At 35.0% G+C, this 72,089-nt stretch overlaps 3 protein-coding genes and 1 long non-coding RNA gene across 4 annotated transcripts; all 4 read right to left on the bottom strand.

The window, feature by feature from the left end:
• Positions 1–1,267: 1,267 nt before the first annotated feature.
• Positions 1,268–2,505, bottom strand: LOC129884137 (B3 domain-containing protein Os11g0197600-like). The gene is made up of 2 exons (XM_055958484.1): positions 2,428–2,505; positions 1,268–1,516 (listed from the first exon to the last, which is right to left on the bottom strand). The coding sequence occupies exons 1-2, from the start codon at positions 2,503–2,505 to the stop codon at positions 1,268–1,270; spliced, it is 327 nt and encodes a 108-aa protein (XP_055814459.1).
• A 20,300-nt stretch (positions 2,506–22,805) lies between these two features.
• LOC129884904 (uncharacterized) lies at positions 22,806–24,057 on the bottom strand. The gene has a single exon (XM_055959173.1). It carries the CDS (start codon positions 23,766–23,768, stop codon positions 23,181–23,183), a length of 588 nt encoding a protein of 195 aa, XP_055815148.1. The 5' UTR covers positions 23,769–24,057; the 3' UTR covers positions 22,806–23,180.
• Positions 24,058–24,729: 672 nt separating this feature from the next.
• Positions 24,730–30,548, bottom strand: LOC129887127 (GTP-binding protein SAR1A). The gene is made up of 3 exons (XM_055962086.1): positions 30,305–30,548; positions 30,112–30,243; positions 24,730–25,251 (listed from the first exon to the last, which is right to left on the bottom strand). The coding sequence occupies exons 1-3, from the start codon at positions 30,431–30,433 to the stop codon at positions 24,931–24,933; spliced, it is 582 nt and encodes a 193-aa protein (XP_055818061.1). The 5' UTR covers positions 30,434–30,548; the 3' UTR covers positions 24,730–24,930.
• An 8,929-nt stretch (positions 30,549–39,477) lies between these two features.
• On the bottom strand, positions 39,478–42,512 carry LOC129887126 (uncharacterized). The gene is made up of 3 exons (XR_008766293.1): positions 41,643–42,512; positions 41,103–41,179; positions 39,478–39,877 (listed from the first exon to the last, which is right to left on the bottom strand). It is a non-coding gene; the product is annotated as an uncharacterized LOC129887126 (long non-coding RNA).
• Between the last annotated feature and the right edge of the window lie 29,577 nt (positions 42,513–72,089).

Genomic DNA, 72,089 nt, shown 5'->3' with positions numbered 1-72,089 from the left:
CCAAAATAGAAAGAAAATGTTAATCTTGTAATCTGATATCATCTGTGACCGTGATTGGTGACTCATACAAAATAGCTTGCATCCATAAGTAGTATTTCCTCAGTCCTAATTTAATGGGGCGTGGCCATGTGAGTATTAGAAGGAAAATAGTTTGTGTTTGGTCGAACGTTGTCTCAAAAATAGTGTTTCTTTTTTTAGTATTTAATATTTTTTTCAATTTCAATAATCTATCTCCTTTGTTTTCACTTTACTTATTTTATGTTGACTTAACACGCTTTCTAAATTATTTTTTTAATAAAAGTGTATTTTCCTAAATAAATCTTGTTAATGAAACTTAGAAACTCTAAATTTGACTACACTACTTCATATAGTTATTTAATACTAAAAATTATTATGAAGAAAATGTAAGAAAACTCTCTTGATTTATCAAAATAAGCAAATAAAATGTTTTATTAAAGTTATATTTTACTAAACTAACTTTATTAATGAAACTCAGGAACCCTAAATCTGATTGTACTACTTTATATAGTAATTTAACACTAAAATTATTATGAAGAAAATATAATAAACAAGCAAAAAAAATATTTTTAAGAAATCAAGTAAAATGAAATGGATCGAGGAACACTGCCAAATAGGAAAACTACCATTGCAAATTTAGTTTCTGTTAGCTTGTACTCATTTTGGGGATGTTAATTTTGTCCCGGATTGTCCTAGACCTCATCTTACTCAAATTTCGTCTTAGATTGACCAGCCCAAAATTTTAAGTTACTATCAAAAAATATTCTAACTCAAATTCTTTCACCATCGATTCACCGAAACGATCGGAGAGATCGTCACAATTCATGTCATTAGGTCAAAATGGTATTAAGATTGTAGAAAAAATTACACCAAAATATTAGCGAAACCAAGATCAATAATTCATTAAAAACCACATTAAACTAATTTATAAAGAGTGAACTAAAAATTGCACTAAGACCAGTAAAAATTGAAACCAAATAATTCATGGATTTAAATAATACGAGAAAATCAAATTCAATGAAGGTAATAATACCTTCGAATAGCTTAAAATGTAATAATTGGAGAAAATATACTCGAATGAGTAATAACTGTCTCACATAATTTAGATATAAAGCAGTCTTCAATATAGATTCTCTCCTCACTTCATCAGATAAACTAATATAATTTAACGAACAAATTTCACTTAACTCCTTTAACATTTAATGGACGAAAAACAATAGTCCTTTCACTTGAGCTTGGATTATATCAATTATTTCTCCAGTCCATTTTTGTTGAAAACGCGTACATTGAATGTCTTCTTTCCATCATAATGAAAAAGTAGAAATTCACCTTGTTCAAAATGCTGCTCCATCACAAATTTTTTCCAACCACCACGGAAGAACATTCCATTTTCATCCTCTCGTAGTTTCATGCTCCAACACTTTCCACAACGACTTTTGAGCAATGCTTTTCCTGTTCCTTCTTCTGTTATATGCTTCACAAATTCTGATGGAATTCTCTATAATAATAATAAGAAAAAAAATAACGTTTGTGTGTTTGAATTTCATCGCCGTTTATCAATTATAATATAATTTCTGCATGCTTAATGTCTAAAAATTATTAGAATGTAGTGTAGATCACTATATAGAGTTAAAAAAAAATTAAAGACAAGTGTTCATTGTAGTCTTATTGATTTAAGTTGAGTTCAACCTTCACCTTCAATCGTTAATATAATTTTTTAAAAAAATTCATGAAAACATGGGAAGAACACGTTATAGATGTGTTTAGTACTCTCTAGATAGTATTTGATAAAAAATTTAAGTCTAAAAGAATGAATTCTTCACGATTTAAGATGAGTTCGAATTTCAATGGGAGGACTTGTTCTTTTTATCATAACTGATACGGGATGCTTGTTCATTTTTATCCTGAAAGAGTCTATATTCCATTTGTCCATATTAACTAGTTCCTTTTCGATAAGATTTGTAGGTTTAAAAATATTTTAACGATTAAGTGGAGTCAAGTTATCATCCTTTAACACAAATAATTATACTTGTGTAATTCATGAATAATATCAAACAAACATGAAAGCTAGCACGTTGTCTAGATCGAAAAATAAAGAAATAAATAAAATTGTTTTCTCTAACGATTTAAATTTATAAATAAAATTTATAGATCTAAAAAGTTAATTGAAAGTCCTCACTCTCAATAAAATCTGTAGATCTAAAATTAATGCTAAATAGAGTTTTGCTCTTAACGATATTAATGGAGTGAAGTTAGCATCAGTCAACAAACATGAAAGAACATGTTGTCAATTTGAATCTAAAACAAATAAAAAGATTTATTTTTTTTGACAATTTAAATTTATGAAAAATAGATATAAAAGCAAAAAAAAAGTTAATAGTAATTCTGTAATAGAAAATTCAACATTACCAATTCTTCCATTTGACGATCCAAAACAATCTTGTAGAAGCAAAGGCTATCATCTCTAGTAGCTCCAGAATTTCTCATTCTCACTGGTTTCTCTGCAAATTCTTTTTAATTCTAGTGAATGTTAATTTAATAATACCTAGCTTTCATTATATATAGCTATGAGATTAACACAATTTTTTGCTTTAGTGATTAATGACCTTGGCAGTTTATATTAAATTTTGAATGGTTCAGATTTTTAAATATGGATTTCTAGATTTTATCATTTAATGACAAAGTGATTTTTTTTTCCTTTTAGATTTTATTTTAATGAGTTTTAGTACACAAATTTTGAAATTATATAGCTTATGGTCTACTCTAGATTAATATTGCAGAATATTTTTTTGTTTTCCTTCTATTTATCAACAATTTCATTATAGAACTTTATCTCGAACCATGAAACTAAGAAGTCTATTAGAAATTTGAATTAGCGACTTGTTATGTTATTGCATAAACATATTTTTACACTAAATTTTGTATTTATAAAATTGCATCACTCGTTTTGACATCTATAAAATTATTCTTGATATTTTGCATATATTTTCTTCATTTATGAATATATCATACTTGTAAAAAAAAATGATATTTTCAATTTTCACAATTTTTTAAAAATTTTTCTGGTATACAAAATTTACAAGTTGTTGTTCTTTATTGGATCAAAATTTCACAAAAACTACATTAGAATCGCAGTCAAAATTAAAGTTTAAAAAAACCACCAAAAATTACATTAAAACAATTGCAATAATTGAATCAAAAACTATACTTAGACACTAGCTGGTAATAATTAAATCAAAATAATTCGTAGGTTTAATCAATAAAAAAAAAATAAGTTCATGGGTAATAGAACCTTTCCATATATAGTTATTTTAAGTAATTCAAAAAAAAAAACTTAGAGGAGAAATAGAATTCTCGCATAATTTAAATTTTTAACTGGTCATTTTTTTGTGGGGTATATGGTGCTTGGTGAATCAAATTATTCCTTCTTAGAATTTTATTCTTCTTTATTAATCGATTTTCGCTTATGCTTTATCACTCTTAAACATATCAAAAGCTTAATTTTTTACCTTTATCAATTAAATATGCATAAATTTGGAATGATCATTTATATAAAATTAGGAGCCAAAGTTAACAAACATTCAATTTTGTGAACAATCCAACACAATAGAATATCGAAAGAAGGAATCTCTCATATCATAAGAAGAAGTTTTATGTGTTCTTCGTTTCTTCTCAATCTTTCAGGATTGGAAGCAGACTAAGGGCAAATAAAGAGGATTAAAAGTCTAATCAAGAAGCACAATAATCTGTTACTATTAATATTGACGATAGGAATTGTAATAAACAATTACTACTATTCAATAGTAATAATGGGGTGAATAAATAATATCATAATTCAAATAACAGCTAGTAACGGCTAGAAATAAAGGCTCATAGAATGTAGACAATTCTTTCACACTAATAAGTAATATCTAGAGAATGAATCTAAACTTATTCAAAATCAAGGATGACACTTTTCTTTTGAGATACACTCATATTTTTTCTAACAGAAACAAACCAGGTAAACGATCAAAAAAGAATTTAAGACAAAATTTAAATCTCATTTCATTTTCTTCTTGTTTCTTACGCATGACCTTAGTATTTTCGATTGCTTTAGAAATTGCTGGTGGTGTAGTCAATAGCAAGTATGCAACTCCTAATTTTACAAGAAAGAATAATAATTTGTCTTTCGAAAGAGTGAAGTTAGTGTCATCAAATTTGAACATTTCAAACATCTTATTGAAATCAGAACCACTTCATGTAGGCTCCGTTGCAGTAGCTAATGAATTCCTTAAGATTGTTAGAATATGGAGTTCCAAAATAAGGAATTCAATAATCCTGACTTTGATAAAGTTATCTCTATTCTTAAGAAATTTAGATTTCCCTGTTAATTACTATAGAGATGATGGATGACATAATTTCTCCAGAATTTTACGGAGATTATAAATTTCTGTTATTGTGTTCAGAATAGTAAATCATAAATACTTTTAAGATAGAAATAAGAAATATCCAAGGCTATATAATTTACTGTGTATCTTTAAAGAATTTAATCTCCTCAATGGATTCGAGGCTGTGTATTATTTACTCCTGGGAATAAAACGGATATATATGTTAAAGAAGTAGTGGCGCCTCAAACTTTAGTATCTTCAGCGAAATCAAAAGTTAGCAACAAAATCACATAAAGACTCGATTTTGTTTGTAAGAAAATATATACAGAAGAAGAAAAAAAATCAAAGTAGAAACTGAAGAAAATATCATTATTTATGGCCAACGATTTGGGTTGAATAGGTGTGAATTCACTTGTTCAAAATAGACTCATCTATTCCAAATAAGTATGGTGTCTATTGGGAGAAAATGTATGTTCGAAAGGAACATGTCCTTTTCAAAACATGAATTCTGCCAATTAATTAATTAATAAGTAATTCTGCAAATTAATATTAGAAAAAGGAAATTAATTAATGATACTGATAAATAAATTTTATCTAAAAAATTATCATCAATCACATTCTGAAGCAAAAATTGAAGGTGAGCGAGCAATGACAACGACAGTATGAGAGACACTCTCTTCTTGACCCTTTATATAACGATCTATTCTCGTCGTTATGGATAGGCCAATGGGGAAGAATTTTTGGCCAAAAAACTTCGGATAGTAACTTCAGAAAAATTTAGCCTAGGCTAGACTTGGATGAATTCCGAGTCGGGTGAGGTCTAGGGTGACCTTGTGAATGGTGGGGGATCAAATCTCTAATTTGATTGGGTAAGATGATAGCCAAGACGATACAGAATATTTACGATTTTGCGAAATCGCATTCGGACGAGTAAAACTCCCAAAATTTGACTTGGTGTGAAGCGTATAATTTAATACGTCTTTGGAAAGGGGTGTGTTGTTAAATGGGGCTTGGAGATCAAGTTCCGAGCTCACTGTTTCTGCATATTCTGCCAGAGCAGGATAGTCGTGAAATAAGATGGGAAAAACCCAGAAATGGTTTTATTCTGCAAATACAGTTCCTAAAACGACATAAGGCGACGTAAGACGATTTTCATCATTTTCCCACGGATTTCACGCTTAAGGTAAGGATTCTATTTCCTAAACCCATCATTCGATTCCTAGAACCCATAAACTAGGATGGGTGGTCATTGTGGTAGGATTTTGGCATCTGGGTAATGGTGGAAAATAGCCCTGGGATGGGGTTAGGATCTTGGGTTTTGGTCTAGGAAGGAAATTATCTTATAATTCATGTGAACTAGGCCATTGTATTGATCATTTGTATAAATGTGACTTGTTTTAGACCAAGAACAAGCAGAACGAACACGAAAAGGGAAAATTCTTGCACTTTAAGGTTGTTGAAGCTCGAATTCGACGTAGATGATGGTTTTGTTTCCCGTATGTCTCTCATGTACTTGTTAAATTGCTTCATGGTATGCATATGTGTATATGAATAGGGAAACATGCTAGATTTTATGTGAAATAATCACTTGCTGGCCTGTTTTGTGATGAACCTATTCTTGGTGACATAATGTTGAATACTGAATGTAATTGTGGTTGTTTTGTATGTTAGGATCGGGTGTCATATTCCGACAGATATTGAGTGTTTGTAGGTCCCATGAGAGGACCCTTAGGTGAAGTTATATGATTTTGAGGTTGTTGAACTGTGATCTTGCTGAATATTATTTAAGATGACACTGGTTAAGTTATTCTGGATCTATATGCTTATTATGCTGAGTTACTTGTCCATGATCCACTTATTGGCTAACCGTGTGATCCTACCAGTACAATGATGATTTTGTGTACTGATACTACACTTGCTCTGTCTTTTGTTAAGTACATGACATATTCAACCGGCTTCGGAGAGACCTCATTTAGAGGAGTGACATTTCTTCGAGTTCAAGGGTGAGTTGTTTCTTTCAAGCTGCCATAGACTCTCTTATTTCTAGTCCTTCTTTCGGTACTTAGATGTTCAGACAATAGTTTATTTGTTAAATATTTTCTGCTGGGAGTTGCACTCCCTTTTCTAGACTTGTTTGTTGTTTAGAGTTTTGGTACGATGATTTTTAATTCCTAGGATATTTCCGCATCTTTAAGTTGTTTATATTTTGCAAGTATTGTTAGTTTGGGCTGTAAAGATGGTTCTTCCATCAGAACGTTAGTGTGGGTGCTAGTTGCGGCAGATCGAGGCCGTGACACTTTAAGAGCTAAAAGAAGTATTTTTTAATATAAGGACAAAAAACTTATTTTATTCTACCAATGAGGGGAAAATAATTTTTTATTTTTTATTTACTTAGTTTCCTCATATTTCTCAATTCACATTTCTTAATTCACACCGTACTTAAATCCAACGATTTCAAATTTCAAGAATTAACTTGAATTTCGTAGAAGAACATAATTATTTAACACAATGAGTATTTAGAGATAAAGAGATACATTTCGTTTTGAAGGAATGTGATATTTATAGTACTTTTAGAAGTCTGTTGGCAACAAACTCAACTCTCCCAATAACTGTCTTTTCAAAACACCAATAGAAATATTTTACGCGCTATAACGGCTGCGTCGCGAAGGCATTGCGCCTATTTTGATCGTGATAGTGACTGCATCGTAGTGGACATCACATCAATTTTGGGCGTTGTAACTTGTAATGGTTGCGTCGCACTGGCCATCGCATATGACAATACTTGATATATATTCTCAAGTTTTAGATAATGATTTAAAGAATACGCAATTAATATTCAAGTTTAAACATGAAAAAGAAATGTTCTCTTATATATCAAAATTGACAAATTAAATTAAATAATATAATGGACAATAAAAAACAAATAAGGAAGCATTTTTAATCTAATCCACATTTGGTAATCATGTGTGTACGAATTTCTTGATTTACTGCTACAAAAATGATGGTAGTATTCATTTTAGTCTATCTTTCTCTTCTCTGACTACCAAATATAATAATTGAGGGATTAGCCTTATCATAGCAATTATTACTGTTGTCATGGAGACTAGAGGATTAAAGTGAGGTTGTTACTGTTAGAAAAGAGAAGAATAAAAAAAAGATACGTAAGGGCTGAAGAGAATAATGGCTAGAAAATTGATACTTTTATTCAACGGTTCAAGCCTAATATATAGGCAAATATGTAACAGAACATATCAAAAAATAACATCTATATCTGTCCATGATATGCATAAAGCAAATAAACTCCTAAAAAAAACAAAAACACATTACTCCACTTATTCGTAAAGATCATAACAACCTGGACTGATTAAAAAATATATAATTAATTCCTAAAGACTAGGTCAACTAGTAGAAGAAAAGAAAACAAACTAATATTTCAACAGTCCCCCCTTAAACTGATGTTTGTTAACAGTCATTTTACATCTTTAATTGTGCAAACACCTAGTAGCCTTCTATGTTTCATGAATGACTCCATCTTCAAGGCCTTGGTGAAAATATCCGCAACATGATCTTTACTCCTGCAATAGATCATTCCAATTGTTTCATTATTGCTAAGATCTCTTAAAAAATAAAATTTCACATCAACGTGCTTGCTTTTTTCATGTAGCACTGGATTCTTGGATAGTTGGATTGCTGAATTGTTGTCACAAAAGATCTTGGTAGCTCTTGGTTGCTTGAATTTCAACTCCTCTAGAAGTCTCCTCAACCAAATAGCTTGACAAATACAAGCACAAGCAGCAACAAACTCAGCTTCCGTACTAGACAACGTGATAATTGATTGCTTCTTAGCTGACTATGAAATAGCACTAGACCCGAACATAAAAGTATAACCTATAGTGTTTTTTCTATCATCTTGATCACCAACATAGTCGCTGTCAGTATAATCGAGCAACTTGAATTTTTCATTTTTGTTATAAAATATCCCAAAGTCTCTCATTCCTTGCAAGTAATGGAGAATTCTCTTCGCTGCCGACAAGTGCATTTCTGTGGAATTTTCCATATACCTACTGATTAAACTCATAGAGTACATTATGTCGAGCCTTGTTGTAGTGAGATACATCAAACTGCCCACAACCTGTTTTTAAAGTGTGTTGTCAACCTTCTTCCCAGTAGGATCTTTGTGTAGCTTCAAACCAAGCTCTGTAAAAGTGTTAGCAGGATTCAATCCCTCATCTGAAATCTGTCTAGAATTTCTCCTATATATTTCTTCTGAGAAATGAAGATCCCATTATCAGATTGCACTACTTCTATACCAAGAAAGTAATGCATTAATCCGAGATCAGACATTTCAAACTCATCCATTATTGACCTCTTAAATTCTTCAATCATCACACCACAATTTTCAGTAAATATAAGATCATCAACATACAAACAAATAATGAGTATTTTTTCTTGATCCCCAATCTTAACAAAAAGTGTATGCTCATAAGGACATTTTGAAAAATCAACTTTTAGAAAATACCCCTCAATGCGATTATACAAAGCTCAAGGAGCCTGTTTTAGTTCATAAAGGGCCATTTTCAATTTGTAAACCTTATGCTCATTTCCAATTTTAACATAACCTAGGGGTTGTTCAACAAATACCTGCTCGTCCAAGTATCCATGTAAGAATGCCGACTTGACGTCTAACTGGAAAATAAGCCAAAATTTCTGAGCCGCCAACACAATTACCAATCTGATTGTATCATGCCTCGTAAAAGAAGAAAATACTTTTATATAATCGATCCCGTATTCTTGCTTGTACCCCTTAGCCACTAAACGTGCCTTGTACTTGTCAACTTCACCGTTTTTCTTTAACTTTGTTTTGAAGACCCATTTTACTCTATAGTTTTTTGTCCATTTGAAAGATTAGACAACTCCCAAGTATCATTTCATTCAATGGCATTAATTTCATCATCCATTGCTTTTCTCCATTTTTCTTCCTTCACGGTACTCTAAAAAAACGTAAGATCACAATCTGAAAACAAAGCAAAGTGAGTAATTGGATCTTCAATTCCAGTTACCTCATAATCTTCCATCCAAGCAGGCCTTCTTCTAGTACGCCCAATAGACCGAGTTGTTTTTTTATTTTCTACAGCAACTATTGCTGAAGTTGCTGAATTTTTTATTATGCAAGCTGCTGAAAATTTTTCTAGTTCAACGTCACTATCATATAGTACTTAGATAAGCTGCTGCCCATTTCAATCCCAAGTGTTCTCCTCATCAAAAACAACATCCCTACTGATAACAATCTTCCTTTGTCAATGGATTAAACAATTTATATGCTTTGGAAAATTCACTTACACCAAGAAAAATATATTTTTCAGCCTTGTCATCAAGTTTCTTCCTCTTTTGGTCTGCGACATGAGCATATGCGATGTATCCAAAAAATTTAAAATGATCTACTGTTGGTTTTCTCCCATTTCATGCCTCCTCCGGTGTCATATTTTGAATAGAAAAAGTTGGGCTTCTGTTTAAAATATGAATACTCCATTTTACTACCTCAGGCCAGAAAGTTTTTGGAACGCTTTCTCTTACCAACAAACTTCTCACCATGTTGAGGATGGTTCTATTTTTTCTCTGATACACCATTTTGTTGTGGTGTAGAGTAGCTATAAGCTCTCTCCGAATGTCATGATCTAAAAAAAAATTAAATTCTTTCGAACAATATTCGCCACCACAATATGTTCGGAGAGTCTTGATATTTTTTTCTGCTTCATTTTTCACATGAACTTTGAAATTAAATATTGAAAAAACCTCAGATTTCTCTTGTAAAAAATAAACTCAAGTTTTCCTTAAAAAATCATCGGTAAAAGTGATTAAATATCTTTTACCTCCATTGGATGTTGGGTTTATTGGACCACAAAGATCTGAATGCACAAGATCCAACACATCCTTTGCTCTTCATGAATTTCCTTTAGAAAATTAAGAGCGAGGTTGTTTGCTAACAACACATTCTTCACAAATTTTGGAAGGAGCAGTAATTTGAGGAAGCCTTGTGATCATGTTTTTCTGGTGGAGTGTCTTCAATCCTCCAAAACTCAAATGACCATAACGAAAATGCCACAACCATGAGGAATCCTTGACTTCAACTATCAAACAAGATTGAATATCATCAAGCTTTAGCGGAAATAATCTGTTGGAGCTCATTTGAACTACTGCAATAGTTCCTCTCACATGATCATAAATTTCACACTCACCCTTTTTAATAGTGATGACATAACCCTTCTCTTGGAACTGACCAGCACTAAGTAAGTTGCTTTTCAAGTTGGGAACATACAACACATTAGAGATTGTTTCAACAAAACCATTTTTGATTTTAATCTTGATATCACCTTTTCCCGTCACTTCAATAGTAGAACAATCACCAAATGCCATAGTGGAATGGAAATTTTCATTTAGAGATGAAAAAGAAAATTTACTTCCTCACATGTGGTTACTACATCCGGTATCTATATACCAAATATTCGACTCATATTTTATTCCATCTTGGACAGCCATTAACAAAGTTTCTACTTCCTTATTTTCGATAAAGTTGACACTTTCTTCCTTTTCTTTATCATTAGGCAGTCTAGTATAACAATCTGATGCATAATGACCAAATCTGTGACATCTATAGCATTCTACCTTGGATTTGTCATGGTCTCGACCTTGCCTTTGCCTTGAAATTGATCAGTGTTGGCTTTGAAATTTCTGCTGAAATCTCTGCCTCCACGATCTCCTCTTTCTCTTACTCGGCCTCTGCCTCTACATCTTCCTCTATAGTTATTGGAATGAGTATTAGTAGAAGCCTTCAATGTTTGCTCATGTACCGTGGAATCTTTGTTCATCTTCTGTTCATGAATCAGTAAAGAACTTTGCAATTCATTTAGAGATAGTTCATCTATATCTTTTGACTCTTCGATTGAGCAGACCACATAAGTATATTTTGGTGTCAACGAGCGCAAAATCTTCTCCACAATGGCAGCATTCTCATCGTGGAAACGCATTTTGTTGGTGATTTCTATTGTTCTAGCACAATAATTGGTGACAGATTTTTCCTCCTTTATCTCTAGTGTTTCAAAATTCTTTCTCAAAGCTTGAAGATGTGCACGCTTCACCCTTGTAGACCTTGATACTTCTTCTTCATAGAATACCAAATATCTTTGAAAGTTTCTTTGCAAAGAATTGTTTCCAAGATAGGACGATCAATTGCCTGAAAGAGATAGTTATTTGATTTCAGATCTTTTAGCTTTCTAGCTTCGAGTTCTTCTTTTTGTGAATCTGTCAAAGTTGTGCCAGTTGCTGGCTACTGAATTCCATTTTCGATGACCTGCCAATACTCCTTGGACCGCATGAAATTCTCAATTAACATGCTCCAATGATCATAGTGACATCAAAGCATGGAATAGCTGCTTGCACAAAATTATTTTCTGTGTCCAATGGTTAAATGTAAAAGGAGATGAAGGAAATTTTGGCTGCCTCACTTATTTTCCCTCTCAGGATAACCTGGCTCTGATATCAGTGTTAGAAAAGAGAAGAATAAAAAAAAAGATACGTAAGGGCTGAAGAGAATAATGGCTAAAAAACTAATACTTTCATTCAAAGGTTCAAGCCTAATATATAGGCAAATATGTAACAGAACATACCAAAAAAATAGCACCCATATCTGTCCATGATATGCATAAAACAAATAAACTCCTAAAAGAAACAAAAATACGTTACTTCACTTATCCCTAAAGATCATAACAACCTGGACTGATTCAAAAAAAAAATAATTAATTCCTAAAAACTAGCTCAACTAATAGAAAAAAAAAACTAATATTTCAACAGTTACACCTATAGGCAATAGGTGCCAATTAAGGTAAAACATAATTAAGGACTATCTTCATTATTCATTCCCATAATATGCTACTTCCTCCCTTATTCAGTATATTAACAACATGTTTCTTTTCTTTTATAGATTTACTTTAGCGAATTAAGAGATACTTCTTTCTATTTTTTCCTTTTCAATTTGTTTGGCCTATTTTAATTTAGAGTGGAGTTTAAGAAAAAAAAAAGATTTTTTTAATCTTTTCATGTTAAATTAAAGATATGTCAAATATATCAAAATATCTTTTAATCTTGTGATCTTAAATTTGTCATATGAAAAATTAAATTAAAAGGTTGCTAAAAAAAGAAAAGAGTCATTTTTTTAAATGGACTAAAAAGAAAAATAAATCAAACAAATTGAAACGGAGGAACTAATTAATTAGAATTTTGTTTGAAAAAATTCTTGTTAACAGTTTTCTCAACTAATTGAAATACTAGCAATAAATTTTAGATTTCTAAAATATCACAAATAAGGATAATAACTTAATATTTTTTTCAAGAAACATATAACATACAAATTGGACAAGTATAAGAAAATGAAGAAAATAATAGAAAGTCAAATAGGGAACAGCGAGATACTATTTTATTACTTTTTTTCATTCCAAAATAATTGTCATATTTAGCTTATTGAGAGATGAATTATATTAATTTTGATTAATATTTTAAGATATATTTATTCATCATTTTAATATAATAAAAATTATCATTTATAAAAATTTTAATATAATTTTAAAATATTTAAATTATATTTAATTATTAAATTAATTTAATATATTTTAAATTTAAATTAATTAAATTGACTCTCAAAAATTAATACGATGGGAGGTTGGAAGTACATCCTTACAGTTAAGAGCAATCAATATGATATCCACTTGAGATTGGTTATTGGTGAGTGTTTTTCAATAAATCTTATTTGTAACAAGTGATTCTGTTGGTTGGTTAATTGAAAAAAAATGGTGATTGGAGAGGAATGGCCATTCACCCTAGTAATCATGCTGCTTTTAGTTGTCTAAAGTCAGAATTTTAAAATGTGGTTTGAGGTTTACGTTTCATTATTCTTGTAGTTATGATATTTATTCAAATGAATTAACACTCACCCACCCCTATTTTTTTCGTAAAGAAACTTTAAAACAATTTAATTTAAACTTCTAAGTTTTCCTACATTACAATCTTTTATAATCACGCATATAATTTTTTGTTTAGCCACATGGTATTAAAAAAATATTGAGTTGACTAAGATCTAATTTATTTTCATTAAGATTTAGAGGTTTGAATCTCAATAATTAAATATTGCATTAAAATCTTAATAATAAATAATTAAGACTGTTTGTTTCTCAACATCTGAATGTGTATAAAATCTGTCTTTGTTTAAAAAATAATAAATAAAATATTAAATCAGTTTAATATTATATCAATAAAATATTTTAAATTTTTTATATGTCAATTGGTGGTGGTAATGACTAGTGATAGTAATTGTGTGTGTCAATTTAGGACGGTGTTGACTGATGATGGTGGTTGTGGATAGTATCTAATGATATAGTGGTTAGGCTGTAATGATTAATCGTGGTTGCTGGTGGCAACGCTTCATAATTAGTTGTGGATTGATACTAACAGCTAATAGTGGTGGTGAATGATGATGGCGGTTAATAATATATAATGTTGGCTAAAGATGGTAATTATCGATAATGATTAGTGAATGTAATAATGATTGGTGGTGATGACTGATGACAATTGATTTTGGTGATTGACGGTTGTGGATGATATATAGTGGTTGTGATTGACAGTTGTGATAGTTGTGGGTGGTGCATGGGTGAAAGTAGATGGAGTAGCGATGAATTGTCATTTTTGTAGAAATTCTTAAATTGACATTTTCATCATATTAGACTTTGTTATAGATCTTAATTATTCAAATTTATTCAGACTCATTAAGTGATCATAAAATAAAAAAACAAGCACACTTAATGATTAGAATATGAGTGATTAAGATTTAGACCTTGAAAACAAATAGACGTAATGATTGAGATCTAAATAATTAACATTAAGATATTCATTAAATGCAAACAAATGAGCTCAAACTCTAACTAGCGTAAAAGTGGAAGCGTTCCCTATTAGGAATTATTTTATTCCTTAGATTTGAACTGAGTCTGTTGGTTAAGAGTGGAAATCTCTTTCAGCCCACCAACACAAATATTTTTTTGGTAACAATTGTGAACATTACCACTAATAACAAAGGAAAATGCAAATTTAATCACTTAACATCAAGAAGCACTTAGTCTAAAAACCAACCACCTTCTAGAAAGGGTGTAGTCGGACTACGTCTCCTCACAGCTAGTTATCGAACAAAACTTAAATAAAATTTCTACATTTATATAATTTCTTTGATGTCTGAAATCTATCTATTCTGTTTATAAATTCTTGTTTTATTTTGTGTTATAATTTGCACATTTTGTATACTTACTCCGTTGTATATTTTTCAATTCCTTGCTATCCAAGCAGGGGCGGAGCCACATTGTGACTGAAAGTTCATCCGAATTCTCTTTGGCGAAAAATTATATAATTTATATATGGTTAAAATAATTTTTTATATACAAATAGTCGATGTTGAACCCTCTTTAATTAGTTCGTGTGTCTACTTCTTCAGATTTTGAATCCTCCTATTAAAAATTCTAGGTCCACTGTTAATCCAAGTGTGATATAACCAGAGCTCCTCATACAGCAGCCACTATTTATTTATATTTTGCTTTACTCCAGCGCTACCTGTTGATTTTTACTAGGACGTGATCAATGTATCTATACCGACACAATTATTATGACATGTTTAAAACATTGAAATTCAAAATAGTCACACAAATATTATTGTATATTTAAAATCATAAATTTCTAAAAAATTATAGTAATATGTATAAGATGTTAATATGATATAATTGAGATATTTTTTGAAAAATCGAAATCATAATTTTTATCATACTAGTACATATACAAGTCAAAATCATGTTAAATAAAAAAAGATCAAAATCGAATCAATTATAATTACCAATTTACCATACTGTAAAATATTGAAACCAAACTGTAAAATATCTAACCAACCAAATTGATATGATAACGATACAGTATTTTTAAAAACCACCTTACCATGCCCACTCCTGCTCATGAGACCAAACTTGGTGTTTAGACATAAATTCCAATTAATTTTTTTTTGTGCAATTTGAAATTTCAATGAAGTTTCATTTGAAGATAAAATTGTAATTAATTATCTTTTTTCACAAAGAATATTCAAATAAAATACATGTTGAATGTATTTTTTTTTAAAAAAAAACATTATATATGATTATACTCCACAATTTCTAAAAGCTATTAAAATCAGCCCAACTTGATACTTATTTTTGAAATCTGCATAAGGTAACGTTTTTGTTTTAGTAGAAGAATGAAACTTAAAGAGTTCACATAGCTATGAAAAATTGCATACAGAATTCACTGCCAACACAAACATGCTCACTTCCACGCATATCTAGTCCGTGCATAAACGTAGATTCTCTTTCTCAAGAAAAATGTCTATCAAAATTGATCCTTATTCAATTTTCGATGAATACCATGATCTTGACCTAACATTTATATATTCAAGTTGGTTCCCAATATCAACTTAGCTAGCATTCAACGGTCCGCTAGTTTTGTCGAGCCCTGATCTCTGATTGTAATGATTATATTTGCTAAAAATTCGATACATTCCATTTTGTTTCAAGTACGACTAGACAATAAACCCTGATTCCTTCAATTTTCGTTTGATATTTTACTAGTATCATTTCTGTTCATTTCTAGATGCCTATAATTATATTTAATTTTTTTGACAAGAGTGAAACATCAAAGATCAATGAGAGTAAAGAATGAAGAGAAGCTGGATTTTATTCGTACATATGCATTGTTCGATAAACACAACTTGTCCAAATTACCATTAACATGTTTGGTGAATGTTGAAAATCTTATGAAAAATACTTCAACATGAAACTTGTACAGAATTCTTGAAAGCTAATTGAGGCATATCAAAGACACTGTACTTAAGTATATTTCATTTAGTATAGGTGTATCCCCAAAATTCAGCATGCATTTCTAATATTAACCTAAAAAAACATAAACTAACAAAGATTTTTTAAGAAAGAAATTCAACACAACATATAGTGTAGAAGAAATAATATGTCTTGTAACTATCTCCTCACCCTAAAAAATAACTTTAAAATCCTTCAACTTATATGTGATATCATGCTAATATAATAGCCAAACAACATATACAATCAATAGCAAATAATGTTTTTATCATTAGCAACACATAAAAAGCTATTTAATATATTAAATATTTTGTAACAACTTTGCACAATTTAAATACAATGACCATTTAAATAGTCTTTTAAAGATAAGTTTGAATTGCAAAATAATAACCCATTAATATAATATTAAAATAATAACCCATATATAATATCAAAATAATTAAAGTACCAAATTATATTCTTTTTTTAGTCGCACTTACTCCTCTATTTTTTTATTCCTTCCTAATAGCTTACCACTTTATTGTTTCTTTGGTGACTCAAACTATAATAGTAGAGTTGAAAGTGAAGAGTCATGTTGCAACTCCTCGTCGTCACAAGTTTGTAGTAATTGTTGTTGGGTTTTAAAGGTGTGAATGGAAAATGAAAGGTTGTGACTTTCTGAAATGTTGTGACTTTTTTAAAGAGTTGCGACTTTTCTGAAAGATTGTGACTTTTGAGAAGGGTTGTGTCTGTTCCGATAAGTCATAATAAGCACATGTTCACACTACCCTTTGTTGTCTATAAATAAAGGATTTTCCTCTCATTTTTAAACATCAAATTTCTCCTTCTTCTGCATATATATTTTCTTTCAAACAAAGTTGAGTCTTTGTGTGATTTTGTTGCTGGCTTTTGAGTTCGCTAAAATTATTGAAGTTTGAGGTACCGCTACTTCGTTAATAGTTTATCCGTTTTATCTTGATCAGAAATAATCCATAACCTCGGGTACAGTGAAGGGATTAAATTTCTTAAGGACACACAGTGAATTTTGTGGACTCGGGTACTATTTTTTATTTCCAGCTTTATTATTTCTGGTTTATTAACCTTAATACAGGAGGAATAACAAGCTTAAGGAATTTAATTATTTTTTTTTGTATCTGAGATTTTTGATTTGGGGCACGACAGATCTTAGAAGTCATTGCCATGGTATTTATACAATTGTGCTATGTCTAAGTATGTACATTATGAAAGGAATCTTAGACTTGATACTACAAAGTAGTATTTTTTTCTTACCATAACCTTGATCAAATTAAAGATAAATAATGTGTTATTGTCTTAATAGTTTTCAAAAACTATTTTCAAAGGTTTATTATCTGTTGTGATAAAATTGGTAGAGAAATACTTTTGTGTGTATTACATCTAATATTGGATGCATCTTTCAATGATCTTAATCCAAGAACGTAGATAGCAAGACATATTTTTTTTTCAGAAAAGAAGAAGAAAAGAAAAGTTTAATATTCGATTTGAAGAATATAAAAAACTTCATCGAATATTAAATTTGTTCCATAAAAGAAAATATTATTTGGTCAGACTACGTGGAAGCTCTATAGAATTTACCATTCATAGATTTAAAATCAGTCCAACAAACTTGGTAATGAGGGAAAGTTTTTTGAAAAGAAAATCATATTCTTATGATTTTCTAATTCTGTTTTGAAGACTAAAACTTGTGTAGGTTTCTACTCTATGTGGAATTCGATTGTGTCTGATGTTTGGGAACTAAAATCTTTTGATTTTCTACTCCTTTGGTTTGAAGAATATAAAAACTTCACCGAATAAATCAGACTGTGCATTTGGTTTGAAGAATACAAAAACTTCACCAATTTATTAAACACTGTGTTTGAATGAATATCCTGACTTGAAAAGTATAAAAACTTCGTCAAGAATATAAAGGGTAAACGATTTGAAGAATATAAAAAACTTTATCGTTAACTAGAAACAGTGTTGTAGTTTTGATTTTTGGAGATTAAAACCTCTTGGTTTTCTGCTCTGTCTGAATTTGAAATTGATTTGAAGTCATAAAAACTTCATCAGCATTCAAAGTTAAGTAGAAACAAGTCGTACAAAGATGCAGTCTTTAGTGTTAGTATTTTCAATATTAAGTGGTCTGTCTAATTGTGATAGAAGAAAAAAAGCATACCAGTGACATAAAATTAATGATTTTGTGCCTGCAATGGATGTCTCTATGAATTAAATTTAACAATATGTAAACATTGTCAGAGAAAATGAAAGCACTACAATTGTTTTTGTAAAATATTATCTTTAAAAGAGGTTTATGCTGTCAATATGTATTTTGATAGTATACATTTGAAAGCATGAGAAAACAAATATGTGAAAAATTATTTTTAAATACTTGGAAAACAAATTGAGATCATATTTAAAATATAGGGGTTCTTTGCTTGTGATAAAGACAAAATTAGCCTTGGTGTCTAATTTAAATGTGGAAGCACAAGATATGAAATTGAATGACATTCTTGTATTATGTTAGACCCACAAAATTCTTGGAGTATATTTTGGTCGTTGAGTTTCTCTTTTACTAGTATATGATATGATATGACTAGTATGAAACTATCAAATTAAATATATATATATATATATATATATATATATATATATATATATATATACACACACTTGTTCAAAAGAATTGTGTTCTCTTATGAAAAAGTATCACTAAAAATGCTGTGTTTTTTTATGAAAATACATGTCTACTAAAATATAATTATTTGTATAGACATGTCATATTTTATGTTATAAAGAAGCATTCGGTTCATATGCTCTTACTGGACCCGATGAAAATATGTTCATGGGTAATTCTGCAACAACTAAAATTGAAGAATACGGAAAGGTCCTCTTGGAAAGGACATCTAACAAGGTGTTGACTTTAAACAATATTTGTATTTAAAAAAATTGTAATAAATAAGAAAAAAATATTTGTAGGAAAAGATTAACCTCACGGAGGGTATTTTCAAACTCAATATTTCTGATCATTCTTACTTGCCTGAGTCAAATTGTTTATGGCATGAACGTTTGGAAAATGTCAATTACAAAACCGTGTGAGAACTAATCAACTTAGAAGTTTTACCTAATTTTGAGTGCAATAAACCAAAATATCAAGTTTGTGTTGAATCTAAGTATACTAAGCATCCTTGTAAATCTATTGAAAGGAACGATCCCTTAGAATTGATTCACACTGACATTTGTGATATGAAGTCAACACTATCTCGAGGTGGAAAAAGTATTTCATAATTTTTATTGACAATTGCATCATTGTTATGTCTATTTGATGAGTGGTAATGATGAAGTAATAGAAGTGTTTATGTAATACAAAACTGAAGTTGAAAATCAGTTAGGTAAAAAGATAAAAATGATAAGAAGTGATAGAGGTGGAGAGTATGAATCTCCTTTTGCAAAAATATGTTTGGAAAATGGAATCATCCATCAAACTACTGCCCCTTACTCACCTCAATCAAATGGAATTGCAGAAAGGAAAAATCGAACTTTAAAGGAAATGATGAATGCCTTACTTATAAATTCAGGTTTACCACAAAATTTGTGGGGGGAAGCCACCCTTACAGCAAATCGAATACTCAATAGAGTTCCTCACAGTAAAACACAATCTATTTCATATGACAAATGAAAAGAAAGAAAATCAAACTCGAAATATTTCAAAGTGTGGGGTGTTTAGCCAAAGTGCAAGTTCTTAAACCTAAGAGGGTCACAATAGGATCTAAGACTGTGGACAGTGTTTTCATTGGATATGCTACAAATAGTAAAGCATGTCGATTTTTGGTTCATAAGTCCGAACATCTAGATATTCATGAAAATACAATAATAGAATCAGATAATGCTGAATTTTTTGAACATATCTATCCGTATAAAACTAGATTTGAAGTATCTAGTGAAGGGTCTAAACGACCTCGAGAAGAATCAAAGGAGAATGTACCCAATAAAGAGAATCCAAGGCGCAGTAAACATCAAAGAACATCTATTTCATTTTAATCTGATTTTGTAACATTTCTTCTTGAACATGAGCCTCAAACATTCAAAGAAGCTATGTCCGTTGCAGACTTATCTTTTTGGAAAGAGGCTGTCAATAGTGAGATTGATTCAATATTGAGAAACTATACTTGAGAATTGGTTGATCTTCCTCCAAGAAATAAACCTTTGGGTTCAAAATAAATTTTCAAAAGAAAAATGAAAGCTGATGGAACTATTGACAAATATAAGGCAAGACTTGTCGAAAGGATTTAGATAGAAAGAAGGCCTTGATTATTTTGATACATACTCACATGTAACTAGGTTACATCCATTCGGATGTTAATTGCACTCGCAGCAGTTTATGGCCTTGAAATCCATCAAATGGATGTAAAAGCAGCTTTTTTAAACGGAGAATTGAAGGAACAAATTTACATGGAATAACCCGAGGGCTTTGTGGTTCTTGGTAAATAAAATAAAGTTTGCAAATTTGTTAAGTCACTTTATAGACTAAAACAAGAACCCAAACAATGGCACGCGAAGTTTGAACAAACCATGTTGACAAATGGATTTAAGATTAATGAGTGTGATAAATGTGTTTACATTAAACATACTCCAAACAAAATTGTTATTGTTTTATTATATGTGGATGATATGCTAATAATCAGTAATGACGTTGCAAACATAAATGTTACTAAGCGTATGCTTTCCAGTAAATTTGATTGAAAGATGTAGGAGTTGCCGATTTGATATTGAAAATTAAAATTCACAAAACTTCTCAAGGTCTAGCATTGTCTCAAACTCATTATATTCAAAAGGTACTTAAAAAATACAAGTACTTAAACTTCAAAAGTGCAAAAACACCAATTCATGTAAACCTTGATCTTGCTAAGAATAAAGGTGAAAGTCAAGCTCAATTGGATTATGCAAGAGTGTTGGAAAGTTTGATGTACATCATGAACTGTATACAGCCAGACATAGCTTGTACTATAAGTAAATTGAGTCGATACACAAGTAATCCCAACCAAAATCATTACATGGCAATGAAACGAGTTTTGGGATATTTAGAACATACTCAAAACTTTGCTTTACATTACAATAAATATCCAACAGTTGTTGAAGGATATAGTGATGCAAATTGGATTACTGGGTCAACTGAAACTAAGTCCACAAGTGGATACATTTTGACCATTGGTGGAGGAGTGATATCTTGGAAATCATCCAAACAAATATGTATAGTTCGCTCTACAATGGAGTCTTAGTTTATAGCCTTAGACAAGGCTGGTGAAGAAGAAGAATGGCTCCGAAATTTCTTAGAAGATATTTCATTTTAGCCCAAACCAATGGCTCCTATATGCATACATTGTAATAGTCACGCTGCAATAGGAAGAGCTGGGAGCATTATGTATAACGGTAAGTCTCGTCACATAGTACAAAGACATAATATCGTTAGACAACTACTCTCTAGTGGAATTATCACAATTGACTATGTAAATTCAAAGGATAATGTGTTGGATCCACTTACAAAAGGCCTAACTAGAGAGGGAGTTGAGCGATCATCAAAGGGAATGGGACTATGGCCGAGGACAAATCATCGTGGCGGTAACTTTATCTAGAAGACTAGAGATCCCAAGATCTAGGTTCAAGGAAATCAAACAAAGTCATTGATAACGGTTCAACATTGTCAAAATAATTTTTATGATCCATTCTCATGATGCGACAATGTTCAGTAACAAGGATAAGACATTAGGACCTTTTAATGATATCTAAGTTTGAGACAAGGCATATCAAATTGTGTTTCTATGGGATAACACACTTAGATATCACATATGTAAGTGTGAAGTGTAAGCCGCTTCAAGGAGAATCCAATAAGGCCAGTTCTCTATGCACTTATGAACCAAGAAGTGTTCATGACTGAAACGAACAAAACAATGAGAACAAAAAACAGTTAAAGGGTTGATTGTATGACTTATGTTGTCTAGGCATACACCAAAGCTCGACGATTCAAAGATATCAAATCTACTGATTGACCGAGTATATCCGATATATGTTCACTACGGAAAGTTCAAAGGAGAACCTATTTATCTAGATGCAATTAATTCTTACTTACAAATCACATAGTTTTTTATGCATAAGTTTTAACAATAGTCATAATCCATAACCTCAGATACAGTGAGGGAATTAAATTCCTTAAGGACACACAGTGAATTTTATGGACTCAGATACTATTTTTTATTTTCATCTTTATTATTTTTGGTTTGTTGACCTTAATACAGGAGGAGTAACAATTGCTACTTTAGACGAATTTATATAGATAGTTGGATTGAATTGGTCTAACTAGAAATTCGTTCGTCTGATTAAATATATTTTTACTAAAATGGAACCAAGAAGAGCTACTCAAAACGTAAATCTAAATATCAAGTTGCATGTGTGATCACTCTTGGTTGACAAAGTCTAATAAATGTACGCGTAGCACCTCAAATGTAGTATTAATTAATTACCACCATGCTAGGAGTATTTAATTCTTCATTAGTTGATTTACGACTTCCCTTTCTTCTTAATTCCAACTTTAGATACGTTACCAGGACAGATCAACACACATTTACAACACTTTATCACACCATGCATTGAAAGCTACAAATTACGCATTGACAAGACTTCACCCACACCATGTCTTGATACTAGGTGGATCAATGGATGAAATCCTACCATGGAATTTAAAAGAGGGGGGAAAAAAACATACAGAAAAACTACAGTGGGGAGATCACGAAAGACGTAGAAACAATGACATGGCAGCATTTGATAGGACAAAGATGGAAAGATGACATGGCAGCATTTGATTGGACAAAGACGGACCTCAAAACAACCAATGACGAATTTTTGCTTGCATGCTCTTCTCTTTAATAGTATCTAAACTGGGCTTCCATCCTTTTCCTGACAATTGCCTGCTTAAGAATTCAGGCCTTCCTTCAAGTATATCACTGAAATAATCGCGTTTAGATCCTTCTTCCTCTTCTTCCTTCTTCTTCAACAAGTAAAGATTCTTGTCTGAATTAAGAACATGATCGCGACCATTCCCCAACGATGCTGCTGCTGGACATATACGAGCAAATACTGGCAAAAACCCGGTATAAGAAGCTAACAGAGACTTGGACTTGAGCATAGTGCTTGTTTTTGTTAGAATTTTCCGCGCTTCTTCAGATGACAAGCTTGATGGTTTGCCTTTCCTTATTTGAAGCATTATGTAAGCCTTGTTCTTCTCCAGTTTCATATCAGCAGGCAATGGAATCGGCCTTTTCCCATCAGCGATTGGCTTGAATTCAACCACCATTTGCTGGGGATGTTCCAGCATCAACTCTGCAACTGTTAAAGGCTTGTCATAACAATGAACCGTTCCATCTGAAAAAATAACCCTGCTTGTGCCCTGTGGAATGGAATTTCCCATTTTGGAGTTTGTTGGTGATGGTTGTAGAAGTCTACTTAAGATGAGTTATGGAGATAGGAAATAAATAAAAGGAGGTGTTTTTAATGGGCATTAATATAATAGATAGTAAAGTAGATATATTTAAGAATGGAGGGCTTTGAACTATGGAAGTTTGTTAAACCGCTCCATCTTGTGATTTTGTGAGAGACATTACGGTGGACTTGGTGGTAATGACTCCAAAGAATGTCGAAAAAGGAAATAAATTAAAGGATCTCTTTTAGAGATAAAACTAGTTGACCTGCTCCTCTTTACTGTATGATCTCATGAAGCTTTGAGCATACAATCCAAAACACGCAATTATTTAAATTTCAAAGGGAGTTGTACTAGAGATAGAAAGAGTCTTACCTAACAAAAAAGAGCAAGTCAAGAAATGAGGAACCGTTCAACAAAAAATCAACTACATTTCCAACTGATTCATCTCAAAGTTGTGGTCCTAGTTATTGGAAAAGGTAAATCGGAAGAAAATCCTAATTGAAAATCCCAGCTTATAATTTCAATTCTCGATGTCAAGGGACAATATGCAGGCATTCTGAGTTGCACATAATCCCTTAAACGTAATAGATTTTTTCATAAAACGCAATCTTGTGTCATAAGACTCAAAATTTCAAGGCACAGAATAGAGTACAATTATGTAGATGAGAATTATATAGATAGAGAGAATCCTAATTACATAATTCTCACACACTAGCCCAAAATATGTGCATACAAATTCGTTTGCCATAAAGTAAAGGTAAGCATAACCGAATGATTTTAATAGTTCTAGCAATATTCTGATTTCTGAACAGAGGTGAGCACTAAAGTTCAAGACAAGAGAAACAAATTATCAGATAGATAATTGCTGAAGAATAAGCAGATAAGTATGGGTCCCTAACAGTAGGAAGCCAATAATCTGGAGTTTGACAATGATCCAGCTGTAGGTAAATTTTACACCAAACAATAAATAGCTTCTCATCACACTAAATCGATGCTCAATGCATACAATTTATAAGTACTAACAGACCTCATCAGTTTGAGAACAAATGAACAGATTCCATCTTTTCCAGGCGGGAAAAAATAGTTGTACGAAAGCATAAAAGAGGACAAATTCTGATTCAACTTCTGGTACATATGCAAATGATATAAACTACTTAATATATTGAGAAACCCACTTAAAGCCATCACCATAACCCATTTTGCGTACAATACTGCACATAAACACCTCCAAGGGACGAACACTAGAGTCAGCTAGATTCACCTTACCCTTGCCAGTAGTGACACCAGTCAAGCCAAGGTGATAACGCAACTCATCTTCCGAGGCAGCATACGGAATGTCTATTTTGTTTCCCAAAATGAGGAAGGGGACAGTCGCTAGGGACTCATCAGATAGCAGTGCATCTAATTCTTTCTTTGACTCAGCAAAGCGCTCTTTGTCATAAGCATCTACCAGGTATACAACAGCATCAACCTGCAAAATGTAGCTCATACTTATTAAGAGAATGCTCACATCAAGTTAAAAACATGATGAAAAGCACGAAAAAGAATAGCAGGCTCCAATGATATAAAACGTAACAGCTACATGACGGGCAGCATTGCCATAAACATCAAGTGTAAGATAACACAAGGAGGAAAAGAATAAATAATGAAGAACTGTAATAATGACTGTATATAAGTTAATTCATCTATTCTATTAGGCTCTAAACCCCCAAACTTACCAAATTTGTCCATCAGAATGCACATGTAATCCACGTATAGCTTTCAGGTTTAAGCTGTACAATTCTCGTATCATAAGTGCTGGGAGAAACATATGAATCTCACATAAATTATTGCACACTTGTCTTTTAGGAAGTTTCAAAATGTTCCATATCATTACATTTTATTAAGACTTTGGAGAATCCAAATTGGTTAAACAAAATTTTGAACTTTAATGTGATGTTTTCTCTAGCTGTTTTAACCATCCCTTGTTACATTTTCTTTCACTATTACTAACATAGTAAATAAGTTTAAATCGATATTTTAAATCTCATGTCCAGCCAGAAACAGTTATACAACTTGAGAAGAGGTCGATAGAAAACTAAGTAGAAAAAGAGGGAATAATAACCTACAAGATATCAGTCTATCACTAATCTGGGAATCGAGTCTAGCATAATAGAGGAGTTTTAAATTACCAAAAACTTTTCTTCTGAAACCATGAAGATCTCATATAAGAAGATGTAGCTAAAATTAGAGTTGGCTGTATATTCCAGAAGAATTTGTGCTCTTCCTTCTTCCCTTTTTGGATAAAATCAAAAGGAGTTCTAATTTATCAACAATTTTTCTAATGAATCCATAATCTAGAAAAAATTCCACATCAATCAAGTGTATTGACCACACAGAGGAGTGTAGTACCCAGAATCGTAGAATGATAAAAATTTCAGTAGATAAATTATTAAAGCAAAAAGCCCTCCTACATGGGTTGCTTGTCCACCTCACAAAGGCACTACAATTTGTTGGGCTTAGCTTTAACTCCGAAACTTATGCACGATAATAAACACATATCAGATATATATTTAACACTCATATAAAGATCAACCTCTCATATTTTAAAGAAAGAAAAGCAAGAGTTTAGCTATAACACATTTTTATTACAACATAATTTTTACAAGATGATCTACCAACGGCTACAAAGGCTCCCTTAAACAGGGGATGGAAAACTCCTACATCTTGCACCAATAAATTTACATAAATAAGTAGAATGAGAAAAACATGACGTAGTTTTCCACAATCCAAGTCAAGATAACACATAAAGAACATTTGTACATAAAAATTAGTGTTAGACAACTAGTTGTGGGAAATCTCTTACATTGAAGAGATTTATTAGGTGATGAACAAGACATAGAATAGAGTGCAGAATCTTTTCATGAACTAGAGAACAAGACATGGATAGTGTAATTTTTATGATAAGAGCTAGGGACAAGGAATGGAAAAGTGAGATTTTTATGGCAAAGGAAACCAAGAGAGTGGAAGAATGTGGTATAGCAAGAATCTTTATCAAGACATGGTAAGGAAGAGACAATAGGAGAACATGGATTAGTGAAAATTTTGTAACACGTGGTGAATAAAAGATAGTGGCCTTGTAAGAAAGGCTTTGCATTTTAGTGAGAAAACAAAGGATTTTAATGGATAATTTTGGTGTAGGAAAAAGTGGCTTGACCTTTTAATGTCCACTCATCTTCCAACCTTGTTCACTCCCTAGCAAGTATTGACATGTTCTTCTACTTCTTCAAAAACTATTTCAAAAATTATGCTTACTTGTATGAGGTTGATCTTCTACCTGTAGAGCAAAAAGCATCATCACTGAACTACCTCTTATAAACTGCCTTTTTTCCAAGAAAACAGCACATGGACACATGCCTACACTAATCCAACATATCTAAAGGGAGTTAGAGAATACGTCGCTGCACTATAACTTGATCAACACTCTATTTTTGCAACTCCAGAATAACAGCTCATCATCTTACATATTCCAGATGATTTTTCAGGCAATAGAAAGATCATTATAAACCAAATCACCTTGGAGCTGTCAGAATTGCCTTGTCATGGAAGAAAAGACCAACTTGTGGTTGTCAAGCTTGCTTTACTACCTCTTGTCTTATCATGTCTTGACAAATATTTCCACTATTCCATGTTTTTCCACTATATCTTGGTTTTCTTTGCCATAAAACCACTCGATCCACATCTTGTTTTCTAACTCATGCAAAGATTCCCAACTATATCCTATATCTCGCACATTACCTAATAAATCCATATAAGACTAGAGATTACCCATATAATACTAGGCATGACTTGAAGGAAACACATACTACTGCATGAATATAAGGATTTTGGACTTTGATGCATGCTAATGCATGCAATCCCTTCTGACATGTAGGGAACTAAGACGGTTAATATAGCCAGTTATAGAAGCCCATTTTCTAAATGAACTCTCACTATCAAATGACTTCTACAGGGGTCTTTTAAAGAAGGCTAGATGCTAACAAATAACAGCTCTATATTCTTCAAGTCAAAAAGACAGTATCTTTAAACTTCTATCAATATCCCAATTTTACACTTTGGGAATTGGGACTTGTATTCACCATCATTTCCAACTTGGGAGGTATTGCTACTTATAAAAAGCAACGGAGGAAACAGCCTATTTCATAGATAATAAGAAGAAAAATTAAAGTCCGCCGTGCTCATAATTCAACTAGCTCAGGAGTTGAACCCTCTCATTTTTGTATCAGTCACTTAAACCCCTTCAGGTAATGTAAGAATTGAAACAATCCTGACATCAAGACAGTATCTCCAACAACAACAACAACAAACCCAGTATAGTCCCACCATGTGGGGTCTGGGGAGGGTAGAGTGTACGCAGACCTAACCCCCACCTTAAAAGGTAGGGCGGCTGTTTCCGAAAGACCCTCGGCTTAAGAGAGAAGAACAAGGGAGGAGAAACAAGGAAAACCAAGACAGTATCTCCAGTATATTAAATTCTACAGAAGGCATTTATGATAAATTTCTAATCTAGCTCTTTAATTAGTATTTCAAAGAAGACCTTACATAAGTTCACCTTTAAACTTCACTTGTTTCATTGTTGCGAATCTAGTAGTTTCACATCTGCAAGATGCAACTATAGGAAAACATATTTTCATGCAATCATACTACTGAAGGAATTAAATTTTTACCTGACAAAAGTAGTCTTTTACTGTCTACTTTTTGTAATTTATAACATAATTCAAAAGAGAGTCATATCTCAATAACTACAAAATTCTAATTTCCATGACATCTTGCATAGACGATCCAAGTTGGGTCATAGATATACGTATATAAGAAGATAATCACCTCTTCTGTAGTGCCCAGAAAGAATGATAATCTGATAGTTGGTTCATATTTTTTCAGATCTCACCATCTTTCTCTAAAGCATGCTTGATTAAAGGGGCAACCCGGTGCACTAAGCTTCCACTATGTGCAGGGTCCGGGGAAGGACCCGACCACAAAGGTCTATTGTACGCAGTCTGTCTTACCTTGCATTTTTATCAGAGGCTGTTTCCAAGGCTTGAACCCATAACCTCCTAGTCACATAAAGCATGCTTGATTAAGGGCGTAGAATGTCCTTGTTGATGCCACTATCTTTGGACCTTGTCTCATTATTGTAAGACGGGGATCGAGCAGCTTAGACACTTCCCATCCTTTGTCAACTAGTGAGAGGTTTCTTCAAGGACAAAACACTTCATAACACATGTGAAGGCAGGACAATACCTCAAGGGAACTTGTTGTCCAGTCCCATAATACAAATGACCCATATTTGGGAATGACGGCGAGATGACATTTTCTAAGCTCCTTGTCCTGGTCAAATCCCACATGAGAAGGAGACAATTGGATTGGGTGACTTATAAGTTGATTGTCCTCTCTTAATCCATGATGTGTCTTTTTTAGGACAACCCCAAACCACTGGTTCAGACGAGAAAGTATCCATTTGTCAAATAGTAATTGTATAGAAACTGTTGCTGGAATTTACAGTAAAAAATGTTCCTTTCTAATATTACTAAAAACTGCAGGGAATTAAATGACCAAATCAAAAATTAAAGCGTTCATACTACTGAGGATTGATGGAATTTGACCTTTTCTAATCCTTTTAGTGATCATCATCAAGAGACGTCACAATAAGTGTAATCAAACCACTATTTCAACCTACGGTACTAACTCATCCAAATCACTACCTCCGACATAATTGATGTATTAACTCCAATATTATCCATGTGCAATTTTCTAAAGAAAAACTAACTCTAAAGGAACAAATGACGTAAAACTTCAAACTAGATAACTCTCAAACTCAGCAAGAATAAGCAAAAATATTTGACTTGCAATATAACAGACATTAAGCACCGGATCTTTTGAATGAGACGTACTAAATGGTCCTTTGAAGTATTTCATTTAATTCCTCATAGTAGTAAAGCAGTAAAAGTGACTGGTTCTTCAAATGCAGCAGCGATATAATAATAACTCAGTAACTCTACACCACAAACACTTAAATTGAGATATATTCCAATATTGACAGCATTTAACACACACACACGGGCGAACACATAGATATGTTATCTATGCATATAAACACATATATTTCATATAATTCCTCAATCAAAAACTATTTAATGTCGCTCCACATATCCTTATTATTAATTCTGCTCAATTCACATCCATTTCATTCCACTAACTAAATAATATACCTTTCCTAGGCAAATAAATTAGTGGCTAATCAAAACTAATCCGCAAAATGAATTAGACTTAGATGCAGAAACGATTTGATTACCTTTGCATAGTAATCTTTCCAGACACGTCGAGCGATCTGATGACCTCCTAAATCAAATGCTTTAAATTTGATTTTTCCAATACTGAGTTCTTCCGATGTCGGATACTGAGTCGGTTGATGCTGAACTAATCTCTGTAAAATCGAAACAGTTAGAAAAGAGGAAATCACAAAGTTGAAGAAAAGAACAAAGTACCTCGTCTTTGAGCATGTGAAGAAGAGTAGTCTTTCCGGCATTATCGAGGCCGAGAAAAAGGATCTTAGCTTCCTTCTGCCATAACCCTAGAGAAGCCAAAACGCCATAGAACCAATCCAAGACAAACATCTTACTTTTCTTTGCCGCCGATTGCGATTGGTATGGGGAGATCTCAGTTCTAGTTTTATTGCTTCTCCACCAGATCTGGGATCTACCCTAGACTAATTAATATTCACGTGTTATATTTCTCTAAAAATCATTTTTTAAAAATGTAAAAAGTTTAATTTTCCTCAGTCCTCGGGATATGTATTGTTTATCAATCAGTCCTTGGGAGTTGTGTTAAAAGACAAATTTGTACTATCCTCTCACGGAGAAAATAATACGCCCCCCAATCTAGAATAAACCAAACGTTTTCTCAATGTTTCAAAATAAATATTTTAAAAAAAAACTTATATTAATTAATATACTTTTTTTCAAAATTAACCTTCTTAAATGAATTTTTCAACTAATTTTAATTTTAAAGAAAATTGGAAAGAAATAAAAAGATAATATTGACAAATTATTCTTTGATTAGTGTTATTTAGCTAATTTCTTTAAGGGATAGTTACAAATAAATAAAATAAAATAATTAATTTACAACAAATATTATCATGTTTTATTTATCAAAAAAATAGTCAAATATTATAGAAAATATACAGTAACTATACAATATAAATTGCAAAAGTTATAGAAAGTATACACTGATTATATAATATAGACTACTTATACATAACATATACATTATGATACATTCTATATATGAAATATACACTGAGTATACATGAATATACACCAAATATACATGAATATACATCGAATGACCATTTTTTGATAATTAAAATGACCGAATAACTATCTCCTATAATTATCCCATTTTTTAAAGGGATGTCAGTCTAAACATTTACTTTGTTTGGGACGTTACAAGCTTATATTTGAGATAGATTTAAAATGATTTCTTAAATTTATTTATTTTTGCCAGATTTAATTTTATAATTTTATCAAAAATAAGTACTCTATACTTATAATGTGTTTGTCGAATATTTATTATATCCACCGTTTAAAATAAATAGTATTTTTTTCATTTTAGTCCAAAATAAGTGGTATTTAAAATAATCAACAATGTATTAGTGATGTTTTTACAATTTTACTCTTTTAAAATAAATAAAATTTTATGTAACTAAGAAACTACTCAAAGAATTACATTTTAAAGATTTTTATTAAAAGTAAATTAGTAAATAAAATATTATATTTTCTAAAAATGAGTAATTTTCTTAAAGAATATGTTTAAGTTTAAAACAACATTTAGAGCCTATTTAGATAGACTTATTTTAAGTAACTTATAAGTTAAAAACTGCTTATAAGTTTTTTAAAAAAATAGGTGGAGCCTAAATTGTTTTTTTTAACTTATAAGATGTTTTCTACTTATAAACTGCTTAAAATAAGTTCATCCAAACAAACTCAATTATTTATTGGGGCTTATTTTAAACATAAAATGACTTTAAGTTAGCGAGACAAACATTCGAAAAAATTGAAAACAGCTTATAAGTAACTTATAAGTTAATCCAAACGAACCCTTAATTTGAAACGGAGGAAGTGAGCTTTGGCCATTATTAAATGTTAACATAACTGAAAATATTTAACAAACTCTAAATTGGAATTTTGAAAGGTAAACTTCATAGTTGTTGGTGTTAAAGGTAAAAAGTATTCTCTGTTAGTTGCCTAACGTTAGTAGCGTCTGGATATGAGTTTGAAACCATTAGTTTAGCTGAAGGTTGATTTGAAGTTTGAATATGTAATTTGAGTTTTAAAAGTTGTACTTTTTTATAAATTTAGAAATCTTATAATTTGTGGAAACCATTAAAAAAATTATTTTTTATATAATATTGCCATATGGAACATTTGAAAATCGCATATCGACTTGATACACTAGTCGTTTTCAAGAGATGACCAAATTCAAGAAAATGGAGAAATAGACAAGAATGTTACATATTGAATTGGAGCGAATGAATGAAATGTAGGTTCGAAAAATGAGGATGTTGAAATTAGGGGCGGTGTTAGGTAGGGCTGAGGGGGTCATTCAACCCCTTTCAGCAGAAAAATACACTATGTATAATGTTTAAAATTAATTTTTATGTATATAGTAGATGTTGGTATCACTTTTATTTCATTTAGGATAAAAAATCACTCAAATATCACTATTTTTCTCAAAAGATACTAAACACCTCAAAGGTCTTTTTCTCTCCTAGTTGGCATGCTATATCATTGAGCCTCATTTTTTAAAGGTTGAACCCATCAGTGGCCTCCTAAAATTCGCACCAATTTTCACTTAGATACCTAACTGGGCTTTGTTCATTTTAGAGCCCTCTTATAAGGTCTCAATGTGTCACTTTGACACTTTTTGCTGACATGACATGGTGAGTGTAATACACTTAAAATCAGCACGTGAAGGATTCAAATTATTCTTATAGAGGCTCACAGTTCGAGGTACTCTATACATTCTGGTGCAATCAAGATGTATCGTGATCTCGAATAACATTATTGGTGGAGTATAATATGTGACATTGCTGATTTTGTTTTCCATTTTCTGAATTGTCAGTAAGTAAAATATGAGCACTAGAGACCTGGAGGGACACTTCAGAGAATGCCCATTCTTGAATGGAAGTTGGAAAGGATTGCAATGAATTTTGTGATTGGTCTTTCAAGGACATTGGGTAAGTTTGATTTCATGGTTTCTTTATGGAAAAAAAAGGGTCCTCAGATCAACCATCTAAGTTTTGCTGATGATATCATCATCTTTGCATCTGGAAGAAAACAGACATTGACCCTTATTATGGAGACTTTAACTACTTATGAAAGGATGTCTGGACAGCTGATCAACAAACACAAAAATCACTTCATGATTCCTTCCAATGCATTTAAGGCTACTGTGTTGAGAATCAAGAGAATTACAGGTTTCAACCAAAAGAATAGTCCAATAACTTACTTGGGGTGTCCTATATACATTGGTAGGCAAAAAGTTATTTATTACTCTGATCTTATTGCAAAAGTGGTAAATAGGATCACTGGATGGCATGCAAAAATCCTAAGTTATTGGGGAAGAACTATTCTTATCAAGCATGTAATCCAAGCCATGCCAATTTACCTACTATCAGCTAGTACTCCTCATGCAACCACCATTAAACAAATACAAAGCATCACTGCTAATTTTTGGGGGGGTTGGAAAAATGATAAAAGGAAGTATCACTGGTCCCCATGGAAGAACCTCAGTTTTCCTTATGATGGGGGGCATAGGGGTAAGACAAATTGCTGATGTGGCCAAATCCTTTCAATACAAACAATGGTGGGTGCTTAGAACTAAGAACACTTTGTGGGGAGAATTCATTAAAGCAAAATACTGCCAGAGGGCCAATATCATCACCAAAAAATGGCACACAGGTCAGTCTTTGACTTGGAAGCACCTCATGAGCAATAAGCACAGCATAGAACCCTATATCCAATGGCAAGTTCAATCAGGTTCTTGCCTTTTTGGGTGGGATAATTGGCTTGGAGTAGGTCTATTAGCAAACTTCATTCCTAACAGTTGCAGACTGAATAACACTCAAGTTTTAGCTTTTATCAACAATGGCCAATGGAATACAAATCTGATCATTAAAGAGGCCCCTTCTCAGCTTGTACGAACCATCTTAGCAACTCACATCAACCACCAACCACTCAAACAAGACCAACCATGCTGGAAGCTTAATAGCAGTAGGGAGTTTAAGTGTTCTACTGCATGGGACCTTATCAAAGAAAAAAGAACCAAGACTATGATTAATTCATGCACTTGGCACAAGCTAATACCCTTCAAATGTTCATTTCTAGTTTGGAGAACTCTTAGAGGAAAACTACCCACTAATGAGAAATTAACCAACGTTGGAAAGAATCCTTCACGGTGCTATTACTGCTATAGACCACATCTTTGTTGCAGGAGACTTTGCTAAGAGTATTTGAAAGGTGTTTGATGATGCTTTGGGCATAAATAAGGAGTACACACCTCTTAGAAACTTGTTAATGAGGTGGTGGACCTCAAAACACAAGAATGAGGCTCACAAACTCATTTTACAAGCAACTCTCATTTTCATATGTCGGAACCTTTGGAAAAATAGATGTGCTATCAAATATAGTGGGAAGCAATCTAATCTGTCAAGAGTGAAATATTCAGTGTTCAAAGACACCTCTAACCTGCTGAATATTGCATACCCTTACATCAATTAGCCAACTAGTTGGAAGGAAATCGTTCTTCTAGTAGACAAATGTACTCATGAGATCAAAGTTAGCATTTTCTATTGGAGAAAACCATCATCTCACATGGTGAAGTTGAACACTAATGGCAGTGCACTCAACAATCATGGAAACATAGGAAGGGGAGGACTGCTCAGAAATTCTAAAGGTGACCTAATCTTTGCTTACTCAGTCCCTTTTGGAGAATGCATAAACAACCAATCAGAGATACTTGCAATCATCTTTGGTTTATCTTGGTGTCTTCAATTGGGATATACAAGAGTGGTCCTGGAAGTAGACTTAGAGTTGCTAATCAGATGGCTAAATCAGCTAGCAAAGCCCCCATGGACTGTCAAGGAGTACTTTCAGAAGCTGCAGAACATCAGCCATCAATTCCATGTCTTCAAGAGCACTCACACATATAGAGAAGCCAACTTTACAGCTGATACTCTATCCAAACATAGCCACAAATATTCTGCTCCACAAATTTACTTCTCTAAGCAAGATATTCTCAAAGAAACAAGGTCATATCTTAAGTTAGAAATTGGAAATGGCATGCTTTAGAAGAAGGAGACTCAAAAGGATCAAGAAACCACCATGAAGCTCTCCATAATCTTAATATTCTAACTTATTCTTCAAATTGGCTATCTCTACTCATAGTTATAACTTCTTTGAAGATATCATAGTCAGGACCTTTATAAAAGGGAGAGTCTTCCTCATTTATTGCTTTCATAGACTAGTATAGTTTTCTTTCTTTGCCTCTTCTGTGCAGGTATCTGCAGAACTGCAACATCCAATTGAAGATACAGTTTGTTGAGAAGGAGCAACCTACAACAAGCTTGCTTTGGATTTTGTCTCATGGGGACTTAGCTACCCAAGGACCATAGTCCTTTTCATACAGAGCTGCAACAAACTTCAGTAGACCTGCAATTCAACTGCAGCAGTTGCACCATATCCAAACTTCCAAATGTACTTTACACCAGCCATCCAGTACCTACAGAAGCCAAGGACTACCTACAGTTGCTCAAAGAGCTGTACAATCCAATAACAAGAGCACCTGTAATACCTTTTGAGCTGCAGCAGTTGAGCTTTCCTTGAAGTTCTTCCAATACAAATAGGTTGCAGCAGTCTTGGAGTTCAACTTCATCACACACAACCAAAGGTTGCTGAGAAGAACAACACTCAGCAACAAGTTCCACCAAGCATATGATTGGTCACACACAAACAAAGATATATTGTGAGCTTTATCTTCTATGTTTATTTCCTCATAGTTTGGAACATTAGTCGAACGACCTTAATTAGTTAGTCAATTTATATTCCATCTACGATGCATACTTGTTCTTTTTCAACTTAGCTATGTCTTGGTTAGAGTATAGCTTAATTGAATACGAATAGGTAGTCTTCTTCTATTCTCGCTTATGTAAGGGGAGAGTCCCCCTCATTTATTGTTGTTCTAGATATTTTAAATAGAAAGGAGTCCTCCCATAGGGTCTTTCTCTTTTCTTATATTTAGAAGGCACCTTAGTATATCGGGGATGAGTTGGCCGACCTTAGTGGGTTAGCCGACTTATGAACCATCATAGGATTGGAGGTTAGGTTTATGTCCCCCTCCTTATATTTTCTGTTTGTTATCTATAATAAGCCTTGGAGGTAAGCGGCTCAACTCCTAGTCTCACGAGGGTGGGAATCTCCTGGCAAGGCCCGTTTCCCATAAAAAAAATTTAATGGTTTGATCTATTTGAGGTGAGACCTTTAGGAACTAATATTTTGAGAGAATCGATATAGAAGGTGAAACTCATTCAAAAGAATCTTCTAGTAGCTCAAAATAGGTAGAAGGAGTATGCAGACTAAAATGTCATAGACATAGGGTATATGGAGGGAGATCAAGTGTTGTTGAAGGTTTCACCCTTGAAAGGTGTGGTGAGGTTTGGTAAGCGAGGTAAGCTCAGTCTGAAGTATATTGGACCGTTTGAAGTTCTTAAGCGTGTTGGAGAAGTGACCTATGAATTGGCTTTGCCTTCAGGTTTTTTCGGAGTGCACCCGGTGTTTCATGTGTCTATATTAAAGAAATATCATGGTAATGGGAACTACATTATTCGCTGGGATTCAGTCTTACTCGATGAGAATATGTCCTATAAGGATGAGCCTATAGCTATTCTAGACAGGAAGTTCGCAAGTTGAGGTCAAAGGAGATTACATATGTGAAGGTCTAGTGGAGGAATCATCCTATTGAGGAGTCCACTTAGGAGATTGAGGCTAATATGCGTAAAATATATCCACATTTATTTGTCGAGTCATGTATCATTTTCTACCCTCGCTATTGGGCTAGGACACTCGGCCTTCACTTGTTGGCAATTCGGACATTCGGACACAAACCTTGCTATGTCCTTCTTCATGTCACCCCACCAATAGAACTCTTTTAAGTCTTGATACATTTTCATCGATTCAGGATGAATGAAGTATGTAGAATTATGAGCCTCCATCAAGATATAACTCCTTAGACCATCCACATCTAGATGAACTGAGGCTAACTCTAATGACAAATCATGTTCATAGACATCCTTACAAAAAAAGCCTTTAAGGCCCTATACCTTTATACGAAATTCAATTCCAAGAGTACTACCCCTTATTACCATATTCAACAAACCACGAGACCTAATAAAGAAATACCCAATTCATTGTACATTTACCTGCATGCCATCAATGCCACATTCAAGACTAGTTCTATAACCATCCTAATACACTCATTTGAAATACTTAACAAGAAGTCATGAATAGCCTACTATAATCACTCACCTATCTACAACCACACATTCAAGCCTACCATTTTAACCACTTTACTGCTCCCTTGAAGTCAACATCACTTAAGAATTTCCATGCCTACCTTAGCAGTTGTACATCCATATTTGTATTAAATCCTATCAAAGGCATACCAATATACTCTTACCTAGCTAATGCACACAACAAGATCCATCTAGCTTTTCTTCCATATCTATAACCTTAAATGGAATAAGCATGCCAACATCATCACTATACGGAACCGCCGCTCTCTATCTATGTATCATGACTCGCCTAATATCATTAACATTAGAACAACCAAATGACCTTGATAACTAGGCACTCTATCCCCCCCTTGTGAGAACTTCAAACTTGTTATCAACCACCAATTTCTTTTATTTAACTAATACTGGACCCATATCTTGCCTTGCTTTTACATCCGATTCCAATGATGATTCCAAACCATTTTGTACAAGAGTACCACCTTCATTAATATCAATCCCCCTTAGGATTAGAATTTTTTTAAAGGCATCTTCTGAAAATCGCAAAAAACAATTGTTAGGGGAAAAGACCTAGAGTATGTTTTATCGCACAACATATATCATGAAAGAAGGGAAACTTTCCTAATGTCCTATAGCCTCGTGATTATAAGTGTGGTACACGACACACCTATAAGCAAGACTCTACTAGACACGGCTTCATAGACACCCTAGGACTCTTGAACTCTATGCTCTAATACCAAGTTTGTCCCGCCCCGAGAGGGTACTCTAGGCGTGGCCGGCACTCAGAAACCATTTTTGGCCTTTGAGAGAACCACTTGGTCTCATCACTCATTTGTTCATCAGTGGAAGACTTAAGAATACTAATGTGGGCTTGCCATCATTAACATTAAAGAAAAAAAAATAATCCTTAGAAGAAATAGTTTCAAAGGAGAACTACTCCGATTACATCATCAAACTCTATCTACGAAGCCTCTAATACTATTAGACAGTGCCAATGACATGTCCATGGCTACCTCAAAAGAAACATAACACTCAATAGTAATAAAAGGATAAAGAGTTCCTCTGAATACAAAAAGGACTCACCAAATAACTGAAACATAATGATCTTTAACGATGCGCTTGTTGAGGATCTCTAACACCTGTATCTACATCATAAAATGATGAAGGTCAAATGAAGTCAGTACGTGGAATGTACGTGTAACACCCCCTAAAACATTGTATGTCGGTATTTCAATTCTCGACGAAAATGATAATGTCTCTCTATTTTGGGCATAACGTTTCATAGAATAGTCCAAATTAGGTGATTCAAATTTTTAAGTAACCATAACATTATTACCTACAACTTTCATAGATATTAAGGTTCGGAGTTTAAGTAGATCAAATAAATTAATCTTTGCAAGATATAGTGTTGTGACGGAATGGAGTATTTGTAGAATAAAATTCATATCTCGATGTAGCATGCTCCAAATTGGATGATTCTTGAACTAACTGAAACTAGACTTTTATATCTACAATTCTTATTAGACACTAAATCCTAATAAAAAATTTATCTTGTTCAAACGCAGCTTCGAAAATGGATATTCCGTTAAAAGAGATCTCATCTCACCTACCATAGAAAGATCTAGAACCATTTGACACCATTCATGACATCAAAATACTCTATTGAATTTTTAAGATCATCCTTTGTAATTAATTTTATTTATTGTTAAGTCCCTCCTCCACACCTATAAATACCCACCTTATTTCCTCATTTTATTCATCAAGCTTTCTTAAGCAACTCTTCTCTCTATATACTTCTTTACTCATTCTCAAATATAGTTTTAGTTTTAGTAGTATAAAAATACTATTCCTGTGATTCTTATACTCCGGGTAGTACACAAAATGCTTCAGCGAGAAGAAAAGGCTAGGGGTCCAAGAGTGTTCTAATTCGGAGTAACGCTTCAGATTTAAGGTATGTAAGGCTTTCATAGCATTGGATTGAGTTCGTCCATGCACCCAATATTTAAATTCATTGTAATTGAGTTATAGTTGAGTTTTATCTAAATCTTAAATTCTAAATAAATTAATTCTTTGTCACGACCCAATTTCGTAGGTCATGATGGCACCTACTATAACCCTCTAGTAGGTAAGCCAACCCGTCAACCCGGAACTTCAAGTAATGTGTTTGAAGGCAAAAACTATATAAGAGCATTGAATTATAAAAGTAAACAGAATGAATAAGCGGAAGTAAACCAAAACATGTTTTAAACAACTAAAGATCCCTCCCAGAACCTGGAAGTCACAAGTACAGAGCTGCTACAAAATAAAATACGAGTACAAGTCCCGAAAGTGGACCAAAAAGATATAAAACAACTGGCTAGTCTCAGAAGGCAAAAGACGGGCCATCCATGCTGAAGGAGACAAGAATGATCTAAAAACGCCAAGTACTCACCCTAGTCTCCGAAGTTGACTGCAACAGGCTTGATTTATCCACGGCGATAACTGGTGCTCGGTCCTGCATCACGAAAGTAGATGCAGAGTGTAGTATGAGTACCAAGACAACAGGTACCCAGTAGGCATCATAGGCCGACTGAGCAGAAAAGGTAAAAACAATATGAAAAAGAAGAATAGCCTAAATAGGAGTCAACATAAGCATCAAAAGGAAAAAAAAGTACTACCTATGAAAGCTACAGCTAACTATACCCAACTGGGCCCCCATAAGCCCAACCGGGACACTCGTGCGCAAGTTAAATAAAAACTCGGACGAACCCCCATAAGCCCGCCGAGTACACAGAATAGCTACAACTACCAAGGCTAGGAACCAAGAATCTGCGATGTTAGGAGCCGAAGTATTATATCATTTCCAAACCCAGAATCTCTAAGAGTCAATCGATCTAGTGGTGACTTAGGGGTCGAGGCTGGGACTGAGACCCAGAGGCTCACCCGTATGTTCAAAGTGGTCAAGGCCAGGACTGGGTACCCGGATGCTTGCCATAATACATAAGTACGGTCGAGGCCGGGACTGGGTACCCGGATGCTCGCCATAACACATCGATATGATCGAGGCCAGGACTGGATACCAAGATGCTCGTCATACTACCAAGTCGACGGAGGCCGGGGCTGGGTACCCGGATGCTCCTCGATAATTCAGAATGGAGGCCGGGACTGGGTACCCGGATACTCACAGATATTTTATCTTATGGTGCCGAATATTCTCCTTTCCAACTAAACAATAATAGTACCGAGAATCTCATTTCCAATGAGTCAACCAATATGCCATCAAAACTAAAACCGGAGCCAAAGTCAACGATCACGAAATCTAGTGCTGCCGACGCCTTACAAAAGTCAAGATTATATCGAGTTATGGATGATGGTATTTTTAAGAGCAAGAGTAACGCCTAGCTAAGGCCAAACTACTAGGCACTAGCCCGCTACACCATTCTACAAGGATCTAAGTCTACCGGAGCGACGCCGGGACATCTAAAGCAAGTTTACATCCTATACTAAGGCCAACATACCCCACTGTATCAATAACATGCTCATTCAACTCTACTTATAAAACTTAACAAATAACGACAAGATACACATGCTTCTAAATATCCGAAAACCCGATAATAAGCCTAAAGCATGATTTCTAACGCCTAAGATATACAATCAAACTACCCAACCCAAATTCCAACTATTTCAACATGCTTTCACACATTTCGGCTCAATCTAAAGAAAGGTAAACCGTAGCCTACCTGTAGGCCAAACACGCGGGCTCCAAATCACTGTGCTGGAGCTTTTCCCTTTCGAACGACCTCGGAACGCTGCCAAGCTGTCAAAAATAGAACCACAACGTCGATACGGTCGTTTAGACACTAATTTCATAATTTTTGGAAATGGACCAATTTTGGGGTCGAAAACGGGAATTGTGGGGCCCACATACGAAATTCCAGATTTGACCCCCAAAACAGGTTCTAAACGTCACCCCAATCACACAAATTAGATTTATAACATAATTCGGGGTGGGAAAGTACGTAAGACGATCAAAAATCAATTCCCACATTTTTAAACTAAGAAAACGATATAAGGCAGCCTCTTTACACGTCGATTTCTCAAAAACGACATACTGTCAATCAAAACAAATTATACCATGTCGTTCCTTGCGAAAAACCCCACTATCTAGCCTCAAGAATCACTCAAAACGGAGTTATATTGACCAAGATACACTCTTTCAAATTTCAACAAAATTTCATTCCGAAAATGACTAAATCTGCTGCTTAAAATCAATTTATTACCTCGAACGACGTGCCAAAAATAGATTCTGAAACTTCCACGATGTTCTCCTTAAATTTCCACGCAAGATAGCCTCTGGAATCACCCAAATCGGATTTATATTGGTCAAGATATAACTTGTCAAAGTTCTTCAAAAATCCATTCCGAAAATGGATACTGCTGCAAATAAAATCACGATTTTTACCAGAATCGAATACTCCAAATCAGTTTTCAATTTCTCCAATGCATTCTCCACGAAAAACCTCACAATTTTGCCTTTTGAATCACCCAATTTGGAGCTCTAGAACTCAAGAAATGAGGGTTCAAAGTTGAGGAGAAAATCTGAAAATATTCTGCACTGCTGCAGATTTTTTCTGGTTTTTACCACAATTTAAAGTCTCCGAATGGACCCTCGGAATTCGTTCGGAATCCGATAAAAATAAACCAGATATGCTACCCTACTAAATTCGATATTCCGGACTCAATGGCGCATTCAGAATTTCCATACGAGATCATTTTAATAAAAAGTGGGTCCCACACCCAAGAGTCATTTTAAGTCATATTCCACAACATGCCTCGATATTAGTCCGGAAGCCTCAAAAAGCGAACGAAGGGTCGTTCTAGACCAAAATCAACATTCCGGACCTAACCGCGCTGTCAGAATTTTTATTCGAGCGCATTTTCCAAGAATGTTGACCAAAGTCAACTATAGGCTAAGTTTCAAAGTCAAAAGTGCCAAATAGCCCCAAACTCGTATTGATTGACTCGATAGTCATTCCAACAGTGCTACTAGCCTAATTTGGTCATTCCGGAGCTGATGGAACCATCAGAATTTGAATTCGAGATTTCGTTAGCCCAAAACTCAAAAAGTCGCAACTAAACTAACTTAGGCCTTTAAAATACCAAAATGGACTCGGGACCTCTAAAAATTCAACCAACACTTCTTCTAGACCAAAAACCATCTCCTGAATCCAGCGGAGTTGTCGGAATTCCATTCCGAGCATCGAAACTCCAAAAGTTGACCAAAGTCAAACCTTGGCTTAAAGTTCCTCAAATTCTCAATTCAAGGCCTCAAATCTTCGTTACAGCTCCAAAACTGATTCCGTAAAGTCTCCTAACCCAATTTAGACATTTCAGAGCTGCTGGAATCGACGGAATTCCGTTCTGAGATCTGTAGCTCCGATTGACCCCAAATACCACTTTTTAACACTTAAAACTTATGAAACTCAAAATTTCCAAGGACTTAACTTTTCATAGGATTTTCTAAAAATCAACACCCGATAACAATTAGAAATGACTCGGGGCATCTAAAGGGATGGGTAAAATGGTCATTTTACAAAAATTTCAAAAAAATGACCTTGAGGGTCATTACAATATCCACTACTAAAAGAACTTTCGTCCGCGAAAGTAAGGACAAGAGTATACCTGGAGGGTCCAATAAGTTGGGGAATTGCTCCCGCATCTCCTGTTCGGTCTCCCATGTAGCCTCCTCGATCGGACGATGGCGCCACTGGACCTTAATCACAGGGATGGACTTAGAACGAAGCTGGCGAACATCTCTGGCTAGAATAGCAACTGGCTCCTCAACAAAAGTCAGGCGATCATCTAACTCAACAGAGTCATACTGAAGCACATGAGACTCATCTGGAATGTACCGGCGCAACATAGAAACGTGAAAAACAGGGTGTATAGCTGAAAATGCTGGTGGCAAAGCCAACTCATAAGCAACCTCTCCAACTCTCCTCAGAATCTCAAACGGCCCGATATACCTAGGGCTAAGCTTACCCCGCCTGCCGAATCTCATCACGCCCTTCAAGGGCGACACCCGCAAGAACACCTGATCTCCTACCTCGAAGCGCAAGGGCCGACGCCTGCGATCAGCATAACTCTGGTGCCTACTCTGAGCTGTCCTTAACCTATCCTGAATAACCCGAACTTTGGTTATGGCATCCTGAAGTAAATCGGTACTGTGCGGCCTAGGCTCTGAAGACTCAAACCAACCAACCGGAGTACGACAACGCCTACCATATAAGGCTTCAAATGGGGCCATCTGAATGCTAGAGTGGTAGCTGTTGTTGTACGCAAACTCTGCCAAAGCTAAGTACTGCTCCCAATGACCCTTGAACTCTAATACACAAGCTCGCAACATATCCTCCAGAACCTGAATAGTACGCTCTGACTGACCGTCGGTTTGTGGATGAAATGCCGTACTAAGATCAACCCGGGTGCCCAACTCTCTCTGAAAGGCTCTCCAGAAATTGGAAGTAAATTGAGATCCCCTATCTGATATAATGGATATTGGTACCCCGTGCAGACGGACCACCTCCTGAATATAAATTCGAGCTAGACGATCTGCAGTAAAAGTGGACCGTACTGGTAAGAAATGCGCTGACTTGGTCAATCGATCAACGATGACCCAAATACCATCATTACCCCTGGATGATCGAGGCAATCCCATCACGAAGTCCATGGTAATTCGTTCCCATTTCCACTCGGGAATGGGTAATCTCTGAAAGAGTCCACCAGGCCTTTGATGCTCCGCCTTAACCTGCTGGCAACTTAAACAATGGGATACATACTCAGCTATATCTCTCTTCATACCGCTCCACCAGTAATGTTGTCTCAAATCTCGATACATCTTTGCGGTGCCTGGATGGATAGAATATTTAGAATCGTGGGCCTCGTGAAGGATCAACTGAATGAAGTCTCCAACTCTGGGAACACAAAGGCGACCATCGAACCGTAGTATGTCATCCGAATCTATAGAAGCCTGGCCACCCTCGCCTCGTAATACTAACTCTCGAAGCTTTACCAATTCTCCATCCTCAAACTGTCGACCACGAATCTGGTCCAATAAAGACGATCGTGCTCCCACAAAAGCCAAAATCGGTCCGGAATCTAAGATTTCCAACCTGACCACCCGATTAGCCAAATACTGGATGTCCAAGGCTAAGGGTCGCTTTGTAGCAGACAAGTAAGCTAAACTACCCATACTCTCCGTCTTCCGGCTCAAGGCATCCGCTACTACATTTGCCTTGCCCGGGTGGTAAAGAATAGAGATGTCATAATCGGCTAGTAGCTCAATCCAACGCCGCTGTCTAGAATTAAGATCTTTTTGACTCATAATGTACTGTAAGCTACGGTGATCTGTATATATCTCGCAATGGACTCCATATAAGTAGTGCCTCCATATCTTGAGCGCGAAAACTACCGCCGCTAGTTCCAAGTCATGGGTGGGGTAGTTGCGCTCGTGCACTTTCAACTGTCTGGAAGCATAAGCAATAACCCGGCCATGCTGCATTAGTACACACCCAAGACCTATACCAGAAGCATCACAATATACCGAAAAGATCTCTCCCTCAACTGGCAGAGTCAGAACAGGAGTGGTGGTAAGCAAATCCTTAAGCTTTCGAAAGCTCGACTCACACTCCTCGGACCACACAAAGGGAACATCCTGGCGGGTCAAACGGGTCAATGGGGCTGCAATGGTAGAGAAACCCTCAATGAATCGTCTATAATACCCAGCCAATCCAACAAAACTCCGAATCTCCGTAACAGATGTGGGCCTAGCCCAACCACGAATAGCCTCAATCTTCGCTGGATCCACTCTGATACCCTCTCTGGATACCACATGTCCCAGAAATGCCACAGACTCCAACCAAAACTTGCATTTTGAGAATTTAGCATAAAGCTGCTGATCTCTCAAAGTCTGGAGCACAACCCTCAAGTGTTGCTCGTGCTCCTTCCTACTCCTTGAGTATACCAGTATGTCATCGATGAATACAATCACGAAGGAGTCAATATAAGGTCTGAATACTCGAGTCATAAGGTCCATAAAAGCTGCGGGGGCATTAGTAAGCCCAAACGACATCACAAGAAACTCATAGTGGCCATAACGAGTGCGAAAAGCAGTCTTAGGAATGTCAGCTGCTCTAATCTGCAACTGATGGTAGCCAGACCTCAAGTCAATCTTAGAAAACATGATCGCACCCTGAAGCTGATCAAATAGATCATCGATACGGGGCATGGGGTAACGGTTTTTCACCGTCACCTTATTCAACTGCCTGTAATCAACACACATCCGCATAGTCCCATCCTTCTTCTTAACAAATAAGACAGGCGCACCCCACGGCGACACACTCGGGCGAATAAATCCCTTACCTAGAAGATCCTCAAGCTGCACGCTGAGCTCCTTGAGTTCTGCAGGGGCCATACGATAAGGTGGTATAGAAATAGGCTTAGTTCCCGGCTCCAAATCTATGGCAAAGTCAATATCTCTCTCTGGGGGTAGACCAGGTAGGTCAGTAGGGAAGACATCAGTATACTCCCTAACCACAGGAACTGAATCAATAGTAGGGGCCATGCTGGACACATCACGGACATAAGCTAAGTATGCTAAGCACCCGGATGCAATTAGCCGTCGGGCTCGCATAAAGGATATGATACCAGTCGGTGAGCGACTATAAACACCCTGCCACAAGACCGGGGGAATACCAGGAATGGCTAATGTAACGGTCTTGGCATAACAGTCCAAAACCGCATGATGAGGGGATAGCCAATCCATGCCCAGAATAACATCGAAGTCCAGCATATCAAGTAAAATAAGATCTGCCCGAGTCTCATGCCCCTGTATAATCACCACACAGGATCTACAAACCTGATCCACTACTAAAGAATCCCCTACCGGGGTCGAAACATGTAATGGGACCTCAAGTGACTCATAAGGAATACCCAAACGTGGAGCAAAATATATAGACACATAGGAATACGTGGAACCTGGATCAAATAAAGCTGAAGCAGTCTGCTGACAAATAAGGATAGTACCTGTGATAACATCATCTGATGCCTCAGCCTCTGCCCTCGCCGGAGCAGCATAGAAGTGGCCCTGTCGGCCTCCCCCACGAACATTCACCCTACCACCTGACCTGCCTCCCCGGGAACCTCCCCGAATACCCTGCTGACCATCGCCACGGCCGTGACCCCGATCTATACCTCCTGGTGGAGGTGGTACTACTGCCAACGGTCTAGCCCGGCCGGGACACTCTCTAGCCCAGTGCTCTAGTGAGCCACAATCGAAACATCCTGAAGCTGAGCGACCCGTGATAACTCGTCCGCGGTAGGAAGAAAGTGGACTCAATCCCCTCAAGCTCTGCTCTGCGATGGAACCCCCCGAACGGGGCTGACTACTCTCAACTGCTGGTAGAGCGGCCTGAATCGGCCGACTGGATTGACCCTGCTGGTACCTATCCTGCTGAAACCGCTGGCGGGGCCTGTCATAACTATCATGGCCTCTAGAATGTGACCCACTGAAGCTACCCTGATGCCTGGGTCTCTTATCGCTTCCCCCTTGGGCCTGGCGATGAATAATTTCGATCGTACGGGCATGATCCACCACATCCAGAAAAGAGCGGCCCGCAGAAACAAGGTGCTCGGTCCCCAATCTCAGGTAAGGTCTTAATCCACGTACAAAACATCGTACCCGCTCCTCCTCAGTAGGTAGAATCATAGTGGCATGTCGGGAAAGCTGATGAAATCTAGCCTCGTACTCTGCAATCGTCATGTGGCCCTGCTCCAACCGAGTAAACTGATCCCGAAGTCGGTCCCGAACACTCCTAGGGATGTATCGAGCTAAGTAAGCCTCTGAGAACTGGGCCCATGTCAATGGTGGTGACCCAGCTGGTCTGGACTGCAAATAAGAGCGCCACCACTGTCTGGCTGCCCCTCTAAACTGGTGAGCAGTGAAGTCGGCGCCTCTGGACTCCACAAGACCCAAGGAATGGAGCTGCTCTTGACAGGTAGTCAAGAACTCCATGGCATCCTCGCCAGTGGCTCCAGAAAATATCGGGGGCGATAGCCTTTGAAATATCCCTAACATCTTCTGATCTTGTAATGACATCATACCCTCTGGAACTGCTGGCGGGGGTGCAACAACTGGTGGAGGCAGTTGAACCTCAGGTACTGGCTGAAAAAGCGGATCCCGCGGTGCTAGTATGCCTGATACTGGGGTCGGGGCCTGTGGTACAACTCCAATAGCCGTGAGGAGCTGCACAATCGCTGCCTGTAGTGCAGGGGTCATAACTGGTGCAGCTGGAGGCTGTGCTGGTGGTGGTGGTCCCTCTGGCTGAGTAGGAATAGGAGCGTCCTGATGATCCTCTACCAGCTCTGGCTCTATCTCTGGGTTGGGAGCTGGTGCTGCTCTCCTACCTGTCCCACGAGGACGACCTCTAGGCATGCCGGGCCTTGGTGCGTTATCATTACCGGTGGTACCGCGCGTACGAACCATTCCTGTGAAAGAGTGAGTGGAACAAATGAGATTTCACAGAATTAATAAGACACAACACTGCACGAAATGATACAACATAGAGAATGTTCCTAATGACATCATGTAGCCTCCCGAAGATAAGTTACGGACGTCTCCGCACCTATCCGCGAGACTCTACTAGACGTTAGCTCTGTACAAGTGAGACCAACGAACCTGGGGCTCTGATACCAACTTGTCACGACCCAATTTCGTAGGTCATGATGGCACCTACTATAACCCTCTAGTAGGTAAGCCAACCCGTCAACCCGGAACTTCAAGTAATGTGTTTGAAGGCAAAAACTATATAAGAGCATTGAATTATAAAAGTAAACAGAATGAATAAGCGGAAGTAAACCAAAACATGTTTTAAACAACTAAAGATCCCTCCCAGAACCTGGAAGTCACAAGTACAGAGCTGCTACAAAATAAAATACGAGTACAAGTCCCGAAAGTGGACCAAAAAGATATAAAACAACTGGCTAGTCTCAGAAGGCAAAAGACGGGCCATCCATGCTGAAGGAGACAAGAATGATCTAAAAACGCCAAGTACTCACCCTAGTCTCCGAAGTTGACTGCAACAGGCTTGATTTATCCACGGCGATAACTGGTGCTCGGTCCTGCATCACGAAAGTAGATGCAGAGTGTAGTATGAGTACCAAGACAACAGGTACCCAGTAGGCATCATAGGCCGACTGAGCAGAAAAGGTAAAAACAATATGAAAAAGAAGAATAGCCTAAATAGGAGTCAACATAAGCATCAAAAGGAAAAAAAAGTACTACCTATGAAAGCTACAGCTAACTATACCCAACTGGGCCCCCATAAGCCCAACCGGGACACTCGTGCGCAAGTTAAATAAAAACTCGGACGAACCCCCATAAGCCCGCCGAGTACACAGAATAGCTACAACTACCAAGGCTAGGAACCAAGAATCTGCGATGTTAGGAGCCGAAGTATTATATCATTTCCAAACCCAGAATCTCTAAGAGTCAATCGATCTAGTGGTGACTTAGGGGTCGAGGCTGGGACTGAGACCCAGAGGCTCACCCGTATGTTCAAAGTGGTCAAGGCCAGGACTGGGTACCCGGATGCTTGCCATAATACATAAGTACGGTCGAGGCCGGGACTGGGTACCCGGATGCTCGCCATAACACATCGATATGATCGAGGCCAGGACTGGATACCAAGATGCTCGTCATACTACCAAGTCGACGGAGGCCGGGGCTGGGTACCCGGATGCTCCTCGATAATTCAGAATGGAGGCCGGGACTGGGTACCCGGATACTCACAGATATTTTATCTTATGGTGCCGAATATTCTCCTTTCCAACTAAACAATAATAGTACCGAGAATCTCATTTCCAATGAGTCAACCAATATGCCATCAAAACTAAAACCGGAGCCAAAGTCAACGATCACGAAATCTAGTGCTGCCGACGCCTTACAAAAGTCAAGATTATATCGAGTTATGGATGATGGTATTTTTAAGAGCAAGAGTAACGCCTAGCTAAGGCCAAACTACTAGGCACTAGCCCGCTACACCATTCTACAAGGATCTAAGTCTACCGGAGCGACGCCGGGACATCTAAAGCAAGTTTACATCCTATACTAAGGCCAACATACCCCACTGTATCAATAACATGCTCATTCAACTCTACTTATAAAACTTAACAAATAACGACAAGATACACATGCTTCTAAATATCCGAAAACCCGATAATAAGCCTAAAGCATGATTTCTAACGCCTAAGATATACAATCAAACTACCCAACCCAAATTCCAACTATTTCAACATGCTTTCACACATTTCGGCTCAATCTAAAGAAAGGTAAACCGTAGCCTACCTGTAGGCCAAACACGCGGGCTCCAAATCACTGTGCTGGAGCTTTTCCCTTTCGAACGACCTCGGAACGCTGCCAAGCTGTCAAAAATAGAACCACAACGTCGATACGGTCGTTTAGACACTAATTTCATAATTTTTGGAAATGGACCAATTTTGGGGTCGAAAACGGGAATTGTGGGGCCCACATACGAAATTCCAGATTTGACCCCCAAAACAGGTTCTAAACGTCACCCCAATCACACAAATTAGATTTATAACATAATTCGGGGTGGGAAAGTACGTAAGACGATCAAAAATCAATTCCCACATTTTTAAACTAAGAAAACGATATAAGGCAGCCTCTTTACACGTCGATTTCTCAAAAACGACATACTGTCAATCAAAACAAATTATACCATGTCGTTCCTTGCGAAAAACCCCACTATCTAGCCTCAAGAATCACTCAAAACGGAGTTATATTGACCAAGATACACTCTTTCAAATTTCAACAAAATTTCATTCCGAAAATGACTAAATCTGCTGCTTAAAATCAATTTATTACCTCGAACGACGTGCCAAAAATAGATTCTGAAACTTCCACGATGTTCTCCTTAAATTTCCACGCAAGATAGCCTCTGGAATCACCCAAATCGGATTTATATTGGTCAAGATATAACTTGTCAAAGTTCTTCAAAAATCCATTCCGAAAATGGATACTGCTGCAAATAAAATCACGATTTTTACCAGAATCGAATACTCCAAATCAGTTTTCAATTTCTCCAATGCATTCTCCACGAAAAACCTCACAATTTTGCCTTTTGAATCACCCAATTTGGAGCTCTAGAACTCAAGAAATGAGGGTTCAAAGTTGAGGAGAAAATCTGAAAATATTCTGCACTGCTGCAGATTTTTTCTGGTTTTTACCACAATTTAAAGTCTCCGAATGGACCCTCGGAATTCGTTCGGAATCCGATAAAAATAAACCAGATATGCTACCCTACTAAATTCGATATTCCGGACTCAATGGCGCATTCAGAATTTCCATACGAGATCATTTTAATAAAAAGTGGGTCCCACACCCAAGAGTCATTTTAAGTCATATTCCACAACATGCCTCGATATTAGTCCGGAAGCCTCAAAAAGCGAACGAAGGGTCGTTCTAGACCAAAATCAACATTCCGGACCTAACCGCGCTGTCAGAATTTTTATTCGAGCGCATTTTCCAAGAATGTTGACCAAAGTCAACTATAGGCTAAGTTTCAAAGTCAAAAGTGCCAAATAGCCCCAAACTCGTATTGATTGACTCGATAGTCATTCCAACAGTGCTACTAGCCTAATTTGGTCATTCCGGAGCTGATGGAACCATCAGAATTTGAATTCGAGATTTCGTTAGCCCAAAACTCAAAAAGTCGCAACTAAACTAACTTAGGCCTTTAAAATACCAAAATGGACTCGGGACCTCTAAAAATTCAACCAACACTTCTTCTAGACCAAAAACCATCTCCTGAATCCAGCGGAGTTGTCGGAATTCCATTCCGAGCATCGAAACTCCAAAAGTTGACCAAAGTCAAACCTTGGCTTAAAGTTCCTCAAATTCTCAATTCAAGGCCTCAAATCTTCGTTACAGCTCCAAAACTGATTCCGTAAAGTCTCCTAACCCAATTTAGACATTTCAGAGCTGCTGGAATCGACGGAATTCCGTTCTGAGATCTGTAGCTCCGATTGACCCCAAATACCACTTTTTAACACTTAAAACTTATGAAACTCAAAATTTCCAAGGACTTAACTTTTCATAGGATTTTCTAAAAATCAACACCCGATAACAATTAGAAATGACTCGGGGCATCTAAAGGGATGGGTAAAATGGTCATTTTACAAAAATTTCAAAAAAATGACCTTGAGGGTCATTACATTCTTCTTTTATTGAGTTAGATATATTTATACATTAATATTATTATTATTATTATCTCTCATATTATTGGAATTATTGTTCATGGCTACTTTCCCATAAATTCTAATTGATTTGATGTTGATGAATATTTTTACACATATTTTAAGTATAGATGTTGGCTTTTTAATATTTTCATTGATAAAAAGAGTGATATGAATTAATATTATATATGTATTTTATTGAGTTTTGAAAGAGGTAAAGAGTTGAGTTTAAATAAATTTGAGTAAATGATGTTTTGAGCAAGATGTTTTGATGAGATGTAAATGATGTTTTTTTGAAGTATAATGATTAATTAAGAGGTAATGAGATGAGTTTGATGATTTAAATTAAAGTCCAATGAGATTAGATGATGAGATTAATATGAGTACATATTTTGGGAGTAGTATTGAGCACTGAGTTGGGTAAGAGTTTAATTGACTCAAACCCCAGAACTACATAGCCAGCGTAGGATAGAGGCTATGCCTCTTAAGTTCCAAAAAGAGGACTTTGATGAGTGGATCCAAGATAGTGATGGCTTTTACCCCGGCAAGGTATTGGATGAATGTGGCAACGACATCGCTTCATTGTATCATCGCTAGCTCATAAGTGATGGTTGTCGGTTAGAAAAACTCCCAACTGAGCAAGCATTTCTTATTATTATTTTAAATTTGCATTACATATTAATGTTGAGATGATGTTGAGTTCTGAGCTGAGTTTTTCTGAGAGGAATTTCTTGATATATGTCCTTACCTTTCTGCAATTTTACATACTCATACATTCCACGTACTGACGTCATTCGACCTGCATCATTTTATGATGCAGATACATGTGTTAGAGATCCTCAACAGGCGCATCATTGAAGATCATTATTTTTCAGCTATTTGGTGAGTCCTTCTTGTATTCGGAGGAACTTCTATCCTTTTATTATTTTTGAGTATTATGTTTCTTTTAAGGTAGCCATGGACATGTCATTGGCACCATCTAAGAGTATTAGAGGCTTCATAGACAGAGTTTGATGATGTAATCGGAGTAGTTCTTCTTAGAAACTACTTCTTCTAAGAATTATCTATTTTTCCTTTGATGTTGATGATGACAAGCCTATATTAGTATTCATAAGTCTTCTGCTGATGAATAAATAAGTAATGAGATCAAGTGATTCTCTCGGAAACCAGAGATGGTTTCTGAGTGTCGGTCACGCCTAGGGTACCCTCTCGGGGTGTGATAGTACGAGTATGTAAAATGGCAGGAAAGTAAGGACAAATATCAAGAAACTCCTCTCAGGAATACTCGACTTAGAACTCAACATCAATATGTAATTCAAGTTTAAAAATAATAATAATAATAATAATAATAATGCTTACTCAGTTGAGAGTTTCTCTAATCGACAACCATCACTTATGAGCTAGTGATGATACAACAAAGCGATGTCGTTGTCACATCCATCCAATACCTTGTCAGGGTAAATGACATCACCATCTTGGATCCATTCATCAAAATCTTGTTTTTGGGACTTAAGAGACATAGCTTCCATCATACTGTAACATCCCCTAAAAATGTTGTATACGATGTTTCAATTTTCGCCTAAACATGATACAACCTTTGTATTTTAGGCATAACTTTTTGTAGGAATTTCCAAATTGGGTGATTCAAATTTCTGAGTAACCACAATATCATTACCTACAACTTTTAGGAAGACCATATTTTAAGATTCAAAGGTTAAGTAGGTCAAATAAATTAATTTTTGTAAGGTAGAATGCTATGACGGAAATGAGTGTTTATAGAAGAAAAATCATATCTGACTGTAGGTTTATCAAAATTGGTTAATTTCTGAACGATATGAAACCAGACTTCCATATCTACAATTCTTATGAAGACACTAATCGTAATAAGGAATTTATCTTATTCAAACGCAGCTCTCAAAAAGAGTATTCTGTCAAAAATAACTCATTTCACCTACCATAGAAAGATCTAGATACATTTGACATCACTCATGACATAAATTGTCCTCCATTTAACATCATCCATGACATCAATATATTTTACTAAATTTTCAGATTTTTATTTATAATTATTTTATTTATTGTTAGGTCTCTCTTTCCCACCTATAAATACCCACCTTATTTCCTCATTTTATTCATCAAGCTTTCTCAAGCAAATCTTCTCTCTATACACTTCTTTACACATTCACAAATATAGTTTTAGTTCTTAGTAGTGAAGAAATACTATTCTGGTGATTCATATACTCTGGGTAGTATACAAAACGTTCCGGCGAGGAGAGAAGCTAGGACTCAAGAGTGTTCATTAAGTCTTTCGGTACCAACTAAAGCTTCGGTTTCCAGGTATGTAAGGCTTCAATGCGAGTATTTCTTCCACTCTCATGTCTAAATTATTTTGATTATATGATAAATTATATTTTTTTTAAGCTCTACTCTAAGTTATGTGGGTATTTATCTATGGGTTCTTCCACCCATGTAGTCCAAAAACTCTTTCAATTAAGTTTCTTGATTTCAAGTAATATTTTCTTGTGGTAATTCTTAATTTTACTTAATAGTATGAATCATGGTTAAACTAATAATTATTGTTCTATTTTGATGTAACATAATTTCATATGTATGGATTGATGGTTTACAAGTAATTCCTCTATTTATCTATTTAAAGATTCTTGAAACTCATGGTGGGTTGTTTAAAGCATGATTTTTAATTAATGGATTTCAAAGTATTTATGTATATTTATTTACATACATATTTGCAAGTTGAAGTGATTTGAACCCACCTAGTTTTACTATGTTTTTAATAAAGTTTGATTTGAAAGCTTTGACTCCAAATAAATATTTATGAAAACAATATCTATGATCAAAAAGGGAGTCTTATGAAATGAAAGAATGATGAGATGATATGAATGATGGATTCTTTATGCAATAAGGACAATTCTTGCATATTTGAATTATCAAATGTTTTAATGAGCTATTCTACCGAATATGATGTTTGAATTCTCAAGTTATATGCTATGAATATTTTAAAGTATTAAACTATTCTGTGGGATTGACTTAGCACCGAATGAGGCATTGAGGTGGGATTCGGTAAGGGAATTCTAGTAGCAACCCCTTGTCTCATTAACTATGTGCCAACATAGGAGCCCTTGTAGGCTTAGGCTAATGGATCCATAAATAGCCTTAAAGTTAAAGTTAAATAAATGAATGAAGTTGACGGAGTTCTACCTGGCAAGTAGTCTCCCCGGCCAACGTAGGGGGTTATGTTGGATTTCATGTAATAGCTCGCATGGTCTTAAATGTCGGTTATGGTTAATTTCCCACAAAATGAATGTTTTAAAGGATATATATATATATATATATATATATATATATATATATATATATATATATATATATATATGATTTATTATGCATGTATTACATTATGTTCCATATTACATAAATGTTATAATGTTTCCTTAATGTTCATGCATCCTTACATACTTAGTACATTCAAAGTACTAACGCATACTCTTTTGCCTACATGATATCACCATGTAGGGATCAGTGCTCCTTCTCATTCTCCTCCACGTGGCTAGTTGAGACTTTATTTGAATACTACTTTTGGTGAGTTCCCATGTTTCGGGAACAATACTCCTTTATATTTCTAGCTTATGATATATTGAGATATTTTACTATGGTATTTCTTCTATTATGATTAAGGGTGAGTTAGGGACTTGACTTAGCCCCGTTAAATCTAATAGTTAGAGGTATTGTTGGACATATGTAAGTTGAAGATTTACTATTATGATTTCCGCTTGTTTATTTATCATCATTACCTATGAAAGGCTAAAAGAATGCTAAGAGGCTTGATTGAGGTACTTTCGGGTTCCTCATATGCCATGTCACGTCTACGCCCTAGGCTTGGGTCGTGACACATACGCTGGCTACGTAGTTCTAGAGTTTGAGTTAATTAAACTCTTACCCAACTCGGTGTTCAATACTACTCCCAAAATTTGTGCTCATATTAACCTCATCATCTAGTCTCATTGGACTTTAATTTAAATCATCAAACTCATCTCATTACCTCTTTATCAATCATTATACTTCAAAAATATCATTTACATCTCATCAAAACATCTTGCTCAAAACATCATTTAATCCAAAGAATCAAATTCATTTAAACTCAATTTTTTTGCTCTTTCAAAACTCAATAAAATACATATATAGTATTAATTCAAATCACTCCTTTTGTTAATAAATATTAGGGTTCAAGATTTGGGTAAAACTCAACTATAACTCAATTATAATGAATTTAAATATTGGGCGCATGGACGAACTCAATCCAATGATATGAATAGCCTTACATACCTTGAATCTGAAACTTTACTCCGAATTGGAACACTTTTGAACCCCTAGCTTTTTTCCCTCACCGAAGTATTTTGTATACTATCCGGAGTATAAGAATCACCAAAATAGTATTTCTACACTACTAAAAACTAAAACTATATTTGAGAATGAGTAAAGAAATATATAGAGAGAAGAGTTGCTTGAGAAAACTTGATGAATAAAATGAGGAAATAAGGTGGATATTTATAGATGTGGAGGAGGGACCTATCAATTAATAAAATTAATTAAAAAAGATGATCTTGAAAATTCAATGGAGAATTTTGATGTCATGAATGATGTCAAATGGTTCTAGATCTTTCCATGGTAGGTGAGATGAACTCTCTTTTAACAGAATATCCTTTTTTAGAGCTGCGTTTGAATAAGATCAATTCCTCATTAGGATTTGATGTCTCATAAAAATTATAGATCTAAAAGTGTAGTTTTATGTGATTTAAGAATCAACCAATTTGAAGCATCCTATTGTGAGATATGAATTTTCTTCTACAAATACTCCATTTAGTCACAGCACCACGTCTTACAAAAATTAATTTGTTTGACCTACTTATCCTCCGAAACTTAAGATATGGTCTCATAAAAGTTGTATCTAATGACGTTGGAGTTATTCAGAAATTTGAATCACCTAATGTGGACTATTGTATGAAAAGTTATGCCCAAAATTGTCATGACCCAGGCCTAGGGCCTAGACGTGACACAGCGAATGAGACACCCGGAGGTGCCTCACCCAAGCCTCTTAGCATTCGTTAAGCATTTCATTGGTAATGGCATACGATAACAAGTGGAAAGTAAATAAATAAAAAGGGAACTGGACTAAGGAAAATATCGTGGAATAATAATCCTTAGCAACTTCAAAATATTTTCCATTTATGTCCCAACATACCTCTACTAATAGACTTGGCGGGGGCTAAGACATGTCCCTAGCTCACTCTCAAAATAAGTGTCAAGAAATGTCTTCATAAAAGTTTTAATGTTTTACAAAATATGAGCTTAGAATATAAAGGAGGTTATTCCCGGAACGTGGGAACTCACCACAAGTAACCTTCAACTAACCCAAGCTAGCTCCGTGGATGAGGTCGAGGAGAGACGTCGGTTCCTACATGGTGATATCATATAGGCAAAAATATGCGTTAGTACTTTGAATGTACTAAGTATGTGAGTATGCTATGAAATGAAGAACATAACAGGAACATGAATAAGCAATGTTCATAATGAATGCATACATTAAACATCATCATAAGAAACCTTAAAACATTCATTTTGTGGGAAAGTGACCTTATCCGACATTTAAGACCATGCGAGCTATTACATGAAATCCAACATAACCCCCTACGTTGGCACAGGGAGTCTACTTGTCGGGTAGACTCCGTCAACTTTAATATTCTTTAACTTTAACTTTATTGGTTAATTGTGGATTCACTAGCCTAAATAGCCTATAAGGGCTCTTATGTTGGTGCATAATTGATGCAACATGAGACTTTACTTAAGGACCCCTTAGGTCGAGCCCCCATCTACATGCTATATTCGGTGCTAGGTCAATCCCACGGAATAATATTTTAATATCATAATAACATAAGCATTGTATAACTTTCGACATCAAATCATCATCGGTGGAATAGCTCATTAAAACATTCCATTTGATGCAAATATGTGAAAATTGTCCTTTCACATTGAATTCTTTCTTTGTCTAAAAACCCTTTCATCATCATTCAATCATTTCACAAGACTCCCTTAAACATAGGCATTTGCTTCATAAACTTTTAATTCAACTTCATTCAACATAGGAAGACTAGGTGAGTTCAATTCATGAACACCTTCAAATACATTTAAAGAATACTTGTATGCATGAGAGTGATATAAATGCATCGAATCAAACATCTTAAAATAACCCACTATATACACTTTAAAACTACCTTTCAAGCCTTCACATAGGATCACTAACAAAATCTTTCATTTCATGAATGAGAGTCAATATATCAATTTAAACACAAAAAGCTTCAAATATACCATAATATATGCATTTTGAATCATCATGTAAAATCACATAAGAATTCCCTATTTAGAATTTGAAACATCAAGTTGAGAAAATATTTGGGCTCCATGGGTGGAAGAACCCATGGATGAAAACTCACATACCTTAGAGTAAAACTTTAAGAAAACTTAATTCTTGGTCTTCAATGAGGAGCCTTGAATCCTTTGAGTTTGATAGAAAAATTGGAGAGGATTATTTGAGAGAGAGGAGGATGAAGATTAGGGTTCTTTGGAGGTGAAAGACTGAAAAGAAATGACCCAAAACGCATCCAAGTTCGTATATATAGATATTGAGTAATTTTCCCAAAATGTCCCTATAAAATCTGGAAAACTGGACAAGTTTGCTACACGTCCGCGATGCGGATGTGTCGCGCACCTTTCTGCTCGGCAAAAAATAAAATCTGGAAAAATTGTTCAAGTTCACTGCAGGTCCGAGACGCGGACTTATCGCAGACCTTTCTGGTCAACCAAGCATAACTTTTGACTCCGAACTCGAAAAAATGCAATTTTAGTGGCGTTGGAAATAAGACTCAAAGACCTTTAATTTGATAGGTTATGGGCCATCAATTCATTATATTCTGGGAGATATGGTCATTTGAAGTTGATTCTTATATGAACACATTCAAAAACTTAGCCGATAAAAATTATTTAGAATCGACTTGGTGTTAGAGATCCTTTATGACCCTAAAACACATCTAATACTCTTAAAATACTTAGAAATTGATCCTAACTCATAAATACAACTAAAAGTCACCGAGTTCGATCCTATATGCCTAAAAAGAATGGTTCGAGTCTTGGGATAGAAATTTTTGAGATGTTACAATATCTCCCCCTTGGGAACATTCATCCTCGAATGAGAATCACTAGCATAAAAAGGACATGGCATGATGACTAGTAATGCAACATATATACAATGACACTTGAAATGCATCAGACATGAAATCTCTAAACTTTAGCATAAATCATAACTTTAAAATTCAACTTTATGAATATGCATGCATATGAGGAGTTAAGAAAAATTGAAACATAAGAGCCTTAAACATTTGAACATGAACGACTTATTACCTTAGGCTTGAGTAGAATGAAAGAGATGAGGATAACGTTTCATCATATCCGCTTCTGCTTCCCATGTAGTACTTTCGATTTGTTGATTCCTCCAAAGAACTTTAACGGAGGGAACTCCTTTGTTCCTCAATATTTTGACTTATCTATCCAAGATCTCAACCGAAATCTCTTCATAGGTCAAATTCTCTTCAACATTCCGTACCTCAAAAGGCACTATGGAACTAGGATCTCCCACACATTTCCTCAACATAGATACATGGAACACTGGATGGACCATGGCTATTTCTAAAGGTAAATCCAACTCATAAGCAACTTTGCCAACCCGCTTTAAGACTCTATAAGGCCCTATATACCTAGGGCTCAATATATGTAAAATATTCAGGGTCTGTTTTGAAAGCCACTTGCTAATTGAAATTGATGTAATTACTGACGTAATAATTACACAGCCTAATAATTGCGATGACCTATTTATTTGCCACAGTGTAATTACATTGTATTAACAATTGTATTGTTTGGTTACACAAGTGTAATTACAAGATTATATTAAATTTTAAAAATAAAAGTTATTTATCTAAACTTAAAATTTATATTAGACAAATAAGGACTTTTATAGATGATATTAAATTAAATATTAATTAATAAATATATGCTCTTAACTAATATTCTAAAAATTAATTAATTTATATTTTTTTAATTAGTATATTTTAATTAATTTAATCAAAAAAACTAAAAGTATAAGATTTTTATGAACATCATAAAATGTATGTTTGACAAAAATATTAATATCATAAATATATTTTCATAAAATTATTAAAACATTTGACAAAAAAATAATCTATCAAGTTTAACTAAAAAATAAATTGTTTGCAATGTGAAATATCAAGACAATACTACTAAAGCAATGTACAAATCATATTTATGTACATTGTGTTAAATTTTTGTTTTGAATTTAGAAACTATTAGAATAATGAAAATATTTTTTAAAAAAATAATAGAAATAAAAAAAATTAAAATGAAAATATATATATAAAAATAAAAGAAGAATTTTAAAAAGTTTTATGTAATTACACCAATTCATTACCCTCTCTTGGAAATTGAAGAGTGTAATTACACCCCTTTAATTACACTCAATTTCTTTCTTAACAAGTAATTACTTGGTCTACCAAATATGTCAAAGATTGTAATTATATCCAATTACACCAAATCCAAATTACATCATAGCTTTCCAAACATGCTCTTAATGAATTTTCAATCTCTATCCTGCATTTTGTAGGTGGTTTTTATTTTTATTTTTTTAGAATACACTATTTTCCCTTAAAGCATAAAACAAATAATCATTACAAGATTTCTTAATGTTAAATAGATTATCTATCAATTACTATAATACTTTTTACTTGCCAATACAACACCACAACTATAATAATAAATGATTCATATTCAAAGTAAAATGAAAATATATGTATTAAGTGCTAAAGTTTATGAAAACTCGTAATTTGTAATAAACTAATACTTGTTGACACCCAATTTTGACCAACTCATAACTATTTTCTGGATCGCTATCTCAATAGATAGGCATTTCTTAAAAAATATTCTTTATTAAGTAAATAAATTTATTCAATAAATCGTATATTTTGACATTCATAATTTAAAATATTTTTGGCTATTACTATTATCTTTATTGTTTTTATTTTTAACGAGCTTCATACGTTCGAATATTTTTACATGTCTATTTAGTATATATTATACATGTGTCCAGCGAGCTGCTGTCCGGAGAAGATAACAGCAACATCACCAACAGCTGCAGCAGCCAACAACCCCTCGACCCACCGTCGAACACCGCCAGAATCGCTCTTCCACAGCAACCATCGACGAAGAACTATCTTCTCACTGTCGGAGCAGCTCCGATGAAGATTAATTTGAATTTTTTTCTTGTTAAAGACAGATCTCGAAAGATCCGTCTAGGTTCGTTTACTCATTTTTAATTCATATTATTCTTTTCAATATGGTCTTCATATGCATGTTTTCTATTGCTGTGATTTGTTCGTTTAAAAGCATGAATCTTTGAAATTTCAGATCCTGGATTTACTGATTAATATGCTAAACCCTCATCTTCTATCTAGATTTATTTCGAATTTGGGTTTGATTATGTCACGACCCAAAATGGGCCGTGAGTGGCACCCACACTTAACCTCCTGGGTGGGAGAACCAACGATACAAACCCCAACTAATAAATATAACAATAATGCGGAAGCTTAAATAAATACGTTTTTCCCAAAACCTGAAAGTCATCACATCAAGGACATATAATTCTAAATACTAAGTCTAGAATGTCAAACACTAATATAAAATAAGTGACATAGTTCATGTCCGAACACTAAGGACATCATGTCATGACTAAGAGAATCCATCACGAGCTAGAAGGATAGCTCACCCTTAAATCCGATGAACTTGAGACGGACTAGAGCTGAGATCGAGTCGAAATCTGTGGAACACTCGCTGCACTCCACAAAATAAAACAAAGAAAGATACAAGTAGGGGTCAGTACAGGACAACATGTACTGAGTAGGTATCATCGGCCGACTCAAAATAAGAATCAATATGCAATAAGTAATAGCGGGAAATCAACCGTAACACTTAACAGGTGTCAACCAACAAGATCAAGATCAAGTGACAACACAATGAACCATTTCATAACCAATCAACAATATTAAGATCACACATGAGGACTCAAGCCTCCATATCATACCCTTTTAGAAAATGAGTTATTGGAGATTGGGTAGTATTATGTCATTTTAATTTATTTTCCTTTAATATTACCGTGCCGGAACGTGACACCCGATCCAAATATACCGTGTCGGAACGTGACACCCGATCCAAATATACTGTGTCGGAACGTGACACCCGATCCAAATATACCGTGTCGGAACGTGACACCCGATCCAAATATACCGTGTCGGAACGTGACACCCGATCCAAATATAATTAATTTATCATTCTTCATGATTACATTCCACTTCATTAACAATATTTCATCAAGCCTTCTTTATTCAAGGCACCATTTTTGATAGGGCAAGTTCAAGGTTATGGATTTCATGGCCTCGGGATTTCAGACCAATCATAACAACATATCAACCATTCAAACCACAACAATTAAATGCGTAGTAAATTTCACACATTACTCAATGAATATCAATCACTATTAAGAGTCTATCTATGATATAGAATAAAACCATAACCTACCTCAACCGAAGAACCGAAGTAAAGCAAGCTAATCCACCAATGTCTTTCCTTTCTTCAATGCCTCAGACCAATTTCAATCTATCAAATATATAATATTTATAAGTAAATTAATCCGTAAACACCAATATTATATATATTGAACTTAAACCACAACTACTCATCCATCTCTATAATCGATTACCTAAACTCAAACCTAGAGTTAAGTCTTAGTTTTCTCCTGATAAATCTAATGATATTCATATGATACCATCCCTTAATATTTTAATATATACCAACATGTTAAAACCAATTTAACTACGAGATACTCACAAATTTCCAATAACTAACGAGTAAAATATAAGTAAATTTTATATATTTTCCACTTGCTGTTTCCCCCTCACGTTGAATAAATATGAAGAAAAGTGCATTAAGTTCCTATTTCACTAACTATTGCATATTTTCAAAGCAAATTGGAAATTGTTGACATTTAGATATGGATAGAAAGTAACTTTGCTTTCTGATCCAATGAACAACTAACACCCTTGTCAATATTATTTCCCTACTAACTTTTCAACAAGCAATTACTTTGGATAGTAATTACGTGGACTGCAGCATACAATTTTTTTTTCTATTCATATACATTCAAGTTGAATGTTTACCTGAATAACACCAATAATTCCTCGACCACGCCGCAGGGGTTTCTTTCTCTCCTTGCTTGTTTTCTTTTAATTAACTAGGGCAACTAATCATGAATTAACAAATAAATAAAAGCTAAACCCACTAATATATATTTATATGTATTGAACAAGTGGTATAAGCCATTAAATAAATTCTCACTTTAGCCCATTAACTATATTATTTATCTAAAGTTATCCCTCAACTAAATAATCAGAGTTATTGAATAGTCCAAAATACCCATTAAAAATTTATGGAATGGGTCTTTAATGAAGTAAAAACCTTTAATTCTCAAAATGATCTTATGGGTCGTTACAACAGATACCAATTTACCCACCGTTCGTCCCCGAACGGTCAAAAGAAGAATGAGGGTAGAAAAAGGGTACCTGACTCGACGAACAAATATGGATATGTTCCACGCATATCAGCCTCAATCTTCCAAGTAGACTCCTCAACCGGACGATTCTTCCACTGGACCTTCACAGACGCAATCTCCCTTTATCTCAACTTGCGGACCTCCCTATCAAGAATAGCTACAGGTTCCTCCTCATAAGACAAATTCTCATCAAGCAAGACCGAATTCCAACGAATAATATAGTTTCCATCACTATGATATTTCTTTAGGATAGACACATGAAACACTGGGTGCACTCCAGATAAACCTGGAGGTAGAGCCAATTCATAGGCCACCCCTCCAATACGCTTAAGAATTTCAAATGGCCCAATATATCTCGGACTGAGCTTACCTCGCTTACCGAATCTCACCACACCCTTCATGGGTGAAACCTTCAACAACACTTGCTCTCCCTCTATAAACTCCATGTCCCTGACCTTTCGGTCTGCATACTCTTTCTGCCTGCTCTGAGCTGCTAGAAGTTTTTCCTGAATGAATTTCACCTTCTCTAATGATTCCTCAAAAGATTATTTCCCCAAGGTCTCACCTCAAACGCATCAAACCAACTAATAGGAGACCTACATCTCCTCCCATATAATGCTTCAAATGGATCCATATCAATACTCGAGTGATAGCTATTATTGTACAAAAACTCCACCAAAGGTAAGAATTGATCCCAATGACCACCAAAATCTATTACGCACGCACAAAGCATATCCTTTAGCACTTGAATTGTCCTCTCGGACTGCCCATCGGTCAGAGAGTGAAATGCAGTACTATGAGCCAATCTTGTACCTAACTCAGTATGCAAGGTCCTCTAAAAGTTAGAAGTAAATTGCGTACCTCTATTTGATATGATAGAAATCGAAACTCCATGTAATCGAATAACCTCGCGGATATAGAGTTTGGCTAGCTTCTCTGCATCATAAGTCACCTTGACTGGAATAAAGTGAGCAGACTTAGTTAACCGGTCAATAATCACCCATATCGAATCAAACTTACCCAATGTCTTTAGAAGGCCGACCACAAAATCCATTGCAATCCTTTCCCACTTCCATCCAGGAATGGGCACTCTTTGAAGTTTCCCTCCAGGCATTTGGTGCTCATATTTTACCTGTTGACAATTTGGACAATGGGCCAAAAAAATATCAACAATGTCACACTTCATTCTGCTCCACCAATAATGTTGTCTCAAATCGCAATACATCTTGGTTGCACCAGAATGTATAGAGTACCTCGAACTGTGAGCCTATACATGAATAGTCTAAATCAAATTATCAATACGGGGCACACATACCTGCCCATTAATCCTTAAGACGCCTTCCTTATCGATCACAGCCTCTTTGGCCTCTCCATGCAAGACCATATCACGAATCTGGCTCAGCTTCTCATCATCAAACTTCTTTTCTTTAATCTTGCCAAGGAAAGAAAATCTTGCCTCTACACAGGCCAAAAATTCTCATTTCTCAGTTACTTCCAGCCTCATAAAGCTATTGGCCAGAGTTTGAACCTCTCTAGCCAATGGATATCTAGAAACCTGCAAATGAGCTAAACTTCTCATGCTCTCTACTTTTCTGCTCAAGGCATCAGCCACTACATTAGCTTTTCCCGAATGATAAGAAATAGTAATATCATAGTCCTTTAGCAATTCCATCCACCTCCTCTGCCTCAAATTCAAGTCTCTCTGAGTGAACACATGTTGTAAGTTGAGATGATTTGTATACACTTTACACTTTACCTCATATAGATAGTGTATCCACTGCTTCAATCTTCTGAGGATCCACCTCACTCCATCCTTAAAAACTACGTGCCCTAAGAAAGACACTGAATCAAGCCAGAACTCGTACTTAGAAAATTTGGCATATAACCTTTTCTCCCTTAACAATCCCAAAACAATCCTCAGATGCTCTTCATGTTCTTTTTTTTGTTCTTTGAGTTAATCAATATATCATCAATAAAAACAATAACAAAGAGATCCAAATATGGCTTAAAGATTCCATTCATCAGACTCATGAAAGCAGCAGGCGCATTTGTAAGCTTAAAAGACATTATCAAAAATTTATAGTGTCCATACCTAGTTCGAAAAGTAGTCTTTGGTACATCTGCTGCCCGTATTTTTAGTTGATGGTACCCGAACCTCAAATTAATTTTTGAGAAAACATAAGCACCCTCCAACTGATCGAATAAGTCATCAATGCGAGGAAGGGGATACCTATTTTTAATAGTCACCTTGTTCAGCTGCCTGTAGTCTATGCACATACGAAGGCTACCATCCGTCTTCTTTACAAATAAGACTGGAGTACCCCAAGAAGAGGCACTCGGTCTAATAAAACCTTTACCCAACAACTCCTGAAGTTGGGCCTTCAACTCCCTCAACTCAGCTGGGGCCATTCTATAAGGTAGAATAGAAATAGGGTGAGTATCGGACTCCAGATCGATACAAAAATCTATATCCCTATCAGGTGGCATACCAGGTAAGTCTGCAGGAGAAACATCCATAAATTCACGCACTATCAAAATAGACTCAATCGATGGCACTCCAGAACTATCATCCCTGAGATGTGCTAGGAAGACTAAACAACCCTTACTTACCAACCTCTTAGCATGAAGAAAAGAGATAATCCGTCTTGGAGCGGGAAGATAGTCACCTTCCCATACCAATTGATCCATCCCAGGCTTAGCTAATGTCATAGTCTTAGCATTGCAATCTAAGATAGCAAAATTTGGAGAGAGCCAAGTCATACCCAAGATCACATCAAAGTCAACCATCTCAAGAATAATCAAATCTACATAAGTTCTGCTCTCCACAAAAGTCACAAGGCAAGACCTATACACTTTCTCAACTAGCACAGACTTACCATCAGTAGTAGAAACACGAATAGACATGTTAAGTAAGTCACAATGTAAATCGAATCCATCAGCAAATGCAGAAGATACATAAGAAAATGTGGATCCAGGATCAAATAATACGAAAGCCAAGTTATCGCAGACCAAAAGAGTACATGTGATAATAGCATCGACTGTCTATACCTCTGACCTCCCGGGGAAAGCATAACAATGGGCTCTGTTGCGAAGCTATCTGGCTTCACCCCCTCCACCCCTATCACAAAATCAACCACTTCCAAAGGTCTAACCCAATTTTATATGCACGTTCTTATTAAAATCTTCGATTGCCTTTACCCAAGTTTACTTGTTGGGTCTTTCTGTACCCATAATCTTGTCGTTCCTATACCGATCCACTTTCTTGGAGCTTACGATGAAGTCACCGATCCTTATTTAGAATCTTTGGAATATACTCAACAACCTAAATGCATTAATCGTATCTAAGATCTACCCCTAGTACACATTATACCTATCGAGAAGACCGTACCTTAAATGACCCGCACCTTCCTACCCATTGAATAACTACAAAACATTATCAAATTCAACCCATTCTGTCTCTATCCCAAGCAATATACATTCTTTTGTAGGTCAGGTCGCTAGCAGAAGTAATACAATCCATAATTTAACCAAGTAAGCATTGATATCATTGTAGTAGTTATATCCTGACCCTTTTTAATATACACTCTATCTATAAAACTGCAATAGAGATTCTGACCACAATCCTTTCACAAAATGGTGAAATCCGCTCTTCTGGACTGAAGCAAAATTGTGTAGCGTATTTGGATAAGGCACGAAACCCGGTCTCATAGGCTACAATAAATATATTCCCTTGCTCTATATTTTGGAACTCATCTCCCCTCTTGTCCCTCTAGGTCCGGGGAATATACTTCTTTATGAAGAAGTCGAAAGACATTGCCTAGCTGCCTGATCTCTGCCCCTGGTGGGCTTTCTTCTGCGACCTCTACCACGATCTCTCGTTACTAACCACCTCTAGCTACAACCCTAATGGCTGGCTCAGGCGATGCTATTGTTTTAGTTCTGAACATTTGCGAAAATAGAGTAAAGAAGGTCAGATACCAATTTGTATCACCTAGATACCAATTGGATTCAAGTAATAGCACGAAAGAAAGAAGGAATGGAGTTTTCCTAAAGTCTCGTAGCCTCTCGAAGAAAAGTAAAGGCGTCCCCGTACCGTTCCGCAAGACTCTACTAGATCTGTCCTTGTGTGATGAGATCATCGAACCTAAAGCTCTGATACCAAGTTTGTCACGACCCAAAATGGGCCGTGAGTGGCACCCACACTTAACCTCCTGGGTGGGAGAACCAACGATACAAACCCCAACTAATAAATATAACAATAATGCGGAAGCTTAAATAAATACGTTTTTCCCAAAACCTGAAAGTCATCACATCAAGGACATATAATTCTAAATACTAAGTCTAGAATGTCAAACACTAATATAAAATAAGTGACATAGTTCATGTCCGAACACTAAGGACATCATGTCATGACTAAGAGAATCCATCACGAGCTAGAAGGATAGCTCACCCTTAAATCCGATGAACTTGAGACGGACTAGAGCTGAGATCGAGTCGAAATCTGTGGAACACTCGCTGCACTCCACAAAATAAAACAAAGAAAGATACAAGTAGGGGTCAGTACAGGACAACATGTACTGAGTAGGTATCATCGGCCGACTCAAAATAAGAATCAATATGCAATAAGTAATAGCGGGAAATCAACCGTAACACTTAACAGGTGTCAACCAACAAGATCAAGATCAAGTGACAACACAATGAACCATTTCATAACCAATCAACAATATTAAGATCACACATGAGGACTCAAGCCTCCATATCATACCCTTTTAGAAAATGAGTTATTGGAGATTGGGTAGTATTATGTCATTTTAATTTATTTTCCTTTAATATTACCGTGCCGGAACGTGACACCCGATCCAAATATACCGTGTCGGAACGTGACACCCGATCCAAATATACTGTGTCGGAACGTGACACCCGATCCAAATATACCGTGTCGGAACGTGACACCCGATCCAAATATACCGTGTCGGAACGTGACACCCGATCCAAATATAATTAATTTATCATTCTTCATGATTACATTCCACTTCATTAACAATATTTCATCAAGCCTTCTTTATTCAAGGCACCATTTTTGATAGGGCAAGTTCAAGGTTATGGATTTCATGGCCTCGGGATTTCAGACCAATCATAACAACATATCAACCATTCAAACCACAACAATTAAATGCGTAGTAAATTTCACACATTACTCAATGAATATCAATCACTATTAAGAGTCTATCTATGATATAGAATAAAACCATAACCTACCTCAACCGAAGAACCGAAGTAAAGCAAGCTAATCCACCAATGTCTTTCCTTTCTTCAATGCCTCAGACCAATTTCAATCTATCAAATATATAATATTTATAAGTAAATTAATCCGTAAACACCAATATTATATATATTGAACTTAAACCACAACTACTCATCCATCTCTATAATCGATTACCTAAACTCAAACCTAGAGTTAAGTCTTAGTTTTCTCCTGATAAATCTAATGATATTCATATGATACCATCCCTTAATATTTTAATATATACCAACATGTTAAAACCAATTTAACTACGAGATACTCACAAATTTCCAATAACTAACGAGTAAAATATAAGTAAATTTTATATATTTTCCACTTGCTGTTTCCCCCTCACGTTGAATAAATATGAAGAAAAGTGCATTAAGTTCCTATTTCACTAACTATTGCATATTTTCAAAGCAAATTGGAAATTGTTGACATTTAGATATGGATAGAAAGTAACTTTGCTTTCTGATCCAATGAACAACTAACACCCTTGTCAATATTATTTCCCTACTAACTTTTCAACAAGCAATTACTTTGGATAGTAATTACGTGGACTGCAGCATACAATTTTTTTTTCTATTCATATACATTCAAGTTGAATGTTTACCTGAATAACACCAATAATTCCTCGACCACGCCGCAGGGGTTTCTTTCTCTCCTTGCTTGTTTTCTTTTAATTAACTAGGGCAACTAATCATGAATTAACAAATAAATAAAAGCTAAACCCACTAATATATATTTATATGTATTGAACAAGTGGTATAAGCCATTAAATAAATTCTCACTTTAGCCCATTAACTATATTATTTATCTAAAGTTATCCCTCAACTAAATAATCAGAGTTATTGAATAGTCCAAAATACCCATTAAAAATTTATGGAATGGGTCTTTAATGAAGTAAAAACCTTTAATTCTCAAAATGATCTTATGGGTCGTTACAGATTATTTCTGTCAATTTTTGATATGTACCTCAATGATTTCGGCATATTAGATTTGTTGTTATCTGACATCTTAAATAAGAAATTGATTATTTATTGATTTAGTCATGGTTCACTCTCATTATGGATTCAACAGTTTCTTGAAATTAGAATAAGAATAAAATTAAGTATTTAGTTTAATTGTGGTGTAGTTTAATTTTGTAAATTAAGTTACTTGATCCTAAGTTTATTTATAGTAAGACGTGATATTCTTGAATCAATTTTTTTTTCTTTACTTTATAGCATAGACAATTGATGTTCTCAAAATTTGAACAACTCTAAACGTAATTTGTTTGGATTCTCAATTAATCCTGTTATGGTAAATATTACTTTATTTTTTCCTGCAATTAATTATTTTCTTTGCAATTATTGACAGTGAGTCTGTCTTGGCATAACTTTTTAACTTTTGAAGCATCTTTTTGAATAATTTTTGGAGGAAATCTTAGAAAGTAGATGTTCCATGATTTTGTTGACAAAATTTTAAAAATTTGGTCGTTCCTTTGAAAATTGATTGCTTTGTCTAAAACTATTTTGGCTGAGGTTTGAATTAAAAATCTTGACAGTTGTCTATGTTGATTTTATTATATTTTATTATCCATTAATTTGTCAGTAAACAACAAATGGGTAGATGAAGGATAGAATCGCATATCCACAACCACCACCGACGAAGAACCATCTCCTCATTGTCTCAGCAACTTCGGTGAAGAATAATTTAAATTTTTGGCTTGTTAAAGACAAATCTCAATAGATCCATCTAGGTTTGTTTTCTTATTTTTAATTCAGATTATTGTTTTCAATATGGTCTTCATGTGCATGTTTTCTTTTGTTGTAAGTTTTTTGTTTAAAATCATGAATTCTTTGAAATTTCAGATCCTGGATTTACTGATTAATATGCTAAACCCTCATCTTCTATGTAGGTTTGTTTTGAATTTGGGCTTGATTATTTCTGTTGATTTTTGGTATGTATTTCAATGATTTTGGCATATTAGATTTGTTGTTATCTGACATCTTGAAATAGAAATTGATTATTAGTTGATTTTGTCATTATTCACTATCATTATGGATTCAACAGTTTCTTGAAATTAGAATAATAATAAAATTATATATTTAGCTTAATTGTGGTGTAATTTAATGTAACAACCCCTAAAATGTTGTATGTCGGTATTTCAATTCTCGACGAAAATAATACAGCCTCTGTATTTTGGGCATAACTTTTCATCGATTTGTTCAAATTAGGTGATTCAAATTTCTGGGTAATCACAACATCCTTACCTACAACTTTCATGAAGAACATAACTACAAATTCGGAGTATAAGTAGGTCAAATAAATTAATCTTTGCAAGATATAGTGCTGTGACGGAATTGAGTGTTGATAGAAGAAAATTCATATCTCACTGTAGGTTGCTCCAAATTGGTTGATTCTTGAATGATATGAAACTATACTTCCATATCTACAATTCTTATGAAGACACCAAATCCTAATAAGGAATTTATCTTATTCAAACGCAGCTTTGAAAACGAGTATTCTGTTAAAAAGAACTCATCTTACCTACCATGGAAACATCTAGATGCATTTGACATCATGCATGACATAAATTGTCCTCCATTTAACATCATCCATGACATCAATATATTCCATTAAATTTTCAGATTTTTCTTTATAATTATTTTATTTATTGTTAGGTCCCTCTTTCCCACCTATAAATACCCACCTTATTTCCTCATTTTATTCATCAAGCTTTCTTAAGCATTTCTTCTCTCTATATACTTCTTCTTAAATATAGTTTTAGTTTTAGTAGTATAAAAATACTACTCCGGTGATTCTTATACTCCGGGTAGTACACAAAACGCTCCGGGGAGAAGAAAAGGCTAGGGGTCCAAGAGTGTTCCAATTCGGAGTAAACCTTCGGATTTAAGGTATGTAAGGCTTTCATAGCATCGGATTGAGTTCGTCCATGCGTCCAATATTTAAATTCATTATAATTGAGTTATAGTTGAGTTTTATCCAAATCTTGAATTCTAAATAAATTAATTCTTCTTCTATTGAGTTAGATATATCTATGCATTAATATTATTATTATTGTTATCTCTCATATTATTGGAATTATTGTTCATGGCTACTTTCCAATGAATCCTAATTGATTTGATGTTCATGAATATTTTTACACATGTTTTGAGTAAAGATGTTGGTTTTTTATTATTTTTATTGATAAAAAGAGAGTTATATGAATTAATACTATATATGTATTTTATTAAGTTTTGAAAGAGCAAAAGAGTTGAATTTGAATGAATTTGAGAAAATGATATTTTGAGCAAGATGTTTTGATGAGATGTAAATGATGTTTTTGGAAGTATAATGATTGATGAACATGAAATGAGATGAGTTTGATGATTTAAATTAAAGTCCAAT

Source organism: Solanum dulcamara, chromosome 4 (genome assembly GCF_947179165.1).
Source record: "Solanum dulcamara chromosome 4, daSolDulc1.2, whole genome shotgun sequence".
In the NCBI taxonomy this organism is placed as follows: domain Eukaryota; kingdom Viridiplantae; phylum Streptophyta; class Magnoliopsida; order Solanales; family Solanaceae; genus Solanum; species Solanum dulcamara.
Note: the sequence above shows the minus strand (reverse complement) of the source record. Positions and strands in the feature narration are given on the sequence as shown.

What these genes read in the sequence shown, in the direction of transcription:
- LOC129884137 (XM_055958484.1), bottom strand. Translation starts at nt 2,505, where the DNA reads ATGAGAAATTCTGGAGCTACTAGAGATGATAGCCTTTGCTTCTACAAG. An exon ending in ATCGTCAAATGGAAGAATTG is followed by an intron (nt 1,517 to 2,427) that starts GTAATGTTGAAT and finishes TTATTATTATAG; the next exon opens with AGAATTCCATCAGAATTTGT.
- LOC129884904 (XM_055959173.1), bottom strand. Translation starts at nt 23,768, where the DNA reads ATGGGAAATTCCATTCCACAGGGCACAAGCAGGGTTATTTTTTCAGAT.
- LOC129887127 (XM_055962086.1), bottom strand. Translation starts at nt 30,433, where the DNA reads ATGTTTGTCTTGGATTGGTTCTATGGCGTTTTGGCTTCTCTAGGGTTA. An exon ending in TTCACATGCTCAAAGACGAG is followed by an intron (nt 30,244 to 30,304) that starts GTACTTTGTTCT and finishes TCGATTTTACAG; the next exon opens with AGATTAGTTCAGCATCAACC. An exon ending in GGAAAGATTACTATGCAAAG is followed by an intron (nt 25,252 to 30,111) that starts GTAATCAAATCG and finishes TACATTTTGCAG; the next exon opens with GTTGATGCTGTTGTATACCT.